Genomic DNA, 72089 nt, shown 5'->3' with positions numbered 1-72089 from the left:
CGCAACAAAAGCTCTCCACTGTAAATGACAATAAACTAAACTAAAGGATGCAGGTTTGTACCGAAGATAGGAGTCTGAAAAGGGTTCTGACCTGATATGTTCCCTATTCCTTTGCTCCAGAGATGCTGCCTGACCTGCTGAGTACTCTAGCATTTTGTGTCTATCTTTGAGAAGATAGTGAGGTTCTGTTCTAAGTATGCAGCTGGGATCTTAGTCTATCAGGCAGAATTGACAGTCTAAGGACACTCCTAGATGAAGCTAAGAGTATCAGTATCAGCTCCCCTGACAGACAGAAGATGACAAACTCAGATCAATGAATGGTTTAAAAGCTGTTCCAGGTTTACTTGTGGGAAATGGAATACAGGAGGAAGCAAATACCCAGTGTCTAAGTTCCTCAGCTTCCTGCCTTTAGACTTTAGGTTTTAGACTTCAGACTTAGTGATACAGTGCTGAAACAGGCCCTTTGGCCCACTGTGTCCATGCTGGCCATTGATTACTCCATGGACTAATTGGGAGGTCATGTTACAGTTGTGCAAGACATTGGTGAAGCCACATTTAGTATTGTGTTTAGTTTGGACACCCTGTTATAGGAAAGATGTTGTTAAGTTAGAAAGGGTGCAGAGAAGTTTTGCGAGGATGTTGCCAGAACTCAAGGGCCTGAGTTATAGGCAGAGGTTGAGAGGACTAGGGACTTTATTCCTTGGAGGGTAGCAGGATGAGGGGTGATCTTATAGAGGTGTATAAGGTAATGAGAGGAATAGATAGGATAAATACACATAATCCTTTACCCAGAGTAGTGGAATCAAGAACCGGAGAACATGGGTTTAAGTAGAGGGGGGAATGATTTAATAGGAAACTGAATGCCAGAGGTCGTGGAGGCAGGTACTACCGCAACGTTTAAAAAACATTTAGACAAGCACATGGATAGGAAAGGTTCAGAGGGATAAGGGCCAAATGCAGGCAGATAGGACTAGATTCTGAGCAATTTAGGGAGGCAATTGAGGGTGCTTAATCTACCAGTGTAGATGGGGCATGTTGACAGGTGTGGGAAAGTTGGGCTGAAGGGCCTGTTTCCACACTGTCTGACTTTATGACTAGACTCTTACTCTCCCCCGATTCTACCACTCAACCTGCACATCCTTGGGAAGCAGAAGATCAGAGCACCCCTGGGAAACCCATGCAGTAACTGGCAGAATGTGCAAACTCCAGAGGGACTGCACCCGAGATCGGGATTGAGCCGGGTGGTGAGGAAGTGGCTCTATCATCTACACAACTGTGCCCCCGAAGGCATTTCTACAGAGATGAAACTATTTTATTCCTTAGACTGTGGCTATGTGGGAATACATGCCAGCAATTCCTAAACACTCTCCCCTTTTAGAAGGCCTATTTTAGGGGCAACTATTATGGGAATTTCCAACAGGCACATTGAAACTTGTATTACATATTTCATAGCTGTGGCTCTTTTAATATCGAGCTCAATACAACAAATATTTAATGCATTTAAACCATTTCAAACAGTTGTGAATATTTGAGAGCATGCTGCTGCAAGGCTAAGCAATTCTTTGTTTATTTTCTGTCATACACATTCTTACCTGGTGTGTCGCTTCTTTTCCATCATTGGTATGATGCCTTCAGCTGCCGGGGTCATAAATTCTGGGATTATATTTACTTTTAAGATACAGCACTGAAACAGGCTCTTCAGCCCATTAAGTCCACGCTGACCATTGATCACCCATTCACAGTAGTTGTGTGTTATCACTTTCTCATTCACTCCTTACACATGAGGGGACATTTACAGAGGCCAATTAACCTGCAGACCCACACGTCTCTGGGGATGTGCGAGAAAGACCGGAGCACTCAAAGTTATCCCACACGGTCACAGGGAGAATGTGCAAACTCTGCACAGACAGCACCCGAGGTCAGGATTGAACCAGGATCTGCGATGCATTGGGGAAGCAACTCTACCAGATGTGGCACCTAGCCCCACCTAATTGCCTCCCTAAATTGCCAAACGCTCAGAATCCACAAGATAATGCAGTTTCTCCTTAATTTCATGCCTTCTTTATGGTTCTGAACATGATGTCACTTGGTTTTGGTAAATGCTATTCCCAATCTTAGCCCCTATGCGGAAAACTCTTCCCGGTGTCAACCCCCCTCTTTTCTAATTAAAAAAACCTCCATTAGGTCAACACTCAGCCTCCTCCAGAGGCCTAGTCAGTTCAATCTTCCAAAGTAGGCAGAATAATTCAGTCCCTTATTTGGATTGGATTGGATTGGATTCAATTTATTGTCATTGTCTTATAAGAGACAACGTAATGGATTTTCCTTACAGTCATAAAAAAAAAAAGTACAAACACAGAAGCCCACGACACAACATCCCCAAAGCGGCATCAAAGTTAGGGAAGGAACCAAAGTTCAGTCAGCCTCCTCGCTGATCTTCCCAGATGTTCACCTGTGGTGGGGGCCTCCCGAGCACCCGTAGTCGCCGACACGGGTGGCCCGATGTTCAGACCCTCTCGCTGGGAATGAAGGAACCCCAACATCGAACCCTGACAGAGAACATCCTCAACCTCCAAATCAGCCACCTCCCACCGGAGTCCGCGGCTCCCGAAGTCCACAGGCTGAGCCGGGCGGAGACCCACGCTGGCGACCCACGACAAAGGGTCGCAGGACTCCGCGTCGTTGATCAGCGCCGCCCGTGTTGGGAGCTCCGCGAACCACAGCTCCGTGATGTTGATGCAGCAGGCCCAACACTCCGGAGCTCCAAACGGCGATGCCCGGTAAGGCATTGCCCGCCCCGCGATGTATCCAGCGCTGAGCCGCCGCTGCTGGAGCTCTGGTCGGTCCCGGCAGGAAAGGCCGCGCCAATCCTGTAGGTAGGCCACGGGGGGTGGGGCGGTATCCCCCTTACCGTACCCTCTTCCCTCCACATAAAAGACAACCCCCCCCCCCCCAACAACGCACTTCAAGCATAACAAAAAACAAAAAAGATACCGGACTGAAGGCGGAGGCAGCCATGACAGCGCCACCGGATATCACCAGATATAACCTTTGGCAATCATTTGCACACCTTCTCCAATGCCCCAAACAGTCACATAGCACATTGTGAAAGGACGAGATGGTGGGAATGGGCTGGGATGAGGTGTGGTGGGATGAGGTTATGGATGCCTGGGAAGTGAGCGATGCTGTTCTGATCACAGGGGATTTTTTAAATTTCCAAAATAAACTTTATCCATAAAAATATATTGAGGAAATGCCATACAATCAACACCTCTTTAATTTCCAAGTTGAGTTTATTGTCATATACAGTGAGGTATAGATACAATCAAAAACCTTGCCGCGGCTGGATTATAGGCACATAGACACAGACAACAGGCAAAAAGTATAAAAAAGTACATATATTATACATATATGACATTCATTCTTCAATCAAACCAATATGTTCAATTTACAAAGCACCGATGCCACTCATAGCTCTTCTTTCAACTATACAGCCACTAAATGGTTGAGAGGCTGTTCCACAGGGCTCGGTGATGGCAGGATCATAGATTGTGGTCCTCTCCCACTGAGCCTTTGCGGTGGCTGTACAAAGCTGCAGTGTGTCACTCAGCCCAAATCAGCAGCAGTCGCTCATGGACATCTCCTTACACTGAAAGAAGACCAACAGGTTTCAGGCAGACCACGGCATGTTTTCCACGGAGATGATGGTCTCTGAGCAGCTGCTGATGCCTGCATTGCTCTGCATCCCTGGAAACAGCCCCGTAGATCAGAGACTCCTCTGTTACACGCACACTTTCATCCTTTTCCAAACCACTTTTGGGAACTTAAAAAGCCAGGAACATACCTGTGGGAGTAGAGCCCTGCAAACTGACCTCATCAGGAACAAACTTTGCCAACACCTCAAAGTTGTATTAAGGACTTTGTGTAGGACTTTGGGTCCTCGGCAGCAACCAGTGTGGGACCTTCACTTACATTTCCAACGTAGTGCTCTAGGCTGAACAAAGAGGTCCTGCAGGGATTGTGCAAAGATAGATGGAGTGGGATAGGAAAGGTGAGATGACCCCACCACCTTACCCCTTTCTTTTCACCTGGATGTTGAAGCAAGACGGGTTCTGGCGTAGGCAGTTCAGAGCTGACCTCCAGTGCTGTCCGTTTACACATTCTGATGATCCACCAGATACCCCAGTTTAACTGCACACATTAAAGGCAATGCAGGCCAGTCGGTTAACGGGTCACTGTTAAGTAAACTTAATGTGTAGGTGAATGGTAGAATCTAGAGGGAGTTCATCGGGATTTGGGGGCGATACAATGGCTCAGGAGCGGCACAATGGCCCAGGTTTGAACCTGACCTCGGGTGCTGCCTGTGTGGGGTTTACACATTCTCCCTGTGGCCACAAGGGTTATGTAGGGAGTGGATGAGAAAGTGGGATATTATAGAACGAGTGTGAACAGGTGATTGACGGTCGGCATGGAGTCAGTGGGCCAAAGTGCCTGTTTCCATGCTGTGTCTTTCATTCTTTCAATCAATTCAATAAAAATGGTATTACTTTTCTCTGGTACATTACTTTAGAGATACAGCATGGAAACAGGCCTTTCGGCCCACCGAGTCCTATGTCGACCAGCGATCACCCTGTACATTAGCACTATCCTGTACATTAGGGACAATTTATTATTTACGTGCAAACATGTACATCTTTGAAGAGTGGGTGGAAATTTGTGTTTCACTTTTTCCTTCGTTGGCTATGTTTTTATATAAACTTATCGCTAAGCGGCTGCAGTTTCATCTTACAAACTGTTCAGGTAATGAACGGTTCTGAGGAACAGCATCCTGTCCTATCCTGGGCAGGACCTGCATTGGGAACGCTCAGCAGGTCTGGAGCTGCTGGGAGCTTGCAATATTTCCCATTAACACTTCCGATTTCCAGCTTCCACTGTTTTTTACTTTCCTCTGCTTTCATTTGGGGCGGCAGCACCGGAGACCAGGGTTCAATCCTGACTAGGCTGCTGTCTGTATGGAGTTTGAACGTTCTCCCTGTGACTGCATGGGTTATCTCTGGGTGCTCCAGTTTGGTCTCACATTCCATAGACGTACAGGTTTGTAGGTTAATTGGCTTCTGTAAAATTGTAAATTGTTTCCATGCTGTATCATCAAAGTCTGAAGTCTAAAGACTCTAAAGTGTTATAGAGCAGAGGGATCTAGGAGTGCAGATACATAGTTCCCTGAAAATTGAATCACAGGTAGATAGGGTGGTCAAGAAGGCTTCTGGTACATTGACCTTTATCAGTCAGGGTACTAAGTATAGAATGTGTCAGAAGGAACTGCAGGTGCTGGTTTAAACCAAAGATAGACACAAAAAGCTGAAGTAACTCAGCGGAACAGGCAGCATCTCTGGAGAGAAGGAATGGTTGATGTTTCGGGTCGATATCTCCCTCTCCCCTGATATTATTCTTAAGAAAGGTCACGACCAGAAACGTCACCCATTCCTTCTCTCCAGAGATGCTGCCTGTCCCGCTGTGTTACTCCAGCTTTTTGTGTCTACCAAATATAGAAGTTCAGATGTTATGTTACAGTTGTACGACATTGGTGAGGCCGCACTTGTGTTCAGTTTTGGTCACCCTGGTGTAGGAAGGGTGTCATCAAGCCGGAAAGAGTGCAGAAAAGAGTTATGAGGATGTCGCCAGGTCTTGAGGGCCTGAGCTATAGGGGGAGGTTGGGCAGGTTAAGACTTTATTCCTTCGAGTGCAGGGTGATAACGTGAATGCACAGTCTTATAACAGGAGTAAGCGGATCAAGAAGCAGAGGATATAGGTTTCAGGTGATAGAGGAAAGTTTTAATAGGAATCTGAAGCACAATTTATTTTACAAAGAGGGTGGTGGGTACATGGAACAAGCTGCGGAGGAGGTAGTTGAGGCAGGTGCTATAATAACAAATAAAATACATTTGGACAGGTTCATAGATAGGAACATTTTGGAGGGGCATGAGCCAAATGAGGGCTGGTGGAACTAGTGTAGATTGGGGCATCATGGTTGGCATGGGCAAGTTGGGCTGAAGGGCCTGTTTCCATGCTGTATGACTATGACTATGAGTACAAAATACTTATAGGACTTAACAGGGTTAAGATTAGATTTCTCTACCTTTGAGGACTATGGAGGCAAAATCCCTGAGGATATTCAGGTCAGAGGTCGATAGATTTTTTAGATATAAACGGAATCAGAGGAAATGTGGTTAGTGCTGAGGTAAAACATAAGTTGTGACCTTTCTGAATGGTGGAGATGCATGGGATGAATGACCTATTTCTGCTATTTCTGATGGTCTAACATGACTAACCGGATTATTTAGCCGGTATATATGCCCCTGTCCCACTTAGGAAACCTGATCGGAAACCTTTGGAGACTTTGCGCCCCACCCAAGGTTTCCGTGTGGTTCCCGGAGGTTGCAGGTGGTTTCCGGAGGTTACAGGTAGTGGAAGCAGGTAGAGAGACTGACAAAAACCTCCGGGAACCACACGGAAACCTTGGGTGGGGCACAAAGTCTCCAGAGGTTTCCGTTCAGGTTTCCTAAGTGGGACAGGGGCATAACATTGCTATTTGTGGAACTGCACTTGAAAAGTACATTGCCAATTCTGGAGTATTTGGTGATGCCCTGAAGTTATGAAAAGTTGTAGGATAAAAGCAAATCATTATTTTAATTCATTAATGTACAATCAAGAATAACTTATTTTATTGGCATTTGCCAGTTTTGCAGGTTTTAGCAGCACACAATTTTAATGTTAATAAAATGTACCTGAACTTTTCTTTTTAAATATCGATGTTTAGCAGTGAATAAAAATGGATAAGATAGTGTTTGTGACTTGTCTAATGGAAAACAGAACTCCAGCTAAGAGCTATCACTTCACTTAGAGCTTCATATCACTTTTAACTTCTGGTGTTTGTTTATTTCACGGCATCTTTCAGGATTGCAATGCATTCCTGACATCTCCCCATCCCACAGGCAGCTGCGCTGTTAACCCTTTGGGCACTGAACTGAATTGAATTAATTGAATATTATATTGTCACATGTGACAAGTCACAGTGAAATTCTTTGCTTGCACACCTTGCCAAGGTATGCAAATAGTCGCCCATAATGGGCGTTTTCAAATTCCGTCCCACTCCCCTCTCCAGTTCCCCCTTTGTTCTTCTCCCCCCCCCCCCCCCCCCCCCCCCCCCCGCCCCCCTCCTCCCTCACGGTGGTCCCCACACGCCGGGTTCTCCTAAACTCTTGAAACTTATGGAACACTTGTGCCTTGACCAGAGTTGAAACTGAGTGATGTTAGAAAACAGACCACAATAATTCAGTAAATGTAAAAGACGTGGTATCAATAAAAATATCAAATGGTCATGTTTTTTATCTTGTTACATCCTAATTGTTAAAGGATGCCACAATAGCTAGATGGGACATTTTTATTTAAGTTTCAAGAAACTGCATGGATACAGGCCCTTTGGCCCATCAAGTCTACACTGGCCAGTGATCACCCATTCACTCTACTTCTATGTTATTCCATTTACTATCCACTCCCGACACAATCAGGGCAATTTTACAAAGGCCAATTAGCCTACTAACCCGCACATCTTTGGGATGTGGGAGGAAACCGGAGCACCTGGAATAAACACACGTGGTCAGAGGGAGAACGAACAAACCAAACATTCAGCAATTGAGGCAGGATCGAGCCCAAGTCTCTAGCGTGTGAAGCAGCAGCTCCACCAGCTGCACCGCTGTACCACCCTTATATAATAAATCATTTGATCTTCTTTGCTCCTCTAGAAAATAGCCCTCACGATCTTCCTCGACTTCCCAACACAATTACTCCCCATGAAACATTAAAGAATAGATTCATTTTCTGCAAAGTATATTATAAATATGCTGCAATGTTACGTGCTCCAAACTTAAACCTTATTGAGTGCGGCATCAGATAGTCATTATCTCCTATCTGCTGAAGCATGTCAACTAATGGCTGGGAAAACATGGCAAGTAATCTTGAGATTAGGAGTAGTTCAAGGTCTGAACTTGATGCATATCTCTCTGTGTAATGTTGCCTTCTTTGGGTGTTTTGTGTTTTCTCATCGTGGGGGACCAGGGTAAAGGTTCACTCGCAGTGGCTGTTTTCAATTGCAGATTCACCCCTACCTTGCCCCACCCCTCTTTTCCACTGCGACTCCCCACGCTCGCAGGCTCTACCCTGGAAAATCTCAGATTCTTCGATTGTTCAAGCTATCATCAGAGCTGTAGAATGCAAGGGGTCCACAGCTGCGTCAGGCATTCCTTTGGTGTTTTAGCTATGTGATCATGTGCTGTAGTTATTGCATTCACTGGAGGGAAGTTGAGAGGGAGAAATTCCTCTTCAATGGAACTAAATGCTTGGGGATAAAGACAACCGTGGCTGGTATTCTAGCATGCTTTCAGCACTGTCCATCGAATTCTCTGTGGAATTTTATGCTTCATAGTTAGGGCTCAGACATGATTCTTTATTTGTTACTTAGAGGTGAACGATTGAATAGCCATAATTGCCAGGAAATTGGTCCATTCGTAAAACTGCCGAATCATGTAGAAACATTCTCCAGCTTGGTTTTTGTTGGATTTGTGTCAATGAAAGAGATTGGAGAAAGCTTTAACATTTTGCTTGATGTGACAGTCATAAATTTTTGCCTTGAGTGTACATTTACAATGATAGTGGTTTATGCCTTTGCTGAATGTGTGCTGCAGTAACACATGCATATTGAACTCTGCTCCTGAAATTTGGCTCCATCAGCTTCAATTGCGGATACAATTCTTCACGCTGAATTTTGCAATATTAACATAAATGCTGGAAATAGTCTGGGGCCCTGTCTACAGCCATGGAGAAAGAAAACAGAGTTAACATTTCAGTTTGATGATCTACCATCAGAATCGGGAAAACTTACAAATGAGGTGGCTGGTTGTAAGCAAATATAGAGACTGGGAATGAGGGGTGTGGGGAAGGTTTGTGATGTGGTCGATATAATGGGGAAAGGGATAATGATACAATGAGACTGTAGTGCAATGTAAAAACATAAAATGCTGTGGGTGGATGAGCTTGACATCCCAGGGGAGCGCAAGATTAGGAAAGTAATATCACTCAGTAAAGGTGTCCATTGCACTTACAGTGACTGTGGGTTGTGCTGGTGTGAAAGGTTGTGCTGATGTGAAATGTCACCTTCCCTTAAGCATGTAACACTGCATGACTCAAACACAACTAAATACCTAGAATCATGAATGAATAAATAAGTACCAAAAAATAAACAGTAATCCAGCTGTCACAAATCAATTGACCTTAGTATTTTGCAACAATTTCAGTGTTTCATTGGCTTATAAACAACATAAAATTCACAGCATAATAAAGATAACATTTTTAAAGAATGAATCACTGAACTTACAACCATTGTACCTCACGGCAGTAAAGGAAGCTTGTACTGGGTCTTTGAAAATACACTTTTGTTCATCCTAATTCCCTGCCCTTTCCCTAAACCTGTTCCAAGTTTTTGCCCAACCCCATTGCCTTGTCAATCATCACATTCAAGGTCATGGGGTGGAGTGGAGTACATGCCCCAGTCTGTATCAATGTTTCTCTGTAGATGGAGCATTATATTCTATGTAGGAAACAACTGTAGATGCTGGTCTACATTGAAGATAGACACAAAATGCTGTCATGACTCAACGGATCAGGCAGCATCTCAGGAGAAAGGGAATAGTTGACGTTTCGGGTCGGGACCCTTCTTCAAAAGAACATCACCTATTCCTTTTCTCCAGAGATGCCGTCATGTGTTACTCCAGCATTTTGCGTCTATTTCTGCATTATATTCTGTACTGTTTATTTTCTCCTTTGCACTACCTGATGTACTTATTATGCTATGATTTGCCCGCAGAGCACACAAAGCAAAGTTTTTCACTGTGACTTGTTGTGAGTGATCATAATAAAGCAATACCTATAATACTTGAGAGAGCGCTCAAGGTTGCTCAGACGACGTCCTTGTGAAAGCGAGGGAGATGAGGTAATTGCAGGGTTGAGGGGTCTCTGATTCTGAAGGCCGCCAAAAGAGGAAGGAGGAAATTGTGGATGGCAAGAGACCAGGATTGAAGGGTCGCAGAGATTTTGATGGAATGCAGACTGTAGCTTATTTTAATCCCCAAACAGAAATTAAGCTATTTCACAAAAGACAGAGGTTCCACATGAATCTGTGAAGTCAGCAGATGCCAACAGTCATTACCTTCAGAATGAAAATAATGGTGTTTGTCTACTTTCACTCAGGACACTGTGACAATGGATTAGAGGCTATTGCGGGTCACACTCACCAGCAGGCAGGATTGTTTGAGGATGGTTTGGGGCTTGAGAGGGTCTGTTTCAGGTTATGTCAAAACTCAGTCTGTGTCATCCTGGTGTGGTTTCAGTGGTCAGCCACAGAGGGTTAAGCTGCAGGAAGAACGTTGTCCATTTCGGGTAAGAAGCGGAATCGCTGACATGCTTCCTTCATAAATTAATCATGGAAGTGGTGAAAAGATTACCCAAAGAGACGCAAGAGCATGTGGAGACCAATAGAATGGTATGGCAGCTGTAGATAGTTGGAAATATGGGGGGGATTGCTCAAGATATGGTGTGAAAATAACTAAGAGCTCGTTTTGTAGTGAATTTCAAATATATGTGTTTAAGAAACATTTAGACAGGTACATTAAAATTTTAAATTAAATTTCTTTATTTATATAGCACATTTTTAGTCAACTTGCATTGACCCCAAAGTGCTTCACATAATTACATTCACACACACAGGCAAAGGTGGGTGAAGTGTCTTGCCCAAGGACACAACGACAGTATGCACTCCAAGCGGGATTCGAACCAGCTACCTTCCGGTTGCCAGCCGAACACTTAACCCATTGTGCCATCTGTCATCCACACATGTACATGGATAGGACAGGGTTAGCGGGATATGAACCAAACGTAGGCAGGTGGGACTAGTGTGGATGGGAGTCAGTGTCAGCAAGTTGGGTCAAAGGACCTGATTTCCATGCTGTATAACTCTGTACACCAGCATCCGCAGTTCCTTTCTACACTCGACTGGTCTAACCTGTTCACTCTGGGGAATGCCTGAACTCTACTCCTCGTGGGTCTAGCCTTAAAGTATAGCATGGGAATCTTCAGTTTCTGCTTGGAAATCATCGTGAATTAGATTGGCATCTACCATCAATCCATCCTTGATTACCTTTCGGATTCAGTGCAGATCTGATTTATGTTGGCATCCATGTGTACTTGTGTACTCAGTGTATTTAATGACAATCTTTATTTTGAGACCAAGCACTTCTCGACTGGCCCAGATTGGTTTGAGGTCGATTTCAGAATTGGATGCAGATTTGTTTGGGAGGCAACCAGATCTGTATTGAACAGCTGCAGTGTGATATATACATTGGATTTCAATAGATCGGTGGCTGCATTGAGTCAGAATCTTAGAGTGTGCTCGGTTGCTTGAATGAAATTCAGTCAGAATAGGGTCTCGACCTGAAACGTCACCTATTTCTTCTCTCCAGAGATGCTGCCTGTTCAGCTGAGTTACTCTAGCATTTTGTGTCGATCTTCTGCTCGAATGATGACCTTTGTTTTCAGCACAACTGATCCTGCTGACATGAGGGTTGGGAGGGAGGGGTGGCGGGGGGGGGGGGGGGGGGGGTGGTGGGAAGAGGGAAGAGGGAAGAGGGAAGAGGGAAGAGGGAAGAGGGAAGAGGGAAGAGGGAAGAGGGAAGAGGAAAGAGGGAAGAGGGAAGAGGGAAGAGGGAAGAAGGAGGTGGTATTTACTGTTGGTGTTGGTCAGCCAACTTCTCAATTAGCAGTAGTTGAACCATGTTCCTGCACTGAAAATTCCGTTGGTGTACCAACTATGCCATTGAGGTTTCCGGAATAGTCCATTGACAGAGAGACAACAAAACATCTGAAGACCATGTGTTTGTATTCACTACAAACATCCTTCAAAGTGTGTGCATTTCTGAAGCACACTGGCACTGTTCTGCATATTTGTTCATTGAATCAGAGCCCAACTGTTGTCCCAACAGCTCATTAAAGCATTTATATTTCATTACATATCATCACTCAAAGAGAGATGTTAATATGTTATATTAATAAGGAACATGGGAGTTTGGAATGTATATTGTGCCCATTATAATGGTTCAGGAGCCACCCCTCCCAACCCCCCCCCCCCCCCCCCCCCCCCGCCCGTCCTCCTTTCCCCCGCCACCCTTCATGTTTCTGTTGCAATATGATAAATGCAGATTTATGTACAGAAAGATCTCATGGCTTGGTTTAATTACGTTGATTGAAAGGAAAATATTGTCCAGATTAGCATAGATAACTCTCCTGCTCATCAAACAATGCAGGGTAATCTTTCGTATGCATCTGTGAGAGTGGTCCAGCGTTAATTTAGCATCTTATCTAAAAGACGGCAGCACTGTGAGTGTTTTTCAGGAATTTGGGTTCAAGCTGTTTAAACCACAACGTTTCGGCTCGGAGCTACCCAGAAGAAAGCATGGGTGAAAATAGGCATTTCTTTTGCAGCAAATCTTTTAAAAAATATCTCAATCAATGTACATGTTCGTTTATTGTCATTAATTTATATGAAGAGGAACAGAAGCACAGCTATTTGTACAAACAAAGAAATACAGATGTTGGTTCACAAAAAAAAACTAGTTGTATTGGGTTCAATTCAAAACCTACATAAATAATATAAATCTGGATGACATGGGTCACTTTTGCTGTCTTGGTTCAATTCTTCCAGCTTATTTTGACGATGCAAAAATTTACAAAGCCTCTATCCTCTATGGTAAATTATGCTCCCCTGGCTGGAAATCATCTTTGATCACAAAGACCTCTGACTATAGGTGACCACCATGTTATGGGAAGCTACGTTCTTAGAAAATGACCCGTGTCCTGATTTTCATAATGCAAAGCTGTTTCATTTGTGCATATGCCAGGAAAGACAAGTTGAAAAAAAAAAATTTAGAGTTTATTTATTTATTTATTTCCACATACATTTCAGAAGAGTAAATTTTTTATTTCATGGCCAGATTTTTTGGTAGTGATTTATGAATTAGGTTGGGCAGATTTCCATTACCCAGACTGCTGTAAGAAAGGAGGCTGCCTGCACTCTCGACAGCTTTGTCTCTGCTGTTATCAATCTATTGAACGGTCCTCCCACAAGCTGAGATGTAGTCTCATCTTCCAACCTACCTCATTGCGGGCTTTGCATTTTTTTATCTGCACTTTCTCTGTAGCTGTTATGTTGTATTCTGTTCTCTAGTCTTTTCTTTACCTGTTGTCCTAGTCTATGGCTTGATTGGACTTATGTAAAATATGGTTTGACTCGATAGTACAAAGCTTTTCACTGTATCTTGGCACACGTGACAATATTAAACAAGGCAAAAATAAAGTAAGAAAGACTCTAAACTCTCTAAAAGTGGGCAGCTTCCATCTCCGAATTCTCAGCCAAATCTCTGGAGTTATATGGGATGAATAGATCACCAGACAGAGACTCTGTGAGGTGACCCTGGACACTCACTAGCTGTGACATATCAGTCATCTGCCAACAGTTGTGACATAAGGCCAGTGGTAGAAAGGAAGGCCATAGCATCTCTCCAGCAGTGAGGTCAAGTCAGGTCTCTGGGAATTCCCACCTGGGAATGGCCTGATGCAACCGCTCAGCCTGGTTGGTGCTATCTGCATTGAGTTGCAGGCTGAGGCCAGAAGGGGAACCAAAAATGAGAGCATCCTCCAAGCTCCATCAGGCAACTGGATCTAAAGGCTTTGTGGAGAGACTCATGCTCGGGCGGCACAGTGGCACAGCGGTAGAGTTGCTGCCTTACAGTGCCAGAGTCCTGACTACGGGTGCACAGAGTCTGTACATTCTTCCTGTGACTGAGTGGGGTTTTTTCCGGGTGACCGCTCGCATTCCAAAGATGTACAGGTTTGTAGGTTAATTGACTTCTGTAAATGTCTCTGCTGTGTAGGATAGAACTAATGTATGGGTGATCGCTGGTCAGTGTGGACTCCAGAAGACCAAAGAGCCTGTTTCTACACTGTATCTCTAAACCAAACCAAACTAAACTAAACTAAGCTAAACGAAACGAAACAAAACGAAATTTTTGCATTAGCTTCTCCACCGTTATCATTGCCAAATACCTTTGGCTTTAAAGGGCCTGTCCCACTTTGGCATCATTTGCGTGTCACGCAGGTGGCGCGTGAAGATTTCATACATCACAAAATCCTTGGGCACCGCGCGCGACCACGCGCCACTGCCTATGTCACCACGCACCATGCGCGCGTAACGCACACCATGCGCGCATCACGTGCGCGTTGTGCGTCGTGACGCGTAAATGATGTCGCGTAAATGAGGCCAAGTGGGACAGGCCCTTTAGTTACCCAAAACGTTGAATGGCCTTGCCTATTCACTACTATTCTTTCATTCAGATCCAAATAGTGTGGGTTTAAGGTTCACTGATATCATGAGTATGATGTAGGTAACATGGAAGTCAAATTGTGCATAATGAACTCCAACAATGTAATTATAATCTACTTTATGAATGTTGGGGAATAGATGCAGACCTCGTGTTTTTTACCCACTGCAACAGTTCAACACACTGGGTCCAAGCAGCAGGATGACAGATGTTACGAGTTGCTCTCCAGAATTTTCAATAAATACTTTGCATGTTGCATAACTCACCAGATAATAACGTGTGATCAGGAGAAGATCTGTAAATGCAGGTGGGCTCCCTGGAAGCACTGAGGCTGTACTTTCACGTGCTGTTACACAAGAATAATATTTACTGCCTTGCACTCTCTTCCCACTTGTATGAGGTGGAATCTTTCTGACTTTCTGCAAGGATCAATCCCTTCTGTATTGACCATCCCTTTGGTAAAGTGTTTGCAGACATTAGGTTAAATTGTATCAATGATATCAATGTGTTGGAAGGAACTGCTGATGCTGGTTTAAACCGAAGATCGACATAAAATGCTGGAGTAATTCAGCGGGGCAGGCAGCATCTCTGGAGGGAGGGAATTGGTGACGATTTGGGTCGAGACCCTTCCTTTGACATCAATGATATAACCATGGGCTTGCATTGCAAAATACACACATGTGTTCCAAATGCACCCTGCTGCAGAATGCGCAAGCATTCCGACATCAAGCATGGTTGATGACATGACTAGGAATCATGACAGACAATGTTTAGATCCATTTTGCAGTTTTTATCCAGTTGCTTAAAGTTGCTGGGAGATTTATTAAATGCTGAGGCATGTACTGAATGCTAGCTTCAGAGCTGGAGGCAAGAGCACCTGCCATTGAAGAGAATGTTGCCTCATCTGCTGCACCAAATGCCCAATGAGTTACACAACCCGTAAATTCCATTGTGGAAGAATTTATTGAAAGTTCTGGAGGGTAAATTACAACATCTGGTATGTTACAGAATAGTTCAACGAGTTCAGATTCTAAACGGTTACACCTGGAAATAGCATGTATTTCAGGAAAAGTCAGTTATTTCCTAACATGAGATCCAAGATGTTTTATTATCTAGAACATGTTTTAAAGGGTTGAAAGATTCAGAAACTTGGGCCAAAGAACTTGGGCTGCCATCTTTCATTCAATATTTCTTCATGGGCATGACTGTTGCTGAAACAATTCTTTTACACGCATCCTTTTATTAAGTGGCAAATTTAATCCATTTTCAATTTCTGCTAATCTGAAATGCTTAGGACTTCAGTGGTATCTGACTAGCTGATTTTCCAGACTACAGATAACGAACAAGTTCCAGTTTTACAATTGATTTTGTCCACAAATTAGAAAATACACAAAACTCACACAATATGGTAAGCACACCTCCATAGTATTGTAATGAGTGACATCAAATGCAAATAAGACAAAACCATTATCAAAAGTAGAGAGAGAAGAAAATAGTTCTGCTTTTCACAGGAATGGACATATGTACCTACGTTGGACTTGTGAATTTAATAAAGTTATGGGAAGTAATTCCTGCTTAGGAATGCCCATATATCATTGGATTGGATGCTATTCCTATTAATACCCTGGCATACTTATAATTATTAATTTTTCTAAGATGTTGCATGGTACTGTAATACAATTTCCAGTGAACCTAGTGAGTTTGAAGGGAGTATGGATGTGTTGAAAGAGAGTGAGGGAACCAAGGCATCAGAGAGTTGGTAGAGAGCTCAAGGACAGAAGTGGGTTGAAAGGGAAATCATGAACTGGGGTACAGTCTGTTCAAAGACAGCATGTCAAACATCACCAGTGAGAAAGATATCAAAAAACCCCCAAAAGAACATGCAGAAGTTGGTTTACAAAGAAAGAAACGACATGCTGGAGTAACCCATTGTGTCAGGCAGCATCTCTGGAGAACAAGGCTAGGTGATATTTCGGGTCGGGACCCATCTTTAGACCGATTATGATGGTTGGGGTTGGGTGAGAAAGCTGGAATAAACGAGGGGCAGGACAAAGCCTGCTGAGTGATATGTGGATAAACACAAAATGCTGGAGTAACTGCCGGGACAGACAGCATCTCTGGATAGAAGGAATGGGTGAAGTTTCGGGTCGAGACCCTTCTTCAAACTGCTTCTTCAGTGATATGCGGATACAGGTGAGTGATTTTTAAAAGGCAGATGGTTGGACAAAGGCCAGAGGTGAAAAGACTAAAGGTGTGTTGAATATAGAGGAGGTACAAATTGTGAAGCCAAAGGATGGAATCTAGGTGGATGAGAGGGGGAAGAGGAGAAATGGGTTTGTTCTGCTGAGTTATTCCAGCACTTTGTGTCTTATTTTAATTTTAAAAAAGCCATTTGAATACAAGTAAACTAAATAACTCATTGATTGTTGTAAAATTAAAAAGTCAAAGATAAAGCAAAACATATAAAACTATGTACCTGCACTTACGTTTATTTAACCAAGGTAATCAATCCCATTCAGTGTTACTTTGGCTGGCATTAGAGTTGAGGTGATTGGATAAAAAGTGAATCCACCCTCAGCTCAAGATGTTTTTGTTTTGCTGCTGAACTTAGAGGTTAGATACTCGCTGATTTTCTTAGTAATTCCAAGATTTTCTTTTCTCATTTTAGTGAGAGGAAAATGCTTATTTTGTTGCTTTGATGCAGATCATGGGGACCAGAGTTCCAGGGAGTTGAAAGGGAGCTCAGGAATTGGTCTCACCTCCTGCGTCCTGCTAAACATTCTGGATGCTATGTCGCGGGAGGCACTACCTGGGGAGGAAGTCTGAACGGTGGCTGTGTGTGATGAGGAATGAGAGTTCATGGATAGGGATCGAGGCATTGGAGGAGTGGGCTGCTGGAGGCCCTGCAGCTGCCTGGGGCTCGATTGGATCGGATGCCACTCCAAGAGGCCAAGTGCATGGATCAGTCATGGCCTACAGTGGCACGGAGCAGTGGAGTAGCGGTGGAGGACACCACCAACTTTGCTTGGCAAGGTCAGGCCAACCCTGCAATGCCGCCAGGACAACGAGCCGTTATGTCCAAGTTACTAACTCTACATTAATAACAACTTTAGACTGGAATCATAAAAATTTCCTCCTAAAATGTGGGTGGCATGATGGTGCAGCGATAGAGTCGCTGCCAGAGACCCATGGTTCGATCCCGACTACGGGTGCTGTCTGTACTAAGTTTGTACATTTGTACAACTATGATTGGGCATATGTATAAGTAATATTTTACTGAATCATGAATCAAAAACAAAGAATTTTGCTGCATCTCAGTACATGTTAGAATAAAGTACCATTGAACTATTGAAATTGAGTCTCTTTCATGACATTTCTTGAAAGAGATCTTCAGTATCCTTTCCAGAAATGAAAAAAAGGACCAACCAAGATGGTTACCCACATTCCAAAGGTTGTTTGGTTAATTGGACACTGAATTTGCACATTTATAGAGGGGTGGCAGGAGAATCAGAGGGGAGTTGGTGAGCATGTGAAAGAAAATATGTTAAAGGGAAATAAGTGGGAAATTAGATTGATGTGAAAACTATGAGACATTGACTCGATGGACCTTCTATCTCATCAGAAAATATAAGAAATATCATCCATGATAAAAAATGTAACATCTGGACACTGCTTTGTCTGGAATTTAGTGCATTCAACAGAACATGTGTGCCACAAATTCTAAATGCCTCAAGATGTTAGTAAGGAGTGCAGTAGTAAGCACTGGCTCCACCAAGATGCAGCACCCACAACACAGAAGATCCTTTCTCTCTCTGGCTATTAAACTGTACAACTCCCCCCCCCCCTTTTGTCTTGGGGTAGACTGACACACCTTCCCCTTCCCAATCTTTGCACATCCCCAATCCTGGAATTTCCACTCGTCACTTTAATTTAATGTTTCATGTATCTTGTTGTGTTTTATGACTAGGCAGACCCATTTCTCTCCTGAAATTAATACAGTTCTATCCTATCGTGTCATATAGCAGGTAAACTTTCTGACACTGAACGGCCAAGAATACAATATCTATTAAAAAACTAGACTAAGTGGAACCCATTGGGTTTCCAGAGGGCTAGTATGGGCTTTGTGGGCCGAATGGATTCTTGGGCTGGCAGCTCATTCACTCAGGCCTGGTGGGCTGGCAGCTCAGTCACTCAGGCTTGGTAGGCTGGCAGCTCAGTCACTCAGGCTTGGTAGGCTGGCAGCTCAGTCACTCAGGGCTGGTGGGCTGGCAGCTAAGTCACTCAGGGCTGGTGGGCTGGCAGCTCAGTCACTCAGGTCTGGTGGGTTGGCAGGTCAGTCACTCAGGGCTGGTGGGCTGGCAGCTCAGTTATTCAGGGCTAGTTGGCTGGCAAATCAGTCACTCAGGGCTGGTGGGCTGACAATTCACATGGCTATTCCTTGAAATAGCATTTCAAGCAGAGTACAGGCCACCAAATTCAATTTCATAGCATTTCAAGCAGAGTGCAGGCCACCAAATTTAATTTATTTCATAGCATTTCAAGCAGTGCAGGCCACCAAATTCAATGTCATACTATATCAAGCAGATTGCAAGCCACCAAATTGCCAAACAACTCATTGCATTGTCATTAAGGGCTAACAAATCATTTATTGCAAGTACATTGCAGACTCACCGTTCAGTTGATTCACAGCTTAGAATCACAGTTGTGGACTCTCCCTCATGATCTTCCAGAGTGACTGGCTCACATCTAGGCATCCGAGGTTTTATAGTCCTGCCCCCCCCCCCCCCCCCCCCCCCCCCCCCGGAAGGGGAGTTACCTTCATCATAGTGATTGACAGGGCAGAGGACCAATCAGCTGATCTCAAGATTTTATAAACACTCATAACCTTTTTATTTTTCATCAATTGGAAAAATCCTCGGGGCTGCCTCAGCGGAGGAGGACTGTGAGTAATATGGCAAGAAATCATAGTGATATATGGTAGTGTATTTTCTAAAATCAATATACTGCGCAGACAGGAAGTGGTCAAGATGAGACTTTCAGTTATATAGATGTTTTGGAGCAACCATTTGCTCCTTTCTATTTTTCTCTCTTCTTGTTAAGTAAATTTGCTAAATTCTGATGATTTGTAAGTAGTAAATGTTTTTATTTCAAAGGTTTCAAAAGTCTTTTAATGTCACGTGTACCAATTAAGGGACAATGATATGCGGATTACCATATAGCCATACGAAAAAAAGCCACACGACACACTACATAAAAGTTAACATAAACACCCACCACAGCGGATTCCCCACATACCTCACTGTGATGGAAGGCAATGAAGTGTAATCTTCTTCCCTCTTTTTCTCCCACGGTCAGGGCAGTCAAATCATCCATCAGGGCGATCGAAGCCGGCGATTGAACCCCCCCGCATTGGGGCGATTGAATCTCCCGCGTCGGGGCGATTGAAGCCCCCACATTGGGGCAATCGAAGTTCCTGCGGCTTGGAGCTCTCAAAGTCGGTCTCTAACCAGGGCCCACAAGCTCCGCGTTGTTAAGGTCCGCAGGCTCTTGCGGATTGAAGCTCAAAGGTCAATCCCTGGCAAAGGGATCGCCAGCTCACGTTGTTAAAGTCCCGCAGGCTCCTGCGGTTGGAGCTCCCGAAGATGGTCTCCAGCAGAGGCTTCCAGCTCTTCAATGTTAGGCCGCAGTGCAGACGAAGATACAATATGGAAAAAAAACGCTTCTCCGTCGAGATAAGAGATTTAAAAAAACGTTTCTTCCAACCCCACCCCCCACATAAAACAAGCGAAAGACCATTAAAAACATACATTTAGAAATGACCGAGACACTACATCTAGAAAAAATAAGGATTGACTTGACTGACAAACCACATCAATTTTCAAAAATATGGTCTCCTTTTATTGAATTTCTTCAACAACATAATGGTTGAACACAAACTCAAAACCGATGCTAGGGTCGGGTGAGCGGGCGTATGGAAGGGTAGTGGAATATATCTCTGCTTCTTTCACAACTTCGTTAGTTCTGGGGTTTTCCTTTTTTCTTTTTCGTGTTTTTCTTGAAATTTTTTCTTTTCTTTTTCTTTTCTTTTTCTTTTCTTTTTTCTTTCCCCTTTTTTCCTTTTTCTTTTTTTCCGATCTAGTTATTAGTTCATAAAATGTTAAAACTGAAGCAGTACAAAATTGTATAACTGTTATGTCGATCATTTTATTTTTGTACAATTGCTTCTAACAAAAATAAATTAAAAAAAAAACATACATTTAACATACTAAAGAAACAACAGAGAAGGAAGGGGCAGACAGACTGTTGGCGAGGCAGCCATTGCTGGCTCCACGTGGTGGTTCTAGTGATGAAGACTTATGGTTCTACCTCCTCCGACCTAGGTTAGACCTGGTGTGTAGGAAGGAACTGCAGATGCTGGTTTAAACTGAAGATAGACACAAAATGCTGGAGTAACTCAGCGGAACAGGCAGCATCTCTGGAGAGAAGAAATTATTGACTTTTCGGGTTGAGACCCTTCTTCAGACTGAGAGTCAGGGGGTAGGGAAACTAGAGATATAGACGGTGATGTGGAGAGATATAGAACAAATGAATGAAAGATATGCAAAAGAGTACCGATGTAAAGGAAACAGGCCATTGTTAGCTGTTTGCTAGACCTGGATTGTTTCCCAATGTTGCATTCTAATTCTAATCCTAAATCCGAATACGAAATAATTGTTTCAAAATATTCGGCAATATATTCCAATTTTCTCTAAACCAACTTTGCAAAAATACAGCAAATTAAGGTGGCATACGGGGAATTTCTGAAGTATTTTATGGTTAACATTGCATCCTTGGTCATCTATGCTAATTTTTCTGGCAATGTGTTCTTGCTGTAGCTTGGTGGGTATCTCTGAGTCTGAAAGATGTGAGTTAAAGTCCTACTCTATTATTTCGTGCATAACCAAGGTTGACTTTCCACTATAGAACATTTTTATTCTTCAAATAACATTACATAAAAATATATATTATCTGAGGATTGCCCTGTTTCTGGTGACAATTATGTGCAAATTGGGTGCTCTTAGAACAGTGATGACACATCACACAAACAAAATGTCCATAAGTGAAGCTCGGGTGCAAGATACGCAATAATGTTTGAGGGACAAGTTTCCATCCCTCTACTGTTGATGGAGTAAAATAGAGAACACGCAAGAATTAAAATATTTTTTTTGGAAGCTTCTTATCTTATTAAATTAAGACAATAAGAAATTCAAAGAAAAAATCAACACATGGCTACACGATTTGTAATGGAAACATCGAGAAACAACAACAGTTTGTCTTCCTGTTTCGGATTTCTTTAGACATAATCTTCATTTTTTTTAATATGTCTTAAACTTTAGTGGAATAAGCCTGTTGTGCTTTTGGAGAGCAATGCCAATTATTGGCAGTGAGGCACTATGTATGACCTACACCAGCTGTCTTAAGGCACTTGTTCCCTGTTTTGACAGAGCAACCTTCAGTTCAATTCTTCTTTCCTTCACTTACCTCCTCTAGGGCTTGTATTAAGTTCTGCTGACCTCATCACACTTTTAGGCATTTAGAAAATCAAAACAGCTCAAGGCCACAAATGTATCTTGGCTTATAACAAATAAAGATTGAAGAGATAACGTGATGTAATTAACTTGAACCTGTGTTTTCAAATAATATACTCACTGTTGCCAAAATGTCACAGTTCGGGACAATGTCCCCACCCTAAGATAGCCACACCTGTTGAAAGCAAACATGTTTCTGTAATTATTGGAAAAATAATGTTGTCTTCTCTGTCACTTCACTCCATCTCTCCCATTTTCTTTGTGGTATCTACCATCCCTCAGGTACCTGCATTCCACCAGTTCTGACTCTGCACTGCTTTTGACCATCTCACCGTTCACAGTCATTCCTTCTCCCACCTGGGTCCAACCTGGATCTCACTCCCTACACTGTTCCAATTCTTTCACTTGCTCTTTAAAAACTTTAGAACATAGAACATAGAAAAGCACAGGAACAGGACCTTTAGCCCACCATCTTTGCACCGACCATGAATCCAACTTAAAATAATTCCATCAGCCTGCACATGATCAAAATTCCTCTATTCCCTCTCTGTTCATATGTCAGTCTAAATGCATCTGAAACATTGCAATTGTACCTGTTCCTATCATTTCTGCTGGCAGTGCGTTCCAGGCACCTGGCACTCTTTGTGTAAAACACCTGCCTTGCAAATCTCCTTTCAAACATTCCCTCTCACCTTAAATTTATGCCCTCCAGTATTTGACAATTCTACTTTGAAAAAAAAAGACTCTGTCTACCTTATTTCTGCCTCTTATAATTCTATTTACTGATACCAGGTCAACCCTCCAGGACACTCCAGAGAAAGTGTCCAACCCCAAATACCAAACAACATCCTGGTAAACCACTTGTGAACCTTCTCCACACCCCCCTTATTCTTCCTATTTCATTGTCCAAGATCATGTGTTCTGGGCTCTATATGTCTCAAGGCAATTCAATGCCACATTTTGACTGATGATGCTCCTGTGAACTGCCTTGGGATATATTATCATATTAATGATATATAAATTCACATTGCTGTTTTTAAAATTATCTGTACAAATATAGCTTGTTGCAGTTGAAAATCAGTAGGCGTAGTAACTCTGAAAGTGTGTCCGCGATGCAGAGGCCAATCACAGTGGAAATCATGACCATTCCACAGGGAGAAAGTAGCAAGTGGAGAGGAATTCTGTGTGTTGGTGATCTCGGGTGCATCGGCCTCTTTCTGCTCTATTCTATGGGAGGAATGTCAACACCTACACCACCACCACTGCTACCACTTCCAGCAACTTCTCCGCTACTACCACTGCCAGCGAAACCAGCACCAGCACCAACACCCAAATCACCAGTAGCACCAACAGCAAAACCAGCAGAACCAGTTGCAGCATCAACAATGCCACCAGCATCAGCACCGAGGCCAGTGAGCTGCATGCTGAACTTTAGATACAATAGATTACCCAGTTATCCATTGCAGGGCATTTGTGGCTGTTTGCTGTTCATTTTCTGGCTGCTATGTTTCTTGCATTGGCATCTGCACTCCAAAGGTAGGGGTGGCACAGTGGCACAGCGATAGGGTTGCTGCCTTGCAGCACCAGAGATGTGGGTTCGATCCTGACCATGGGTGCTGTCTGTATGGAGTTTGCACATTCTCCCTGTGACCACATGAGTTTTTCCCTGGTGTTCTGGTTTCCTCCCACAGTCTAAAGGCTTAGAGATTTGCAGGTTAATTGGCTTCAGTAAAATTGTAAATTGTTCCTAATGTGTGGGGTGGTGCTGGTGTACAAGGTGATCGCTGGTCGGCACAGACTTGGTGGTTTGAAGGGCCTCTGTATGTCTAAAGCCTGAAGTACTTTAATGACAGTGTAGTTTTTGGGGATGTCGCAAGGCCGTGGAAGGTGCTGGACAATTGTGTGTTATATCTATTGTCATCTCTGCAGGAGTAAAAGGGGCACTGACACGAATGCTAGCACTGGTTGTCTCCATGCAGATGATGCCTGACCTGTTGCACGTTTCCATTCTCATCTGTTTTTATTTCACTATTTCAGCGGCTGCAATATTTTGCAGGAGCTGTGATTGCTCAGGCTCATTGGTCTACAGTTTCCTTCCTGCTATCACTGAAGTCCCACTATAAAGAAGAAGCTTTGTAGATGCATCTTTTCAAATCTCATTTCCATGATCAGGATCCATTTTTGCCACGCCATGTGCTTTGAGACACATTCACTCAGCAAAGACCACATAAAAACAAAATACATACATTGTTAAATGTAATTGGACTCTTGTGAGCAGGCAAAAATCTCAGTTGAAATGAATAAATAAAGGGGGAAAAAATGCAGGCAAAAGTATCAGGATTCCTGAGCCTTGCTATAGAGATGAGGCAGTGGGTTAAATTGCCAGCTATAAATTTTTTCCAAAAGCTGGAAGCAAAACATCTTGGAGTGTAAACAAAACACATCTCATAGAGCCAAAGAAAAAAAGCATTAAGAGTGCAAAAGGACAGGGAAAGACAAGAAAAGATATACAGATAAAAGCTGAAATGTAGAGAATCAAGGCACAGAATACTCATGAGAGCAACAACATTTATATAGTTAGTGCCTTTAACATAGCAAAACAGCCTTCGGCTATTCACTGGAAAATGATCAGACAAAGATTGACACTGACCCACAATGGGGAGCAAGTAGGGCAGGTGACCGAGAGTTTGGTCCAAGAAGTATATTTTGAAGGAGCGCCTTAAATAATGAAAGTTATAAAGTGGAAGGAAGGTTTAGGGGGGAATTCCAGAATCTATGCAGTTGAAGGAATGGCTGCCAATGCTAGAATATTGGAATTTAGGGATGGGAAAAGGGTTGTGATTGGAAGACAGAAGTCCCAGAGAAATAAAGAGCTGGTGCCCATCACGCAGAGAGGGAGGCGCAAGATGAATGCGCGGATTTGTATGCAAGATTTAACATTTTAAGGTGCAAGTGTTGTGGGAGAAGGAACCAATGCAGGCCTGCAAGTACAAAGCAATAGATAGACCATACTTGATGCCAGCAATAAAGTTTGGGAAGAGTTCATAAAGCAGACTAGAAGATGAGATATTGAAACATAGCATTAATCACTGTTGGACAAGTGTATCTAAAATCAAATCAAGCCCGAGCTTACATCCCAAAGCAAAGGATGCTGAGTATGCTCTAATATATTATATATATGCAATTGAGGACATTTCCTGCTCGCAAACCTTAGGGCAAAGTGAAGCCAAGTTTTCGACTGTGTGAGCAACAGTATTGATTTACACTGTTAATATCCACAGTATAACCAGCCAATGCAAATATAGTAGCAAGAGTGTGATATATTTGATGGTGAGGGGGAGATTGTGGGGATATGTGCTGTGCTTAACACAAATTTGTGTTTACCAGTCTCTTTATCCTCTCACTTCTTAAGAATGATCTGCAGAAAACCTTTAGATATATTTGAAGTTTCCTCATATAATTAAATTGTACATGATAGTTTTTTTTCTTCTGTCTGGAAGTCACGGAGGGAAGGAAATTTGACCTTTTGTACTGTAGTACGTGCTAAATGCATAATCTAGTAATTTATGCGCGTTGAACTCCTTCTCAGAAGTTTGCTTCCATTGATATCAATGGAATAAAATGTCTGAAATGGAGTTCAACATACATAAATTATCACATGGTGCATGAAAAGTCTACAAATAGGAGCAAGTATCCACAAGTAACCTTTCTTAATTACCATTAACATGATGTCAGTCCCAGGGACGAGTTTGACTTGATTTATGTTGAAGTCTGTCATAACAAATAAAAAAGACCTCCCAATGTTTAAAAGTTCTTTAAACAAGAAGATTGTCTGATCTCCATTGGGTGAAATGAATGGTTTGACATTATGTTCCAAAAGCCTCAGGTCATAATGAGGAGCTGATGTCTTAAGGAATAAAAGTTAGTGTCGTGTGGATCCGCTGGTAAATGACCTACTTGATAGATTGGGTTACTATGATTTGAGAGGGCCTACATTATGCTGCCCATCCTTGCCATCAGGAGAAAACAGTGTTCCCAGCAATGACAAGGTGATCCGCTGATAATCAGGAGCAGCAGCTGGGGGAAGAGGAGAAAGAGGATGAGAGGAAGCAATTGTTGGTAAGAAGGAGGTGAATGGGTATCGTGCATTGTGCTGGAGGTTAGGATTGTATTGGTCTGGAAGCCCCTTTTCACAGTGTAATCCACAGCCATTACACAGACAGTTGGGTGGCTTCTGCTCTGTGGCAATGGATGTTGAGACCTAAGCCACCAATTCCTGCATCGTGTTTGGGTCAGTAAGTGTGCTGATGGAGCTGACCACTGTGTTCATGCTGCTGTGTGAGTAACAGGTATGTGGTGCAGTGAACAATATCTAAGGCAGTTTGTGCATGATCGCATTTAAAGTTGCAATCTATGATGGCAACTACACAGTGAACCCATGATTGGGCTTCCCCTCGTTCTGCATCCATGTACCCCCACTGCTATTTCTGAGTTTGTCCAGGGTTGGGGCTCCAACCCGCTTGTTCCTGACAGTACATCTTTCCTCCTCTCCACACTTTTCATCCAAGGTCTCCAGAACAGCATGCAAATCATTTGGAGCCCACTCTCTCCCTTATCGTTATGCCTCCATGGAATAGAGGTCCACAGTCACCACCCACACAACACAACATGCCAAACATAGTTTTCACTGTATCTTGGGTACATATGACAATAATAAACCTACCCCAACACACCTGCTTCAAGGGGAGCAGTTAGCTTTAAGTGGGGATGGTTACTCATGATTTTGTCCTCTGTTGTGGTGTGCAACAGTCAGAGTACATAGCACTAGCTTCCTATTATGCAACAGGTCAATGTGCAATGAATGCCCTTAGTCACTCTTGGTGCAAAGGTTAATCATGTTGCTGTGATTCTGATAGTGTAATGAATTTAGTCCACGTGGATGATTATGATAAATTGTTCTCTGGAAAATACTGACCTTGATGAAATATATTTATTTTTCTGCCGTAATTTTACTCTTATTTGAACATAAAGATATTCAGACTTATGACCAAGCTCAAGAAGCACATTTTACAGAAGAATAGTGGAGTGGTCTCGGAAGAGACTCCAGAGGTTGGGGCTGACAACTGAAGCTCTAGATGGAAACATGGATGCATTACAGGCATGAAGGAGGGCGGAGAACTTTTGTGGGGCTGGAAGAAATGTTAGGAAGGAGCGAGACTATGGAAGAGCCTGGTAGACGTCTTAGGTTGGCAGTGCTAACTGGTTGAGTAGGAACATTGACCAACAGAAGGGCTCTGCCAAGATGTTGCTGAGCATGGCGACGTTCTGTGTGCTGGTCCCAGAAGAGGTTCTACTATCACCCACAAAAATCGTTACACTTTTTGAAATCTCTACTCTGTATTAATCAATCAAGATTTACACTATATTCTGCACTCTGGTTATTTTTTTCTTTGGACAAGCTGTGTATGGCTCGATTGTACTCATGATATTGGCTTCCACTGTGTATCCACAATCAGAGTAACCAGCAATCGCTGCCTGTTATGCAACAGGGCAACGTGCAATTAATGCCTTAACCACACTTGAAGCAAAGGTTAATCGTTTGATCCCCACTGTTGAGGAGGCGACTGAAGTTAGTCCACTTGGATTCTTAGGAGAAATTGTTCTCTGGATTGGCTAGCACACAAATAACATTCACAGTATCAGTACATGTGACAATAATAAACCAATACCAATGTGCTCATCACCACATTTTGGGTTCCACTGCATGTACAAACATTTAACGGGACAGGCACAGTTGTTGGCTGATATGTATACACTATTCCAGTCCAGTACTAGAGATGACTTACAGATGTGAATTTTACATTGGACGCATTGGATAAATTGGAGCTCATGTAGGTCATCTGGCACAAGTGAATCAGAAAAAAACAAAACAGAAAATGCTGGAGAACCCAGGGAGTGGTGGATATGTGGAACAAGATGCCAGAAGAGCTAGTTGAGGCAGGTACTATAACAACATTTAAAAGATACTAGACTAAGTGGGACCCGTTACGTCCCATGTTCACACGGGAGGGCTGGTCCCCCAACGCAATATTCCACCTCTCCACCAATTCCAATATTGGTGGCCAGTGGGGGGGGGGGGGGGGGGGGGGAGAGGGGGGCTCTCTGGAGTGCTGGTATGGGTGTTGTGGGCTACAGAGGGCTAGTATGGACATTGTGGGCCAAATGGATTCTTGGGGTGGCAGCTCAGTCCCTCAAGCCTGATGTGCTGGCAGCTCACTCATGGCTGGTGGGCTGGCAGTCGACTCACAGCTATTCCTTGAAATTCCATTTCAAGCAGGGTGCAAGGCCACCAAATTCAAAGCCATTTTCCTACCATTTCAAGCAGGATGCAAGGCCACCAGAGAATACGGTGTATCAGTGCTGACCATTAGGGAGGACATTTGTAGAAATGAGATAAGAAAGGGACACAAGCATGATAAATTGAAACAATTTCACCTGAAGTTGGAAAGTAGCAAAACAAGTCAAGGTTCTGGAGGACCTCAGCGGGCGAGGAGCATCTGTGGATGGAAATGAGCTGACAACGTTAGGGGTCGGGACCCTTCTTCTGTTCTTTGTCTGTGCATTTCCCTCCACAAATGTCGCCTGACCTGCTGAGTTCCTCCAGCACTCTGTTTCCTCCTCAAGATTCCAGCGCCTGCAGTCTCATTCCTGAAGGTTTAATTGAAACACGAGGGCCAGGCCTAAAGGGTTGGGCAAAGGGAGTGGATTGTGATAAGGGATGCACAAGAGCAGTTTCTGTCTGTCAGGTATCCTGAAATGGGGAGGGATTTATGATTGGGAAACAAGAGGATAAAGATTTCCTGTTGGACCCGTAGGATAAAACAAATGTCTTAAATTATTTAAAAGACATGTTGCTGGCTGTGTCTTACTCCACAATCTATTGTAGGAAAGCATTGCATTTTCACAGGATGTTTCATGTTTCGTGACATCCTTTGTTGGTCTCCCGGTACTGTCAACAAACAAATGTCAAAGGATTGAAGCACCTTTTCCAAAAGAAAAATCCCGATGCGGCATTGATTCATCAAGTTGAATAAAGAATGTTGCTGAGTCGAGAATGTATTGGCGTGGATCAAAAAGCTGTGTTATAAAGCATGGTTTAATTTAAAATATGAGTCAATGAGGCAGGGGAGGAGTTTCAGGGAGAACCTTGTTTCAAACTGGAAAGAGAAAAGGGCAAGAAAGGGGCAAAGATTTGGCTGGTAAGTTGTTCTGAACCAGCTGGTCTAATTCCAGCTGGCATTTTGCCCCTACTCAGGGAATCCTTTGCTTTATCACTTAAAAAGCTGCACCGCAAATCTCTTATGTGTAGGAAGGAACTGCAGATGCTGGTTTGAACTAAAGATAGACACAAAATGCTGGAATAACTCAGCAGGACAGGCAGCATCTTTGGAGAGAAGGAATGGGTGATGTTTTGGGTTGAGAGCCTTCGTCTGAAGAAGGGTCTCGACCCAAAACATCACCCATTCCTTCTCTCCAGAGATGCTGCCTGTCCTGCTGAGTTACTCCAACATTTTGTGTCTACCTCCGATCTCTTAGTTTAGTTTAGTTAAAGATACAGCACGGAAACAGGCCCTTCTGCCCACCAACAATCACCCCATACATAAGTTCTATTCTACACTTTAGGGACAATTTATAAATGTCAATTGACCTACAAACCTGCACGTTTTTGGAATGTGGAAGGAAACCAGAGCACACGCACGCACGCATGCATACATGCATACAAACAACCAAACAGAGAGTTTTAGTAATATACAGATAATGACGCACAGGAAAAAGTCTTACTCGGAGATACCTCGATGGAAGCTGGCACTGCATGATATGGCCAGGCATGGACTGCTCAAAACAAAAATCCTTTTGCACAGATTTCAACACCATTTCCAAAAGCAAGAAGACGTTTTTCTACTTCCTCAGTGCAAGAAATCTGATGAATGCAGTACAAAGCAACCAAGTTGGAGGATAATTTTAGCGTAGGTGTCAAACGCATTGTGAAATGGAGTGTGAATCAGGAGCTAAGATACTGTAGTCTTATGAGAGCTGTTATTAGAGGCAGTTCTTTAACAAGGGTGAAGTCCAAGACTTGCTATGTCCATGCCTTCCGCGCACATACCAGAATACTGTCTCTCCCATATGATTGATAGCCTTGAACTGCTCTATCTGCTAACTCCTGACATGTGAGACAAAGACATTTAAAGGAGAAAATGAAAGTAATACTAGAGTTGACAACAAAATGCTAGAGCTACTCAGCGGGCTAGGCAGCTTCCATGGAGGGAAGGGACAGGTGATGTTACATAAGTTGATAAGCCATAGATGCAGAATTAGGCCATTTGGCCCATCAAATCTTTTGCTTCATTCAATCATGGCTGATCAATCTTTCCCACTCAACCCCATTCTCCTGCCTTTTCCCCATAACCTTTGAGGCTGTGGCAGTTCTCTCTGGTCCTAGACTTTCCCACTAATGGGAACATCCGCCCCGCATCCACTCTATCCAGGCCTTTCACTATTCGGTAAGTTTCAATGAGGTCTCTCCTCATCCTTCCAAATTCCAGCAAGTACATGCCCAGAGCTGTTAACCCAACTCATCATACACTAACCCAATCATTCCCAGGATCATTCTCGTAAACCTCCACTGGACACTCACCATTGCCAGAACACCCCTCCCTAGTTATGGGGCCCAAAGCACTCCAAATGTGGTCTGACCAGTGCCTCATAAAGCTTCAGCATTTCATCCCTGTTTTTATATTCTAGTCCTCTCTAAATAAATGCTAACATTGCATTTGTCTTTCTTGCTCCAGATTCAACTTGCAAATTAAACTTTTGGAAATCCTACACCAGCAATCCCAAGTCCTTATACACCTCCGATTTCTGAATTCTGGAGTCTTAAGAAGTTTACTGATCCGAAACCTGGACCCGTAGTCTTTTGATCAGACGTGAGAGTGCAGCAAGCTCATGGTTGACATTTCAAACACACCTGAGCCATGCTGGGAATTGCAGACTGGAACTCCTTTTATCAAGCTTCTGAACGTGCTGCCAGACTTCTGAACGGTCCTTCGAAAACCTAGGGTGCTGTTTCACTCACCTCTATCCCATTGCAGACATTGAATTTTGTCTCTGAAACAGATGCGCTACAATGCTGAGAACTATATTCTGCACTCTATAGTCTTTCACTTTGCTCTACCTACAGCACTTGAGCTTGGTTGATTGTATCTATGTATATCTATGTGTATCTGTGTGGAATGAGCTTCCAGTGAAGGTGGTGGAGGCAGGTTCGTTTTTATCATTTAAAAATAAATTGGATAGTTATATGGACGGGAAAGGAATGGAGGGTTATGGTCTGAATGCAGGTGTATGGGACTAGGGGAGAATACGTGTTCGGCACGGACTAGAAGGGTCGAGATGGCCTGTTTCCATGCTGTAATTGTTATATGGTTATATATGGTTATATGGTATAGTATTATCTAATCGGATTGGATAACATACAAAACAAAGCTTTTAACTGTACCTTGGTACACGTGACAATAATGAACCTAAACCTAAACTTAAATCTATTAACGGTGAGTGGGGCCAGAGTAGATCAGGTCTCTGGCCATTGAAAATGCTGCCTGGCAAGTTTCTACAATGTACTCTGGGTTAAAAATGCACCTCAAATGAATGCAGTAAACATGGACACCCTGGGTGACAAATCTACCTGCATAACTTGCTACTGTCCAGGATGATTAGACCTTTGATCTGAAATTGTACTCATTAAGGAACTTACATGCCATTAAGTAGTTCCCTGATTGTGGATTATTCCGTGCTAGCAATCTTGCCACACAGCCACAGTGCATGTGGAAAACATTATCATCGAGCAGAGTTCTGGAATCTTACGTGGGCAGGCATTTGATACCTGAATCCAATGACGTGGACATTCAATAGCGGAACATTTGAAGTCAAAGTTTACATTCCAGAAGAAGGCAATATATTGCATTCATGAAAGCTGATGAAGAACCAATGAGGTTGGTAATGAGGTTAATCCGACCTTTGAGATCTCAGTCGGATGAGACAAGAATGGGTCAACTTAAGTTTGTATTCTCTAGCCATCTTCAAAAGAAATGCTAGAGCAGGTTGAAAGAGCAGAATAGCCTAGCCCTGCTCCTATCTATTTTTCCATGCCGACAGTTTTGTCCTTGATCAGCATCCCATTACAATTCAGTAAGATCGGTGACGAACGGCTATTAAACATGGGACCTTCCCTTTTAATTGTTTGCACTCATTGGTGCATTCACCAATTCAGATGTCAAGGTGACATAGAACATACTGTAGAATATAGCACAAGAATGCCTATGGGCCACAATGTCTGTGCCAAACCTGATGCCAAGATAAACTAATTTCATCAGCCTGTACATGATCCAAATCCCTCCATTCCCAGCACACAATGCGCCTATCTAAATGCATCTTAAATGGGGGTTGTTGGTGTCTGTTATTGCTGATTGTTCGCTATAATCGAATAAGGTGTTATCATTTTATAAGTGGCTGAAACAAACAACTGCAGTTACTGGCTAACACAGAAAAGGACCAAAAATGCTGGAGTAACTCAGCAGGTTAGGCAGCAGCTCTGGAGGACATGGATCGGTTACGTTTCAAGTCAAGACCCTCGGTCCAGAACTCGGTCCGGAACTGGGACTGGAATCCAGGTGAGTTGATGGCTCCTGTCGGCTTGCGGCTGTGGGAGAGGCGATGATCGGGGGGTTCAATGGTCATGGTCAATGGGAGTGCAGGTAAGGGGCGGCAGTGGCAGTGGTGGTGGCTGGAGAGGGGTTGGAAATTCGGGGGTGGTGTGGGCAGCTGGGGCGGTAAGCGGCCAGGAAGGTGATGCGAGCTGGGTGTGCGATGGGATGCACTATAACTGAGATCTATTATAAAGAGTTCCGTTAAAACAAGGGTTTACTGCACCTGCCTGGACTGCTTCCTCTGGCTTCTCATTCCATATCCCTCCACCCTTTGTGTAAAAGGTTGCCCCTCAGGTTCCTATTAAATCTTTCCCCCCTCACCTTCAACCTAGGTCCTCTGGTTCTTGATTCCCCTACTCTGGGCAATAGTGTGCATTAACCCTATCTACTCCCCTCATGATCTTATTCACCTCTATAATATCACCTCTCGTCCTCCTGTGCTCCAAGGAATAAAGTCCTAACCTGCTCAACCTCTCCCTATAACACAGACCCTCGAGTCCTGGCAACATCCTTGTAAATCTTCTCTGTACTTTCTAGTTTAACAACATCATTTCCACAACAGGGTGATCAAAACTGAAAACAATACTCAAAATATGGCCTCACCAATAATCTTGTACAACTGTAACATAATCTCCCAATTTCTATAATCAATACTCTGACTGATGAAGGCCAATGTGCCGATAGCTTTCTTGATCACCCTCTCCACCTGTGATGCCTCTTTCAAGGAACTGTATACCTGCATTCCTAGATTCCTCAGTGCTACAACACTACCCAGAACCCTGCCATTCACTGTGAAGGCCCCGCCCTGGTATGACATCCCAAAATACAACACCTCGCACTTATCTGCAATAATCTCCATTAACCATTCGTCAGCTCATCTGCCCAATTTATCAAGATCTTGCTGCAATTTTTGATAACCTACATCTATCAGGTCTCCCTCTCCCAAAGAGAGAGAGATGAGCAGTGAGAGAGAGAGAGAGAGAGAGAGGGGGGCAGAGAGAGAGAGAGAGAGGGAGGGGCAGATGGGATTTACACCGTGTGAATTTCAATCAGACAGCTCTCCCCCCGCTTGCCCTGTCCCCTGCCTGCATAACGGGCTGGTGAAGGAAGCGATGTGTGTGTGTGTGTGTGTTCCACTCTGACAGTCGCTGTTCCAGTTGTCGTTTTTTCAGGCGACTGCCGGCAACTTGACAGTCGCTGGAAGTCGCCTGAAAAATCGCCTAAGTGGGACAGGCCCATTTCCTGGAGCACACGTTTTACAGGTACCCTCCCCCCCCCTGGCAGTCCCCCCTGCAGACCACCAATTGTTGTAAATCCCACCTGATGTACCCTCATTGTTTTGAGAAAAGTCATCTTATTGGCCCGCGATTGGTCCATATCCCTACAAACCTGTCCTATCCATGTACCTGTCTAACTGTTTCTTAAATTTTGGGATAGTCCCTGCCTCAACTACCTCCTCTGGCAGCTTATCCCATACACTCACCACCCTTTGTGTGTAAAAATTACCCCTCAGATTCCTATTAAATCATTTTTCCTTCACCTTAAACCTATGTCCTCTGGTCCTCGATTCACCTACACTGGGCAAGAGACTCTGTGCATCAACCCAATCTATTCCTCTCATGATTTTATACACCTCTATAAGATCACCCCTTATCCTCCTGCGCTCCAAGGAATATAGTCCCATTCCACACAACCTCTCCTTATAGCTCAGACCCTCCAGTCCTGGCAACATCTTTATAAATCTTCTCTGTACCCTTTCCAGCTTGTCAACATCTTTCCATTGCGTTTTTGATAACAGCACAACCGGGCATTGAGATAGAGTGTTTGTAAACTGTGCGCTAGCATGTTAAATTATTATTGTAAATTGTAAATGTCCAACCAGCATCGTCTTTTTTTAGCATCTTTATCGGATCCGAATTGTATAAATACTTGGTGAATGTAAAAAGATTTAGAGTGTGTTAAGATAGTGGACCGCTACTTGGATTGTCTGTGTGAGTGCTTAAGGATTTTTGGGTGTTAGATAATTGGAGTTAAAGTGCGTTTGAATTGAATATTTGTATCTGCTTTAATCGAGATTGTAGTATTGTTAGAATCCAATTCGTGGTGGTTCGATCAGGGTTCGTATTCTTTCGATCGCTGTGTTGGGGGCTGTCCCTTGCAAACACCCTTCAAAAACCAATCGATTTAGCCAGAATACTAGATGTAAGACCAAAAAGGGGAGAAGGAGCGGATGAATTTTTAGAGCGATTCTCTGAATTATATATGGATCAATCGGGTGACTTAAATTACAGAAATGGAGTAAATTCCCCTCAATAATGCACCATCTTATTGAATTGCCTTCTCACCAACGTAGCAGAATCCATTAAGACTATTAACATGGATTGGACAGAAAATAGTGCCAGTCAAATGGCTAGGGCTGTAAGATATCACTGGAGGGACATAAAGAAGCAGGATAGCCCATCTGCAGTAAAACAAAAAACTGAATATGTGATCAGAAAAGAAGTACCAAAATTCAACCCTGAACCATGGATCCCCAGAGTACCAGCAAACCATGGACTGGGATAAATTAGAGTCCCGGAACATCTAGATCGATATTAAAGAGAAGCATCTGCCCTTGAGCTAGTCCTCCAAAGACCAGGGTCGAGGACATACTGGCCATAAGGAATGGGCCAGTGTTACAGTTGCAGAGGGGTAGGTCACTGGAGTAAGGGATGCCCAAATACAGAAAGGAACGAAAGAGAGGGTCACAGAAGAAATTTCCAAGATCAAAGAGAATGGAGGGATCAACGGGATCCTAGAGAGCACAGAAGAAACTGGCAGGAAAATCAAGAGCCAAGGGGACAAATCTCCTTTTCCCAGAATAACCCATTCACATGCCTATGATTAGCAAACCTAGTAGTGACTGGAGGCAAGTCTGATGAAGAACCTATGTTGTCTCTACAGGTAGAAGGTAAATCTGCACCTTCCTAGTAGACACAGGCACATCCATGTCATCTCTTCAATCAGTTTATAATTTACCAGAATCAAGAGAAGTTCAGAACCTGTTCGGGTTTCAAGGACAAGTTTGCCAGTATCCCATCTCTGAGCCAGTCGAAGTAGTATATGGAGGAAAGGCAATCAAACATAGATTTGTGATAACCACCAGATTAGATTGCAACCTGATGGCGAGAGATTTGCTCTGTGCTTTCCAACTAAAAATAGAATATGGCAATAGAGGCATAATAGTGGGCTCCCATATGGCAAAGTTACTCCATGGTGACCCTTCAATGGCGGGCCTTAGATCTGGACGAAGAACCCTCACTTCACATTACACTCGCTTACGATAGGAGTGAGAAGGACAGAGAACTGGAAAACTTCTTTAAATCATACGAAGGACAGGATTGGGAGATAGACGTGTTGGCACTAGTGGAAGGAAAAGAGGGAACTGCCGAGTATGCTAAAATACCAGCACAGTTATGGAAAAGAACTGAAGAAGTTGGTCCTCACATCACCCGAAAGGTGAATTCCCCGGAAAAAGGTAAAGACCTACGAACGATGGTAAGAAAGGCAATTGCCTTGGCAGACCCGAATAATTATCAAAAGCAAAATTTGTCTAATCAATATGTTGTTGAATTTTATCAGGCCCCAAGGAAAGTTGTTACCCGCTTACATCATCATCTGGGGAGTGAGGTATACGGGTATGTGGACTCTCAAGTGTGGGCGGAAGACACAGCTCAGGTAGGATGCTTGAACATCAATCCCATCCATGTAACTCTCCAAAAAGGGGTAACACTTCCTTCAATTCAACAATCCATTAAAACTACAGGCCATCAGCAGCATTGACAAATTAATTCGGGGTTTGCCAGAACAAGGAATATTGGTGAAGTGCCAATCAATTTGTAACAGCCATTCCAAAACCGGGAAAGGAGGGCCAATATAGACTCGTGCAAGACCTGAGGGAAATCAATTCTGTTTTGGAACCACTTCACGCCCTAGTGCCAAACCCTGCCCATATCCTAGCCCAAATACCGGCTGAAGCAAAAGTCTTTTCGATAGTCGACTTGCAACATGCATTCTTTTCTCTTCCTCTTCATGAAGACAGCCAATATTTGTTTGCCTTCACAGAATGGGGCAAACAATACATCTGGACCAGATTGCCTCAATGATTTATCAATTTGCCTACTTTATTTTCCAGGTGTCTGCAAGATCAACTGAGTACCTTGAAGTTCAAAATGAATTCAACATTAGTGCAGTATGTCGATGATCTATTAGTGGCCCACAAAAATGAATCCAGTAAACGGAAAGATACTGCACAACTACTTAACCATTTAGCTGATCTAGGATACGTGGTCTCACCATCAAATGTACTGGTAGCTCAGGAGAAAGTAAAATTTCTAGGAATTATAATTTCGGCCACTGAAAGAAGTCTTGAGTAGAGCAGACTCGAACCTATCTGCGAATTTCCAATCCCAAGAGAAGCCAAACAAATGAGACAATGGCTGGGCATGGTTAATTGTTGCAGACCCTGGATTCCAAATACAGCTCTAGAAACTAAGGAGCTAACACCCTATACCAGCAAGGAGGGCGAATTTAAATTAACAACGAAAGCACAGGAGGCCTTTGAAAACTGAAAAAGATCATTGATGCAAGCCCCGGCATTGGGAAGACCATTATACGATCGTCCTTTCGAGCTGTTTTGTACAATTCTATCTGACTGTGCCACTTCGGTACTAACTCAAAAGCATGGGGATAAACATAGACGTTGCATATTACTCCTCTAAATTAGATCCAGTAGCTAGGGGACATCCTCTTTGCACTCAAATCTTAACTACAATCTACAATAGTTTACAATCAGCTGCTAATTTGACACTCCAGCAGGAAATTGTAGTGTATAGTTCACATTCAGTATCGGCATTGTTGGGGTAGCTTCAAACCTGGCATTTAACAATGGCCCGCCAAAATAAGTATGAGATCTATCTGTTGAACAATCTGATATTGCAGTTCAAACATTGTACATTGATTAACCCAGCCTCTTTTCTTATTTCACCCCCAGAAGAGCAATCAGAAGCAGGACATGACTGTCTATTTGTTATAGAGGAAGAAGCATTAGTGAGAGAGGACTTGAGGGATGCACCCATGGAGGACTCTGACATCACATTATATGTGGACGGGAGTGCATCCATTGGACCGTGGAGTGAGAGATTGTATGGGTATGCAATTGTTGATGAAAAGACGGTGATTGTAGAAGCAGCTGCCTTTGAGTCACCCTATTCAGCACAGCAAGCTGAATTATTTGCTTTAATTTGGGCTTTATTATTGGGGAAAATCTAAAAGAAATCTTTGCACTTTCTCAATATGCATTCGCGGTGGTCCATGATTTTGGACAATTATGGAAAAATAGGGAATTCCTAACCTGCAGGAACCCTAATATCAAACAAACAATTAGTGACAGATTTATTGAAGGCCTTAATGCTACCCAGACAAATCTTTGTAATGAAGTGTAGCCCCCATACTATAGGACAGACTCCAGTAGACATTGGAAATCGTAATGCCGAATTAGTAGCTAAAAAAGTATCATGGGAACGTAAGGTGGTGGTACCTAAAATGATGAGGCAAACTAAAAGTCATTCAACTTAGCTCAGATGATGGTCCACACTTTATTGGACAAATCAATAAAGACGTTTGTGAACAGCTGGGCATCCAGCAGTAATTACACTGTACTTATTGACCACAGGCTGCTGGACTTGTAGCAAGGGCAAACCATGCCCTTAAAACTAAATTAGCCAAATTAAAGGTAGAAACTGGACTTGGGTGGATTAAATTACTCCAAATGGCCCTATTTCAGAGGAGAGTCACACCTGCAGGGAAATCTAGATTAAGCCCAGCTGAAATTATTTACGATAGGCCTTTTAAAAACCCCTCGGAACCAGAATGCGATAAAAATTGTTAATTTCCACCATATGACCGCAGAGATGAACGACTACATCTTAGCCTAGACCAGAGCCTTAAGGGATTTACGTTGTAGAATGAGAGTAGCCTATGGTGATATGCCTTCATTAGCAACTTCCATTAAAGTAAAACCTGGAGACTATGTCTCAGTGAAGAATTGGGTGAGGAAAGGATCAGAAGTTCGTTGGGAAGGACCATACCAAGTTCTTCTAATGACTCCGACAGCAGTAAAAGTACTGGGAAGAAATGCCTGGGTGCATCTTCATCATTGTAAAAATATTAGTGAAGGTATGGGTAATTAATTTGTTTCCTTCCAGGTTTTCTTAGAAATTCTCCTCTCTACTACGAATCAAGGACCAATGAACTATCAAGATTGATGGATGGGATTTGCGCCCACGAAAACTCGGGTAGTGAGCACTCATCAGACAGAAATCATGGAGCTACACCCACGAAAACTCGGGAACTCAATGAAATTCTGAGAAGCTACACCAACATCTTCTTGTTAGAACATTTGTTAAAGTATAGCAGCCATCATTGTATTCTGAGGTTATCATTTATGATGAGGGTTATCATGAATGATAAAATGGGGGAATGTTAATACTGGCCAAATTAAAGACACTATAAAATGGAGAATTTCTGCACTTGTCAGAATTGCTTAACACTTGTCAGCTGAAATTTACAGGCTTTGGATGGCGCCAGCCAGTCTAGGCTCAGACTGGTATGAAGGATGGTGAGGGTTCCAGTAATTCTCCTTGTTTCTCCTAAATTGATAAAATGTATAGCAGTTTTGCAAACAAACCCTAAATGCATAATTTTGATTGGATCGCTGCAAGGGCATTGTAAATAGTATAAATAATGCTGCGAGATGGTCATCCTGTTAATTGATGATTGGTCAAACTGTTGAGCTTTGGAGAAACTGTTTGAATCCCAAGGCACATGTTTCAATGTTTATTCTTGTTTGCTTCCTTCTAGAATTTTCTTTCAAATACATTGTATTTATCACTGTATTATTGGGTTAGGGAAATGTCTATCATGTACTGTGTTAATCAATATCTGTTATTGGACTGTAAAGAGACCACCCCATATGGTTCGGCCCCTCAAGGTTCGGGGACCTCTAAAATGTTGGTCCCACGAGGTCCTGTGTCGATCTTCTGGAAGGACGCTTGGGACTGCGTGACCTTTTGGAGTGTCTCTGCTTGCACGAGGCTAGAAGGGGTTGGCCAAGCAGATACAAGGATTGAACCCGCGGTGATTAGGTATAGTAGTGGGGAACTGTTATTGTTAGATGCGCAAGTGCTTGATTCAGTATTTTATTGACTGAAACTAGACTGAGGGAAGCTTAGAACGAGCTATTTACAGAGACATATAAGAGAAGCCTACAAACTGAATAAGCCATGGTTAACACTTGTACATTTGTACATGTATGTTAACAAAATAAACAGAGCAAAATGGCGAGAGGCAACATCAAGCACAGCATTTATATTGCACAGACGCACTTCGAATAGAAGTGGTGCTGTTTGTTTTGGCTGCTGGAGTGCTGGAACGAATCCTGTTTACATTGCAGAGTGGATATCAGAACACCACTCCCAACACCAGTGGCTTGAAAAACTGCATCTGGATGGAGTAGACAACAGCGTCACCAGAAGCACTGTGTAGCACAGGGCAAAGGCACCACTCCAGGTTGCAGGGCACTCTGGCTGAGGTACCAGTGCCAACTCTGTTGTCGTGGCTGCTCACTACTCCGTGCACAAGCACAAGGGATGGAACCAGACTACGTGGTGCAGGGAAAACTGGTGGATGCAAACCAGCAGCTCAGTAATTTCATGGAAATAAAGATGGGAAGAGATGGAAACCAGGCTGCTCGCTTGTTGTCACTCTATTTACATTGCACAAAGATCTGATCCATGCGGTGGCAGCTCCTTGCCTCTGGGTGGGAATGATGTGGACTCCTATCATCACTGTGCAGATCTGAGCACAAAATGAAGCCAGTAGCTTCCAGTGCATTGAACGGAAGTGTCTGAAAAAGAAAAAGTATACTTACATCTACGTATATAGTTAGAAAGTCCCAAATTGTTTTTGCAGTCAATGAAGTCTCAGTTTAGTTTAGAGACACTGCTTGGAAACAGGCCCTTAGGCCCAAGTCCCCGCCAACCTGTTGACAATAGTTCTATGTTATCCCACTTTTGCATCCACTCCCTACACATTAGGAACATTTATTCCGACATCAAATAACTTGCAAACCCACACTTCATTATGATGCGGAAGGAAACCGGAGCACTTGAATGAAAACCCACACGATCACAGAAAGAATGTGCAAATGTTAGAGTATTGCGTTCAGTTCTGGGCACCATCTTATAGGATGGATGATCAGCTATGATCATATTGAATGGCGGTGCAGGCTCAAAGGGCCGAATGGCCTACTCCTGCACCTATTTTCTATGTTTCTAAGGGTTGATCTTATTAAGGTGTATAAAATCATGAGAGGAATAGATTGGGTCGAAGCACAGTCTCTTGCCCAGTGTAGGTGGATCGAGGACCAGAGGACATAGGTTTAAGGTGAAGGAAAAAAGATTTAATAGGAATCTGAGGGGTAATTTTTACACACAAAGCTGGAGTAACTCAGTGGGACCGGTAGCATCTCTGGAGAGGAGCAATGGGTGACGTTTCATGTCGAGACTCTTCTTCAGTCAGAAAAGACTGGTCTTGACCCGAAACGTCACCCATTGCTTCTCTCCAGAGATGCTGCAGGTCTCGCTGAGTTACTCCTGCATTTTGTGTCTATCTTCAATTTTCTTAGCCCCGCTCTGGGAGTTGATGTGGGGGCGGATCCGGACCGCAACGACCGTGAGTCCCAGGCCGAGTTCGGCGATCGTTTGCCTGCTTCTGCTGCTGTTGGAGGTGAGACGTTGCGTCGCACCAGGATCTTGGGCCTGACCCACTTTGGCCGTCAGTTCCGCGACAGGCCATTGGCGCGCAAAGATTTTGTTCGCTACAAAAATTTCGGAGCCCCGCGCGATGTCGCGCACAACTACATACCCCTCCGCGCTTCTCAGTGGGACCGGCCCCATGAGGCCCTACAATGCCCGTGTGCCTCAACACGACCACGAGGTCACGTAATTTGCGTGCCAAGGACACGTAAGTGGGACAGGCCCTTAACATTAACAAATTTTCAGATGACATAAAGCTGGGTGGTAGTGTCAACTGTAAAGAGGATGCTATGAGGATGCAGGGTGACTAGGCCAGGTTGGTGAGTGGGCAGTTGCATGGCAGATGCAGTTTAATGTGGATAAATAGTAAGATTAAACGAGAACTTACCAGTTCGAAGTTTGATCGTTATTTTATGAGGAGTAACGTTGAGGGATTACGTGAAGAACCCGCCAGGACGCATGCGTGTCATTCTTCAAAGCAGCGGTGTGAAATCACAGATAACAGTAATGACTGAACATAGTAAGATTAGAGAAGAAGTTACCAGTTGAACTTTATGATCAAGGGTGGGAGCGGAGGGCACGTAATCCCTCAACGTTACTCCTCATAAAATAACAATCAAACTTCGAACTGGTAAGTTCTCGTTTAATCTTACTATTTTACTTCGGAGTTACGTGAGTGACTACGTGAAGATTTCAAAGCTCTGTGATTTCATGCCGTGGAAACGAGTCCATGCATCACATCTGCCTTAATTGACTAAGGGAGGAATTGTGTTAACATGTTTAAACATGAATCCGACATTGAAATCCATGATAAAGTTATTAACATCAATTATAGCCCCTATTTCATGGGGTGAAATCATATTACAGAATTTAAAATTGATTCTGCAAAAGTTCCAGGTTTAACCACTGGTTTATGGTAGAATTGTTGGAACGTTTTTTCCCTTGACCATCCTGCTGCCTCCAGGATTTGGTCCATCGGTACGTCCAACTCCATAGCTGCCGATGTAGCTGCAGCCCTGGTGGAATGAGATTTGAATATGTTAGTATCCACTCCAGCTGTTGTTAAAACCTGTTTCAGCCATCTGGAAATAGTTTGAACCGACACTTTTTTTGTGGGGTTGCTTGTGGCTGATTAGTAGTGCCATCTAACAGCCTCTGATGTTTTTGGTGTTCTCCATATATAACAATAAATGTCTTATTATACAGAGACGATCATCTATAGGGTAAGCCCTAAATTCTATTATGAGGCCTGATGGTCCCGGTCTGTTCTGTTTGACTAATTTGTGAATATGAAAAGGTATATTTCTTGTTGAAGAAGTCATATTGTCCAGCCTTGACATATGTAAAGACTGTACCCTTTGTGCTGAGACCAAAGCCATCAGCATTACTGTTTTATACGTCAGTTTTTGCAGGGACAGAGCTGTTGCTGGAGACCAGTTCCTAAGCAACGTTAGGACAATACTCACATCCCATATTTGAGAGTACCTGGTTCTTGGGGGATTGATATTAAAAATTCCCCTCATAAGTTTGTTTACCAGGGGGTGAGTCCCAACAGAATGACGCTCTGATCCTCGCCATAGATATGCTGAAAGGGCACTTCTGGCGCAGTTAATGGTACTGTAACTGAGCCCCTCATCATAATGGAGGCCTGCCAGGAATTCCAGAACAGACGTTATGTTCATCGAGCTGTAAGTGATGTTGTTTCTGTGACAGTATATCTCCCATTTCCTGATGTATACCAGATATTGTTTTTTGGTGGACTGCCTGTGAGCCGCTGAGATAATGTTCAATGTTCGGTCCGTCAGTCCCTGTTCCAGTAGAGGTTTCTTTAAACTCTACAAATTAATAAGTTTGTCGTATTATGACATGGATAGCTATCCCCAATTACGGGATGAACCAACAAATCTGGTCGTTTCAGGATGGTGATACATGGTTCTAAGACCATGTCGAGTATCACAGGGAACCATGGTTGAGTAGGCCAATCGGGCACTACCAAAATACCAGACGCCGAGTCTTGTATTTTGCGTAATACCCGACTGATGAGGCAGAAAGGAGGGAATGCATAGAAAAACAATTTCCCCCAATGCAGCGAAAAAGCATCTATCGCTGATGCCCCAGGGTCGGGTTCCCAAGAAAGATAGTTTGGTAACTGGTGATTGAGTCTAGATGCAAATAGATCGATATCTTGTGTTCCATACCGTGCTACAATATCAGCAAATACTTTTATATCCAACATCCATTCGATGTTTTCATTGAATTTGCGTGACCTGGTGTCTGCCACTGAATTTAGGTTACCTGGTAGGTAAGTAGCTGATATCCAAATATTTCTCTGGATACACCATTGCCAAATTGTATTAGCCGGATTGTCACATGATGTCGATTTGATTCCACCCATATGGTTAATATATGCCACCACGGTGGTATTGTCAATCTGTAGTCTAACATGCTGGTGATATATTCCAGAACAGTATGACTTTAGGCCATAGAACGCACCAAACATTTCCAGGTAGTTTATGCCAAGTGTCTGTAGTAATGATGCCTCAACCTCCACAGCTGGAGATGGAATTGGTAGCACCCCAACCAAGTGCACTGGCATCAGTTTGTAGCACCACTGAGGGGTTGCTGACAATGATAGGGCTGGAACAATGCCGAATGTTATCCCTCCACCATTTTAATTCCATAATTGCTTTGATTGGTAGCTTCATTGGTCTGTCGAAATGGCCAGCATTAATTTTGAGTGCTTGTATTTTTGCCCTTTGTAAATTTTGATAATACAAAGGTCCAAATAGTGTGGCTGGAAAAGCAGCCACTTTTTTGCCAATCACCCTTGCTACCAATCTGATAGATGGTTCACTGATGTCAATGAGGTTGTTGCAGGCCTCAGTTAAGACTGTAGCCTTGTCCTTTGGTAAAGTCACCGACATGTGAACTGAGTCAATAGTGAACCCCAAATAATCCATTATGGTAGAAAGCGTTAGTTTAGATTTAACTGGATGGATGATAAACCCCAGTTTCTCAAACAATTGTTTAGTGGCTGATACAGCTAGTTTGGCTAATTTCAAAGTTTAGCCCACAATCAATATGTCATCTAGATAGGCCATGATCATATGTTTTTGTTTCCGAAGAAACGCTAGGACTGGTTTCAAAATTTTTTGTAAACAGCCTGGGGCTGATGTTAATCCATTTGGTAGAGCTCTACACTGCCAGAGCTGCCCCATCCAGTTGAATTTTATTTAACGTCTGTGATCAGTTCGTATAGGCACTGAATAGTAAGCATCTTTTAGGTCGATGCTGGCCATGAAGTAGCCTGTGGAAGTCAATTGTTTGGCAGTAACAAAGGTTTCCATTTTGAAATGAATATACTGCACAAATGTATTCACTCACCAGTTCAGCATGTGCTTCCAAATTTTCTTTTCGTGAAAGTACGAACGTTTGGTTCGGTACATGCTGAACTGGGGCTATCTTTGTGCACAAATTCAATGGTATATCCCTGGATACTGTTTAGGATATAAGTGTCTGTTGTTAATGCACTCCATGCCTCCCAAAAGAAGTGTAATCTCCCACCGATATGTGTATTATCCACACTTCCTATAATTTGTAAGGGACCAGACCCACCTACCTCCATGGTTACCAGTGGAAAGTTTACTCCTTCCTGTGTAGTCTTCGAGGAGGTTGAGGCGCCGGTGCCTGGGCTTGGGTTTGGGGTTTGCGCATTTTCCACGAAGGCCAGTCTGGGCCATGGCCTAAAAAAGACCGCTGTCCTGTATGTCCGGCCTTTGAGCTTTCACCAGCTTCTGATTGTCTTGCTCTGCTGGTGGGTGCGTAAGGGTGCTGTCTTTGAGTGTAGGAGGTCCTTCCTGTTGTCGCCTTTATGAGCCCCAGGGTTTTTGCCTCCTCATTGAGCTCCTTCTTTCACCTTCCTGCACCCCCTGCACCCACTTGTTGTTTGTTCAGCAAAGCCCTCTTCAGGGTCAGCCCAGAATTGACCCCCAGTACTCCCCTCTGTCGAGGGAGATGCACTGTGCAGCCCTACGTAAGGTGCTGCTGTGGGTGTTTTGTATAACCCATGGTGACTAGACTCCATCTCCCGGAGTCTGTCACATTGGAGCATCTGCTCCATAAGCCGCTCCATTTGGCCCCAGCAACGCTGGTCCCCGCGGCATTTCTTGCAGTCTGACTTCTCAGAGTCAACGGCTCTGTTCCGTATAGCCTTCCCGCCCGGCCGTGGTGTTGATCTGTCTGGCACGGGTGCCAAGTCGGGCACAGCTGATCCCACTCACGGTGATCTGGTGCCGTCAGCCGCTGCTAGCTGCCTGCAACTCCGCGGTTCTTTCCAGCCAGTGCAGCCCTTGTGGACTCTTGTCCATAGTTTCCCCTGTGAAAAACAGCACGGGAAACAAAAAACGACCGCAGAGTAATTCCCTTACCTGTCGGTCTCGGTTTAAACTTGCCGCTGTGGGGGAACGCTCCCTTCGCTTGCCGTTTTGACTTGTCAGAGTCAATGGCTCTGTTTTGTGTAGTCTTCCCGCCCGGCCGTGGTGTTGATCTGGCCGGTGTGGGTGCCAAGTCGGGCACAGCTGATCCCACTCACGGTGATGCTGGTGCCTTTAGCTGCTGCTGGCTGCCCGCAACTCCGTGGTTTTTCCCAGCCAGTGCAGCCCTTGTGGACTCTTGTCCGTAGTTTCCCCCTGTAAGAAACAGACACGGGAAACAAAACACGACCGCAGTAATTCCCTTACCTGTCGGTCTTGGTTTTTAAAAACTTGCCGTTGCAGGGGAATGCTCCCCCCGCTTGCCGTTTTGACTTGTCAGAGTCAACAGCTCTGTTCTGTGTAGTATTCCCGCCCGGCCGTGGTGTTGATCTGGCCGGCGCGGGTGCTAAGTCGGGCACAGCTGATCCCACTCATGGTGATGCTGGTGCCTTCAGCTGCTGCTGGCTGCCCGCACCTCCGCGGTCATCCCCAGCCAGCTTTAGACGCAGCCCTTGTGGACTCTATTTTTGTCCAGTTTCCCCGCTGTAAAAAACAGCGCGGGAAACAAAAAACGACTGCAGAGTAATTCACTTACCTGCGGTCTCGGTTTCAAAATTACCGCTGCGGGGGAACGCTTCACCCCGCCTGTCGTTTCGCAATGCGTGAAGCGATATGACACGCATGCGTCCTGGCGTTATGTGAGGTTATCCACTTTGGTGGCAAAAACAGGAAGGCAGATTATTATCTGGATGGTGTCACATTGGGAAAAGAGGAAGTACAACAAGATCTGGGGGTCCTTGTTCATCAGTCACTGAAAGTAAGCATGCAGGTACAGCAGGCAGTGAAGAAAGCTAATGGCACGTTGGCCTTCATAACAAGAGGAGTTGAGTATAGGAGCAAAGAGTATAGGAGCAAATTCTGCAATTGTACAGGGCCCCAGTGAGACCACACTTGAATATTGTGTGCAGTTTTGGTCTCCAAATATGTGGAAGGACATTTTTGCTATTGAGGGAGTGCAGAGTAGGTTCACGAGGTTAATACCCGGGATGGCGGAACTGTCATGTGTTGATATAATGGAACAGCTGGGTTTGTATACTCTGGAATTCATAAGGATGAGAGAGATTCTTATTGAAACATAAGATTATTAAAAGATTGGATGTGCTAGAGGCAGGAAACATGTTCCCAATATTGGGGGAGTCCAGAACCAGGGGCCACAGTTTAAGAATAAGGGGTAGGCCATTTAGAATGGAGATGGGGGAAAACTTTTTCACCCAGAGAGTTGTGAATCTGTGGAATTCTTTGCCTCAGAAGGCAGTGGAGGTCAATTCTATGGATGCTTTCAAGAGAGAGTTAGATAGAGCTCTAGGGGCTAGTGGAGTCAAGACGATATGGTGAGAAGGCAGGAACGGGGTACTGATTGTGGATGATCAGCCATGATCACATTGAATGGCGGTGCTGGCTCAAAGGGCCGAATGGCCTACTCCTGCACCTATTGTCTGAAGAAGGTTCCCGACTCAAAACGTCGTCCATCCATGTCCGCCAGAGATACTGCCTGATGCGCTGAGTTACTCCAGCAATTTGTGTTTGACTAGTAAGGAGCAGTTAAGATGAGTGGCCTGTTTGTCTGCTGTCTACTCTGGGCTACTCCCTTCACTGAAATAGTTGCAAGATATTCCTTGCCAAACTTGGCCTGGTCAGAATTATAACTACCCATGTTTCTTCCCTCACTGAACTGGCTGCAGTGAAAACAATATGAAATAGTCCAAACAGAAATGACAGTGCAGTCAGGAGAAGCCAACTTAGAAAGCAAATTGGTTTGGTTTTGATGCATTAGGGGATGAACTGAATCAGGCTGTGGTCTAAGCTGCCCTTCTCAAGAAACTGTGAGGGAGCCTGCGGCAGAGTCTGGTTTGTTCATGGAAATTATTTAAGTGAATATGCATTTCCCCTGGGTGGAAGCATGAAAGGTATCAATTGTGCTGTTCCCAATAACCCCCCACTTCCAAGAAAAGCAGAAACAAAAAGAAAACACACCACTTTTCAGTTTGCTAATGCCCATTAAGTCCATAAGACATAGGAGCAGAATTAGGCCATTCAGCCCATCGAGTCTAGTCCATTGCATGTGAGGGTATGTGTTTATTGTCCAGTTACAGAGTGTGGGTGAAAGGCTAACATTTAATGCTATTCCTACTTGACATTAAGTTTTTTACCCGCTGCGGTCTTTCAGCTGACAGTATTCCCACAGTACTATCGGTAAGGGACCTCCAGGATTTACACACGATAATGATGAAGAAATGGTCATACGTTTCGAGTCCAGAATGATGGTGGCTTGGAGGGGAACCTTGAGGTCAAACTGCTGCCCCGATCCTGTTTCCCATGCCTCTCCTGATGACAGTTTGTGGCTGTCGGTGTGGCCTGGGTGAGTACAGTGTATTTTGCAGAAAGTACAACCTGCACATTGAATGGCAGTGCTGGCTCAAAGGGCCGAATGGCCTACTCCTGCACCTATTGTCTGAAGAAGGTTCCCGACCCAAAACGTCGTCCATCCATGTCCGCCAGAGATACTGCCTGATGCGTTGAGTTACTCCAGCAATTTGTGTTTCACTAGTAAGGAGCAGTTAGGACGAGTGGCCTGTTTGTCTGCTGTCTACTCTGGGCTATTCCCTTCACTGAAATAGTTGCAAGATATTCCCTGCCAAACTTGTCCTGGTCAGAATTATAACTACCCATGTTTCTTCTCTCACTGACCTGGCTGCAGTGAAAACAATATGAAATGGTCCAAACAGAAATGACAGTGCAGTCAGGAGAAGCCAACTTAGAAAGCAATTTGGTTTGGTTTTGATACATTAGGGGATGAACTGAATCAGTCTGTGGTCTAAGCTGCCCTTCACCACACAGTGGAGTCAGGAGTAGATGGCAAGAGGTACAGAAGTATGAATATGCACACCTCCAAATTCGGGAACAGTTTCTTCCCAGTGGTTATCAGGCAACTGAACCATCAAGCCAGCAGTCCTGACCTACCATCTTCCTTCAACGGCGACACGCTGACCATTAATCAGACTTTACTGGCCTTTATCTTGCACTAAATATTATTCCCTTTCTCGTGTGTATCTTAATGCTGTGGACAGGTTGATTGTAATCATGTATCGTCCTTCCACTGACTGGGTAGCATGCAACAAAAATGCTTTTCACTGTACCTCGGTTCACATGACAAGTAACGAAACAAAACTAAACTAAACAAAACTAAACTAAACTAAACTAAATTCAACTCAACTCAACTCAACGATCCATCAATAATCCAGAAGATGAAGGATCATGTCATTCCAAAGAGGAGGAAAGATTCTAAGGGGAGTAAGAGGCAATTGTGGCTACAAGGGAAGTCAATGACAGTATAAAACTAAAAGAGAAAAGGAAAAACCCAGAGAGTAGTGAATTTGTGGAATTCTCTGCCTCAGAAGGCAGTGGAGCCGATTCACTGGATACATTCAAAAGAGAGTTAGATAGAGCTCTTATGGCTAGCGGAATCAAGGGATATGAGGAGAAGGCAGGAACGGGTACTGATTGTGGATGATCAGCCATGATCACATTGATTGATGGTGCTGGCTCGAAAGGCCGAATGGCCTACTCCTGTACCTATTTTCTATTTATCTATGTAACTCAACTCAACTCAACTAAACTAAACACAACTAAAATGAACTAAATGTTCATGGTGGTGGATGGGGTGGCAATAAAGTGGGCATCTTTGTGCTGGATGGTGTTGAGTTTCTTGAATACTGGTGTAACTTCCCTCATCGAGGCAAGATGAGAATATCCCATCGTGCTCCAGACTTGAGTCTTGTGACAACTAGCATTGAGCCTACAGTGCTGTTTTGTGTATGCATTATTGAGGTTGAATGGAGCCTATCGTACCATACAATACTATGATGATAGCCAGCATCATAAGAGGGTAAAGTCAAGCTTGCAGTCTCAGTTCCCTCTTCTACTATATAGTTGATGAGAAAAGCAGCAAGTGGCCTCCGCAGTTGTTATTAGAGGAAACTGGTGTCCTGTTTTTAAGGGTTAATTTGCCACGCATAGGTCACAGAGGGCAGTAAATCAACACATGCTCCGTGTTAGTGCACAGCTTTGACAGTTCACACACGCCAGGGATTGTTTTGTTTCTCCAGTGTTTCTTGTGTTGTGAAGAGGCTGCAATTGATTAGAGCCTGGAGCTCTACTTGGGACTTGTGATGAGTGTCCAATGTTCGTCAGCAAGTACACATCTGTCACCATGGCTCTTGTTTATCGAAGCTGGAACAGATAACTCTGTCTGTTTTCTGCCCGACGCTCAATATCTGATTTCTCTTTTTTTAATTTGTTAATAGTATGACTCCCAGTTTTGAAGGCAATTTAATCTTTTTCTTCCAGTTGTGCTCTGTTTTCAACTTTCTCAAATCTACTGACTCAGACTGTGCTATTGTAATTGGTGTTGGTTTATTATCGTCATTAGTTACATCAAATATGTTATACATGCTTGCCAGTAAAACCATACCATACATGAGTACAATCCAAGAAATGAATTCAGATCTGGCTTACTGATAGAGGACAGAGTTGTGGTGGAAGGACAATATTCAGTCTGGCCATCCGTGACCAGTGGTTTTTGACAGGAATCATAGAAACATAGAAAATAGGTGCTGGAGTAGGCCATTCGGCCCTTCGAACCTGCACCGCCATTCAATATGAGCATGGCTGATGAACCAATGAACTGGCCTCAACTACCTTCTGTGGCAGAGAATTCCAGAGATTCACCACTCTCTGTGGGAAAAATGTTTTTCTCATCTCGGTCCTAAAAGATTTCCCCCTTATCCTTAAACTGTGACCCCTTGTTCTGGACTTCCCCAACATCGGGAACAATCTTCCTGCATCTAGTCTGTCCAACCCCTTAAGAATTTTGTAAGTTTCTATAAGATCACCCCTCAATCTTCTAAATTCTCGCGAGTACAAGCCAAGTCTATCCAGTCTTTCTTCATATGAAAGTCCTGACATCCCAGGAATCCGTCTGGTGAACCTTCTCTGTACTCCCTCTATGGCAAGAATGTATTTCCTCAGATTAGGAGACCAAAACTGTACCCAATACTCCAGGTGTTGTCTCACCAAGACCCTGTACAACTGCAGTAGAACCTCCCTGCTCCTATACTCAAATCCTTTTGCTATGAATCTGTGCTGGGACCTCTGCGGTTTGTGATATATACACATATATATATAAATGACTTGTACACTCTGGAGTTTAGAAGGATGAGAGGCAATATTATTGAAACATATAAGATTGTTAAGGGTTTGGACACGCTAGAGGCAGGAGACATGTTCCTGATTTTGGGGGAGTCCAGAACCAGGGGCCACAGTTTAAGAATAAGGGGTAAGCCATTTAGAACGGAGACGAGGAAACACTTTTTCTCACAGAGAGTTGTGAGTCTGTGGAATTCTCTGCCTCAGAGGGCGGTGAAGGCCGGTTCTCTGGATACTTTCAAGAGAGAGCTAGATAGGGCTCTTAAAGATAGCGGAGTCAGGTGATATGGGGAGATGGCAGGAACGGGGTACTGATTGGGGATGATCAGCCATGATCACATTGAATGGTGGTGCTGGCTCGAAGGGCCAAATGGCCTACTCCTGCACCCATTGTCTATTGTCTATTGTAAACATAGATGGGTTGGTTAGCAAGTTTGCGGATGACACCGAGATATCTGTGGTGGTGGGCTGTGAGGGAGACAGTGTGTACTGTGTACACTGTATACTGTGTCAAAGTATACAGTGCCATATAGATCAGCTACAGAAATGGGCGGAGAAATGACAGGTGGATTTTAATCCTGGCATGTGTGAGGTGTTGCACTTTGGGAGGTCAAATGTTAGAGAAAATATGGCATGACCCTTAACATCATTGATGTACAGAGAGATCTTGGGGTCCACATCCATAACTCTCTGAAAGTGGCAACAGAAATAGATAGAATGGTAAAGAAGGCAGATGGTATGCTTGCTTTCATAGATCGGGCATTGAATATAAGTGTTAGGAAGTCATGATGCAGCTCTATAAGACGTTGGTTAGGCGGCATTTGCAGTATTATGGGCAGTTCTGATCGCCCCATTACAGAAAGGATGTGGAGGCTTTGGAAAGGGTGCAGAGGAAGTTTATCAGAATGATGCCTGGATTAGGGTGTATTAGCTACAGGGAGAGTTTGGACGGATTGTTTTCTCTGAAATGTCAGAGATTGAGAGATGTGATAAAAGTATATAAAATTATGAGCGGCATGGATAGGGTAGATAGTCAGAACCCTTTTCACAGGATAGAAATGTTGAATATTGGAGGGAAAAGCTTTAAGGAGAGTGGGCAAAGTTTAAAAGAGATGAACTGGGCAAGTTTTTTATGCAGAGGGTGGTGATTGCTTGGAACGTGATATCAGGGGTGGTATTTAAGGCAGATATGACAGTGGCACTTAAAATACTTTTGGATAGGCATGTGGATGTGCAAGAAATGGCAGGATATGGAGATTATGTGCAGGCAGGTAAGAGTTGGTATTGGCATCATGGTTAACGCAGATATTGTGGGCCGAAGATACTTTTCTTATGATGTACTGTTCCATGTTCTACGTTCTACATTCTACATTCTACGTTCTACGTTGCATGTTCTATGTTCTATGTTCTATGTTCTATGTTCTATGTTCTCTGTTCATGCACAAGTACAACAGGTAGTAAAGAAGTCCATCAATGCCTCTACTTCCTTAGAAGATTGAAGAAATATGGTATTTTGACGAATACTCTCTTAAAATTCTGAAGGCGTAAAGTAAAGAGCATATTGACTTGTTGCATCACGGCCTGGTTTGGCAACTCAAATATCTAGGATTGAAGATTGCAAAAAGTGATGAACACTGCCCAGTCCATCATGAGTATGGACCTCCCCAACATTGAAGGGATCTATAAGCAGTCGCTGCCTCAAAAGACAGCCAGCATCACCAGAGACCCACACCACCCTGGCCACGCTCTAAATTCACTCCTGCTATCGGGAAGAACGTTTTGGAGCCTGAAAACGGTAACATCCAGGTTCAGAAGCAGCTTCTTCCCAATAATCATCAGGCTATTAAATACCACAACATAAACAAGTTCTGAATTACATAGACTTGGGGGTCATTGTTTTTGTCTTTCCACTACTATTGTCTGTTCGTTTTCTATATACTGAACTTATTTTTATTGTTTATTACGGTGTTTACAGAATACTATGTTTACATATCTGTTGTGCTGTTGCATGTAAGAATTTCATTGTTCTGTTTCCAGACATATGGCAATAATACACTCTTGACTCTTGACTATCTGAGGAACATTCGACAGAAGGATTAAGTTTACGGCAATGACAAATACATGGGTGAAGGTTTAGCCATGGGCAATGCTATTGGGGAGAAGGAAGTGATGGAAAGGAAATATGATGTGAGCTCAAAGCCAAATATAATGTTGAGGCTGTCAAGAATCGGGTTGGAAACTGAAATGAAGTGAGAATTTGGATGGAGTCAAAAGAGAGGATTAATGACAGGGATCTGGTGTTGCTGATAAACAACACTGAGGCATTTTTGAAGAGGATCAGAGCTTCAGTAGATAGAGGTGACAAAAGGTTGAGTGATTGAGCTGGTTATTGCCAATGTACATGCGGGTAGTGTTGACAAGAGACAGTGCATAGATGAAGAAGATGAGAAACCTAAGGAAAGGTCGGTACATTAAATGCCAAAGTGGGGTTGATGGAGGAGGTTGAGAAGACATTGGCAGTGCAGCAGGGGATATAATCAGGTAGGAAAGTGCAATCATGCCAGATTAGACACACACAATGTGCACTTATGAAGAAAATTGTAGGTTATCATGCAAAGGTTCACAGAAAGGTTTAGAAGCATGAGGAGGAGTCAACATAATCAAAGACTTGTCCCATCTCAGTCATTCCTTCTCTTCGCAATTCACATCGGGCAAGAGATACAAAAACTAGGAAGCAAGCAGCTGAGGGAGAAAAACAGATCAAAGAAATTCAAGGATTCGGGGCTAGGGTGGGAACGAGCTACAATAGCCTGTTGAATGAGAGGAAACAGCAAAGGACCAAAAGGCCAACCTTTATTTTGTCGATGAAGTAATCTGTGTGTTGTTCACTCTTATGCAATCAAAGAGGGGAAGCATTGTTTGCAAACCCTCTCCACAAAACCTGGCTTCTCTACAGAAACATGAAATGCAAACAATGAAACTCACTGCACACATCCACACACACATTTCATTCCAAACAGATCATGCAACCTCAGTTTCTCTTCCCGATGTTTGTTTTAGCTTATCTCTGAACAGAATAACAAATTATGGACCCAAGATAACCAAGTATTGCTGGCCTAAAACAACATGGATATCCCTGAGAAAGCTGCATCTTTTACAGATAATTAATTTACAACGACTTCTCAAGCAGGACAGGGCAAACATAGACCGCTACTCACCTCCTGTTCTGCTCAAGCCCAGGGCCGGCCTTAAGCCTATTGGACCGATTGCTCCCAATTGGGCCCCGTGCCTAAGGGGGGCCCCGTGCTGATTTTCCGTATTTCATACGGAAATACGAATTTGCGTTGTTAAATACAGATTACAAAATATATATATTTGCCTTGTTTATTACCGATTTTTTAAAAATGAACATGGATAAAAACCACTGAACCGGCCATCAGACAAAAATGATTTGTTAACTACTACTGTTAGCACTTGTTAACAGCCAATAGTTAACAAGTAGTTATACAACGTGTCATCAATGTATCGATCCACATTCCTCAGTAAATGTAATTGTGTTTTGAACCAAATATTAATGACTCCACGTTCCTTTAGATAAAATTCATGGGACTCCCGTGGATTTTATTCAAAGGAACGCAGCGTCATTAATACTTGGTCAAACCACAATTACATTTACAGAGGAATGTAGATGTGGGGGGGGGGGGGGGGGGGTAATTGACTTTTGTAGCCAAGGTTTTAGAGTAAAGCATAACTCACTTCCCCAATGTGCTGGACAAAACTAGAAGGTGCATTGTCCTGCACTGTTTCACAGACATCCAATGAGCTGGTTCAATAGTTGAAGGGTCTGAAGAAGGGTCTCAACCTAATACGTCACCCATTCCTTCTATCCAGAGATGTTGCCTGTCCCGCAGAGTAACTCCAGCATTTTATGTCTATCTTTATTTCAATGGTTCAAAGGTTTCCATATAAATTAGGAAAACTAGAGGTGAGAAAATGTACAAACCAGATCATTCTGTTCTGGGGTTTGTTCTGTATCTTTTCATACCTCGAATTTCCCTCTTCCCTGACTCTCAGTCTGAAGAACTGTGTGCAGGATAGTGTTAGTGTGCAGGGGTCGGTGCAGACTCGGTGGGCCAAAAGGGCCTGTTTCCACGCTGTATCTCTCAACTAAACTTATCAGATAATCTATGGAAAGAAAGCAGAGCATCTTTGTTGGTTCATTATGACTTGATGGGGATTTCAAATCGCACACGAGATACCTTAGCGGCATGGTGGTGCAGCGGTAGAGTCCCTGCCTCACAGCGCCAGAGACCCGGGTTCTTTCCTGATGATCGGTGCTGTCTGTACGGAGTTTATACGTTCTCCCCGAGGCCTGCATTGGTTTTCTCCAAGATCCAAAGACGTACAGGTTGTAGGTTAAGTGGCTTGGTACAAATGTAAATTGTCACTAGTGTGTGTGGGATAGTGTTTGTGTGTGGGGATTGCTGGTCGGTGCGGACTCGGTGGGACGAAGGGCCTGTTTCTGTGCTGTATCACTAAACTAAACTTACCTAGAGCAGATAATCTATGGAAAGAAAGCTGAGCATCATTATTGGCATGTTATGACTTGACATGGATTTCAAAGCCCGCACGAGATACATTCAAGAATGGAGCATGCATTTTTATCAGTCATAGAAACAAAAACAGAAAATAGGTGCAGGAGTAGGCCATTCGGCCCCTCGAGCCAGCACTCTCATTCATATGGAAACATTGAAAACAGGTGCAGGAGGCTGCCATTCGGCCCTTCGAGCCAGCACCGCCATTCATTGTGATCATGGCTGATCCGTCCCCAATCAATAACCCGTGCCTGCCTTCTCCCCATATCCCTTGATTCCACTAGCCCCTAGAGCTCTATCTAACTCTCTCTTAAATCCATACAGTGATTTGGCCTCCACTGCCCTCTGTGGCAGGGAATTCCACAAATTCAAAACTCTCTGGGGTGAAAGCCGCTGGTTCTGGACTCGCCCAACATTGGGAACATTCAATATGATCATGGCTGATCATCTAAAATCAGTATCCCCGTTCCAGCTTTCTCCCCATATCCCTTGATTCCGTTAGCCCTTAGAGCTAAATCTAACTCTCTTGAAAACATCCAGTGAATTCTGTGGCAGAGAATTGCACAGATTCACAACTCTCTGGGTGGAAATGTTTTTCCTCATCTCAGTCCTAAATGGCCTACCCCCTTATTCTTAAACTGTGGCCCCTGGTTCTGGACTCCCCAGTCACTCTGGGTGATGGCCAGGTGGAGCTGACAATGTTTGCGTTTTCCACTTTAAATAAAAGTCAACTGAATTATGGAAGGTTAGGGGAAAAAGTGTATTGATTTCTCTTTCATTAGAAGCACGGTTGACATTTGTTACAAAGAGAAATCAACTTTTATTTCAAGTAATATAAAAGTCACTTCATTAGACGCGGGGCCAAGCAGTGTGGAAATTGCTTTCTTCACTTGTTTCAGTGACACGTCCATGGGCTCCACTGAACAATGTAATGAATATCTTCTTCATTTGACCTCAACTGAGCGTTACGACAATATTTACTTGGCGAGGTCATAGATCACCTTGCAAGACACTCTAGCCATCATGGTTAGAGTGAAAAGCTTCACTGGTTTTTTTATTGAGAAGAGCTATCATCTTAGGTATTGATCGCAGGTCATTTTACACACTCTGGTCTCAGAGCTGGTGATTCCAACCAAGGCAGCCTCCTGAATGCAGAGATGTGTGAGTTTACTGAGTCCAATGTGACGATACAATTGAGTCTGGTTTAGGTTTTCAGTTCAGAGTCAATGCCCAAGGGAGACCAAATGTGTTAAACAGAGATTGGTCAGATACTGAGCTTTACACAGTGAGAAATCATGTGAAATAATCACTGAATTTTATTTTAAAGGAATGTACCTGCATGTTATACAGTTTAGTTTGGAGATGCAGTGCAGATAGTCCACTGAGTTCGCACCGACCAGCGATTTTCCTATTTGTCAATTTTATTGTGCCCGATTATTTGGCAGCCAATCAACCGCTGTCTCTGAGGGGGTTGCGCCCAATCACAAACCAGCTTGCCTTAAAATTTCCGTCCAATCAACAAATCGGTCTCCTCCCATCCAATCAGCCACTGTCTCCAAGGGCATTGTGTCCAATCACATAATGCAGTTTAATGGTAATTAGCAGCAACGATAAAGGTTGGAAGCCAGCAGAGGTACTGACAGTCAGATGGGAGCAGGAGAGATTAAGACAGTGTATAATCCATAGCACCTTAGTGTACAATTTCATAATATATACTAAATGACAGGGCTGACAGACCTTGGCTGGGAACCTGAGGCTCACCAAAATTGTTCCCAATTGGGCCCCGCACCTCCTAAGGCCGGCCCTGCTCAAGCCAGTCTGCCACTGTGGGAACATTTTCAATGGAGAATGCAGAGAGAAACGTTGATAGCAATTTATTTATTTGCATAAGGTGGTGGGGTGATCTGTGAAGAGGAAGCACACAATGGAACAAATAAATGTGAAAAGGTCATGCACAGATTGCCAAGCATTATTCCTAGAAATCTGAGAAGACATTCCACAACAGTCAGGTCACAGAGAATGGAAAATAGCCTTTGGTTAAACTCAGGTCTGATTCCAACATCTTCCCTGTAATTCATCAAGTCCTTAACTCACATGTTCTCAGCCCTGGACATCTCTCCCTGATGGCTCTCAGTCAGTCCATCTCAAGTTCTGTTCAAAAGACAAACAGTTTGAATTCCTGTTCCCACCCACATTACACATAAACCAGAGAGCGATAAATTGCTGCTCTGCATTGTGGTAAACCCGAACTAAATCCATGTCATTGTAGTTCAGTTTCTGCTCTTTCTGTACTCCTTGTTTTAATACTACTCGTGTTAATTTCACACCTAATACTTGGTCCCCACGGGAGATGGATGACCTGATTTGCATAAATCCGACTTTACACAGATTTTTAAAGCAATTTTCAAGCTCATACTAATAATAATAATAATAATAATAATAATAATAATAATAATAATAATAATAATAATAATAATAATAATAATAATATTAATAATAATAATAAAATGTTTCACGGTATTCATTAATGATAGGATACAGTATATGTTTTTTTGTGTTGTGATTCCTATAGGTTTAATTATGGGTCGTGTTAGGGTGATTATTCAAAGAAATGAATGAATTTTGCCAAGAGCATACAGAGACATGTAATACAATAGTGAGAGAAAATGGACATTTCTGACGTAAGGAGTATTTGGCTTGTGTACAATTCTCAGCAACGGAGCCTGAGGACTATCTGTATTCATTTCCTAGAAATCTATATTTTGTACTAGACTAAGTGGGACCCGTTGGGTCTCATGTTCCCACAGGACGGTTGGTCCCCCAACGCAATATTCCACCTCTCCACCAATTCCAATATTGGTATTGTGTGCTGAAGGGACTGGTTTCCAGAGGGACATTGTGGGCCAAATGGATTATTGGGGTGGCAGCTCAGTCACTCAAGCCTGATGTGCTGGTAGCACACTCACGTCTGGTGGGCTAGCAGTTGACTCACGGCTATTCCTTGAAATTCCATTTCAAGCAGGGTGCAAGGCAACCAAATTCAAATGCAGTTTCCTACCATTTCAAGCAGGGTGCAAGGCCACCAAATTCAAGTGCAGTTTCTTCCCACTACAAGCAGGGTGCAAGACCACCAAATTCAATTGCAGTTTCATACCACTTCAAGCGGGGTGCAAGGCCACCAAATTCAGGTGCAGTTTCCTACCACTTCAAGCAGGGTGCAAGGCCACCAAATTCATGTGCAGTTTCCAACCACTTCAAGCAGGGTGCAAGGCCACCGAATTCAAGTGCAGTTTCCGATCACTTCAAGCAGGGTGCAAGGCCACCAAATTCAAGTGCAGTTTCTTCCCACTACAAGCAGGGTGCAAGACCACCAAATTCAATTGCAGTTTCATACCACTTCAAGCGGGGTGCAAGGCCACCAAATGCTAGTGCTGTTTCATGCCATTTCAAGCAGGGTGCAAAGCCACCAAATTCAAGTGCAGTTTCATACCACTTCAAGCAGGGTGCAAGGCCATGAAATTCAAGTGCAGTTTCATAGCATTTCATGCAGGGTGCAAGGCTACCACATTCAAATGCAGTTTCATACCATTTCATGCAGGGTGCCAGGCCACCACATTCAAATGCAGTTTCATACCATTTCAAGCAGGGTGAAACCACCATAAAACCACTATAAAACCATACAAAACACCACATAAACACCACACTCACAGTTCAGTAGATATTCAGTGTGTTCAGTTGATTCACAGCTCCGACACAGTAGTGACCTCTCCCTCTCCCATCTTGCGGAGACTGAGCCACACCCACACTTCCGGATTTTATAATCCCTCCCCCTCCAACCGGAAGGGGCGTGACCTTCATGGCGTGATTGACAGGAGAGAGATTCTCAACATTTTTAAAACACTAATAACACTTTTATTTTTCATTGCTGGGAAGAATCCTCTGCACCTGATGAGCGGCGGGGGGCAGAGTAAGATGGCCAAAAATCACAGCCGTAAGTGTCAGCGTTTTAACTAAATTCAATATACAAGTTGTCAAGTTTCCAACAGCAACCAATTTTGCAGTGCAGCATTTCAAAGCAGTTACCACCACTAACAACAACCATTTTTGCAGTGCAGCATTTCAAAGCAGTTACCACCTACAACAACCATTTGCAGTGTAGCATTTCAAAGCAACCACTTTTTCATTTTCAAAGCACATTAAGGGCACTCACAGTGGAGTAGACATGTGTTCAGTGTTATTCACAGCTCAGAGAGGCGTGACCCTCTCGCTTCCTCTACAACACTTCTGGGTTTTATAGTCCCTCCCCCTCCCACCAGCGGGGGCAGCAGAGAGAATGTCAACATTTTTAAAACATTAATAACACTTTTATTTTTCATCGATGGGAAAAATTCTCTTGTCCTGCGCAGCAAAGGGGGACTGAGTAAGATGGCCAAAAATCACAGCCGTAAGTGGCAGCATTTTTTCAAAAATCATGAAACAGATAACAGGAAGTGGTCAAGATCTTACTTTTAGTAATATAGATATTCCAATGCATTATTGCCCTTCATCTGTCAAAAGGATATGGAAAGCCAGATATTCCCATAGTATTAATTACTTTTAAACTACACTGACTATTGTACCTTCTGAAAATGACAGCAGCACATGATACAAAATATGATTCCACAAAATATAGTGAGATAAATAACTAGTTCATCTTTTTGAGTTGAAAGGACAATGTTGCCGATGTACAAGGAAAGCTCTCTATTTATCAGAATAGCAAATTGGATTATTTTGCAATTCATCAAGTGGGCAGATGGACCCTATGTGTAATGTTTAACCAAAGGCAGCACCTCTGACTGTGGGGCACATCTCTGGAGTAGAATTTGAACCCTAACCTTTGTACCTTAGAGGAAAGTGTGTAATTCATGGAGCAGTGCACAATGCAATCTTATCCCTGAGTTCAAGGCTGATTCACAACAGACCTGAGATCCAGTTACAACTCATCTGGAGCTTAAAGCTGCCTGAGATCAGTTCTGGACTCATCACAGGTCCTGGACTTGCAGACTTATGAAAATTAAAGGATGAAAGATGATTTTGAGCAATTGGGCCCAGAGGCTCCAGTAAGAACAGTCTGTCTATGGTCTGCCTGAGAGATGAAATGGAAGTATGCAGCGAGACTTCAGGATCCAGTTAATTTTTATTTTGTTCAGTTTGGTGCACCATTTTATAGCTGGATTATACTTATCTTTTGAGGATACCCTTTAATTTAGAGCACTGCTTTATCTGTGTTGGAATGTTCGGCGCTGAAATGAGTTTTCCAAAGCAAGCAATCACATGTACTTGTGAAGCCGTCTGCAACAAAAACAAACTAAAATAAGCATGTTATTTCTCTGCTGCTCTTATTAACATTCTGTTTGCATAACTTTTGCAGGTTCAAAGACACGATCTTTCAGAGGGTCGATAATAATTGAGATCATAGCTAGTGCAAACCTGCCAATATGCTAATTTTGAGGCAGATAGTTTTTAATCTGGTCCGCAAAATACTATAACAATCATTAAAGCAGTGCTCAGAACCTCAGTACATTTCTAGTACAGTGGTAATGCACTTGTAAAGAGGGTTGGTTTGCAGGCGTTACAGATGGTGGTGTTGGTTGGTCCTGTCTGCAGTTGCTATTCCAGCCACTGTTGCTTCCACTCCCTCCCTCCACACTCCTACCATTGGACAGCCAACAAGCCCAACCCTATCGAGTCCCACCTTTCCACACAATGCTGAATATATTATTGGGAATCATAATGGTGTGGCTGATGGAACAATGCCTCACAGATCCAAGAATCCAAGTTTGATCCTGATCGCCGGCACTGTTTGCAACTGTGAGCAATTTTGGGCACCATATCTGTGGAAGGATGTGTTGGCTCTGGGGAGGGTCCAGAGGAGGTTTACAAGAATGATCCCAGGAATGAGAGGGTTAACATATAATGAGTGTTTGACAGCACTGGGCCTGTACTCGCTGGAGTTTAGAAGAATGAGGGGGGACCTCATTGAAACTTACCGATAGGCTTGGATAGAGTGGATGTGAAGAGGATGTTTGCACTAGTGGGAGAGTCTAGGACTGGAGATCATAGCCTCAGAATTAAAGGACGTTCTTTTAGGAAGGTGAAGAGAAGAACCTTCTCATTTACTCAGAGGGTGGTGAATCTGTGCAATTCTGTGACACAGAAGGCTGCGGAGACCAAGTCAATGGATATTTTTAAGGCAAAGATAGATAGATTCCTGATTAGTACGGGTGTCAGGAGCTATGTGGAGAAGGCAGGAGAATGGGTTGAGGAGGGTTTTGCATTCTGCATATGGTTCCATGCTGTGTGTCTGCTTCATCTTTCATGTGACTCAATGATAATCAGTCAAATAGCAGTATTTTCCCAGTCTCAGGATGAATGAATAAATTGAAAAAGAATACAAATAACTCAGCTTTATTTTTGGTGTCCCATTAATATTTTCCCTGGATCTTGTTCGGAGCAGTGTGCAAGGATATGAAACCTTGGAGAAACAAGGAACTGCGGATGCTGATTTTCATAAAAAGACACAAAGTGCTGGAGTACCTCAGCGGGTCAGGCAGCATCTTTGGAGAACATGGATTGGTGACATTCCAAGTCGTGACCAAAAACATCACCTATGGAGACTGTGTGGGAAGGAACTGCGGATGCCAGTCTACACCGAAGATAGGAACAAAATTCTGGAGTTACTCAGAGGGACAGGCAACATCTCTGGAGAGAAGGAATGAGCAGCGTTTTGGGTCAAGACCTTCTTCAGTCTGGAGAAGGGTCTCAACCCGAAACGTCACCTATTCCTTCTCTCCCGAGATGCTGCCTGTCCCGCTGAGTTACTCCAGCATTTTGTGTCCACCACCTGAGAAAGTCTGAAGAAGGGGCCTGGCACAAAACGTTACCTATCCATGTTCCCCAGAGAATTCTGCCTGATCCATTGTTACTCCAGCTTTTTGTGTATTTATTTTATTAAACCTTGGAGTTATTGAAGAATTGATAGTCCTGGGGAATATCCAGGCACATACGATGTGCAACACTTTAGCTGATTGGAGCCAGTTATGGATGCATAATATGGCATCAATCTTTGCAACTCTATTAAGTGGCGGAGTAATCGCAGCTTTGTGTCTTGTTGGTAACCATGTCTTGTTTAAAGTGAGCCTAATGAATAACAAGAGACCCTAGAGCTGATCGGGTTATACTGGCAGGCGGCATAACTGTCGATGGTATCTATTTAATCTAAGATAAATATATCATTTAGTGGACTGACCTTTGAAAGCATTACTGCAAGATGAATTTTACTTCGGAGTCACGTGAGTGACTACGTGAAGAGCCCGCTCAGCACGCATGCGCGGCATTTCGTTCAGCAGTGCAACAGCGGCCGCAGTGGCAGTCAGGCGCTCCCGCTACAGTTTAAAAGACGGACCGTCAGGTAAGTTACTCTGAGGTCGACTTTTCGTTGGCAAGGAGAGCCTTCTGTTTTGTTTTCACAGACATGAACATGAACAAAAAGAGGCTCTTGAAGAAACCTGTACCCCGCTCGACTCCAACGGAGGAGCGTTCCATCAGTGGGGGGCAGCAGGCGGTAGGACCGCTTACCCGGCGCTCCGCCATCCCCGACACTGGGCCGAGCCCAGTCTCGCTAGCGCCTGAGCAGCGGACTGGATGCAAAGCCACCAGGAAGACCATCCGGCCGGTGGTGTCCGATTCGTCGGATGGGGACGTCTCACCACCCATTCGGGTGAGAGACAACCGCCTGAGCCGCTTGGAGCGGCTCCTGGAGCAGGTGCTCCAGCGAGACTCGTTGCGTGAGGAGCAGTCTCGCAGGGGGAGTTCAGGCACTCACTCCACAGTGCCTTGTGCACTGGCCATCGCTTCCTCCTCATCCGAGGGCAGCTTTGGTGACCAGGGCTGGGCTGGTCAGGAAGAGGGGATGCTGGCTGAAGAAGTCGGGAGTATGCCAGGGGTGCAGGAACAGGAAGAGCTGCTGGGTGTGGTGGACCACTACGTGGCAGCCCCACGTGCAGGAAGGCCATTAGAGCCTAAACTAGCGGCCAGCATTAACCACCTTTCCAACAGGCCCCTACAGGAGCAGGTGGTTAATGAGGTCTTAGAATTATACACAGCTCCTGAAAATTGTGAATCACTCAAAGTGCCGGCTGTCAACAGCCAAATCTGGGGGCACGTTGGGACAAATATTCGGAATCAGGAGCTGAAACTGCAGCGGATCCTCAGGCTCCTGACGTCAGCCATCACATCATTTGCTCACTCTGTGGACAATACAGAAATGACCACAAACCTACAGGACACTCTCGCACTGTTGTGCAACACGCAGTTTGAGATAAATAACCTCCGCAAATAAATTATACGACCTGCCCTCAATCCAAAATTTGCGGGGTTGTGCAAAACCCCAGCCACTGAGCCAGACACACTGCTCTTTGGCAAAGACCTCACGAAAAAAGTCAAGGATCTGGAAGAGGCCTCTAAAACTTTCGGTCTCATGAGGGCAGGCCCCGGGACGAGCAAACCCAAAACAATACCCAAGCAGCAGCACCCCATCGCGTCCACCAGTCGACGTCTACCCTATGGGACTGGTGAAAGCTCGGGGTCCGAATATTACCACCGGAAGTCTTTTTTAGACCAAGGCCCAGAGCAGACCCCATGGAAAATGCGCCACCCCCAAACATCGCCGCCACGTCAGACAACGCGCAAGACTCGCTGGTCTGGGAAAAGCAGAAGAAACACCCATAACCATGGAGGTAGGTGGGTCTGGTTCCTACCAGCATATAGAAAGTAGGGGCGTAATACTAACAGGGGGGAGATTATACCTGTTTAAGGGAGCATGGGAGTCTATCACGAGTGACAAGTATATACTCAATAGCATTAGTGGATACAAAATACAATATATACTAGAAAAATTGCCACCAGTTCAACATTCACGCCAGAGGGTCTTTTCCCTCTCAGTTAAAGAAAAACGAGAGGGACAAGCTGAACTGGTGAGACTAATCACTAAGGGTATAATTGAAAAAATAAAACATGAACCCTTGGAATTTGTGTCAAATATATTCACTAAAACTAAAAAAGATGGTGGGTGTCGCATCATCATTGACTTAACTTCACTGAATATGTTTGTTAAGTATGTACATTTCAAAATGGAAACGTTTGTTACTGCCAAACAACTGATTTCCAAAGGATACTTCATGGCAAGCATTGACCTTAAAGATGCTTACTATTCAGTACCCATTCACAAGGATCATCGCAGATACCTGGGGCAGCGATGGCAGTTTAAAGCATTACCCAATGGTTTAACATCAGCCCCAAGATTATTCACCAAGATACTAAAACCAGCCCTGGCAATATTAAGAAGACAAAAACATATTGTCATGGCATATCTTGATGATATCTTAATAGTAGGCAAGACCATGGAATTGGCTATATCAGCTGTGTCAGCTACCAAACAGTTGTTCGAAACCTTGGGATTTGTCTTACATCCAGAAAAATCTAAGTTGAAGCCATCTACAACCATGGACTACTTGGGCTTCACAATTAACTCAGTCTACATGTCTGTAACTTTGCCAAAAGACAAAACAATTGAATTGGCACAATCATGTAACAATTTAATGGTCAACGAGCGACCAACTATTCGACAAGTAGCAAGAGTAATTGGGAAAATGGTAGCAGCATCTCCGGCTACACAATTTGGACCTTTGCACTATCAAAACTTACAAAGAGCAAAGGTATAGGCACTAAAACGACATGCAGGTCATTATGATCGTATCATGAAATTACCCACTGAAGCAATATCAGAACTACAGTGGTGGGCAGAAAACGTTTGGCATAGTTTCAGCCCTATCATCATCATTAACCCTACTTTAGTTATCCAAACAGATACCAGTGCTCAAGGCTGGGGAGCAACTAACTCCATATCCAGCACAGGTGGTAGATGGACTAACCCAGAGTCTTCATTACTACTTACACTGGGCATTAACTATCTAGAGATGTTGGGTGCATTTTATGGTTTAAAAGCATATGCATCAAATATGCATCACTTGCTCGGTTACAAATAGACAATACTACAGTGGTGGCCTACATTAACCATATGGGCGGCATAAAATCGATATCATGCGACAAATTGACCAACACAATTTGGCAATGGTGTGTCGAAAGACATATTTGGCTATCAGCAACTTACCTGCCAGGTAAGCTAAATACAGTGACAGACACCAGGTCACGCAAATTTAATGACAACACCGAATGGATGTTAAACCCCAAAGTGTTTGCAAAAATTATTAAGCAATATGGCATGCCAGATATCGACCTATTTGCATCAAGGCTAAATCACCAGGTACCTATGTATGTCACTTGGGAACCAGACCCTGAGGCAGCAGCGGTAGATGCGTTCGCGCTGGATTGGGGAAATGTCTTCTTCTATGCATTTCCTCCCTTCTGCCTCATCAGCCGGGTACTACGCAAAATACAAATGGACTCTGCTTCAGGTATTTTGATAGTACCCGACTGGCCTATACAGCCATAGTTCCCATTACTCCACGACATGGTTGTTGAAACCCCGATGATATTTCCCAGTAACCCAGAATTATTAACACACCCAGTGTGTGGCATAAGTCACCCGTGCCATGATAAAGTCAAACTCCTGGGTTGCAGATTTTGAAAAGACCGTTACTGGGACTGGGATTGTCAGAAAAAACCGTCAACACCATGTCAGCATCCCTCCGAACATCCACAAGAAAACAGTACTTGTCCAGCATCAAAAAGTGGGAGAAGTACTGCTTGGATACAGGGACCACCTACTCAACCGCTACAGTCACCAACGTACTGGAATTCCTGGCAAACCTTCACCACGATGAAGGACTCAGCTAAAGTGCCATCAACACAGCTAGAAGTGCCCTGTCTGTCTATTTAAATCAAGCACCAGGACAACAGGCCATGGGGTCCCACCCGCTGGTGGTCAAACTAATGAAGGGTATTTACAACTCTAACCCCCCTAGACCAAGGTACACCCATATGTGGGATGTCAGTGTGGTCCTGACATACATACCTTAGGGGATGGCCACCAGCCGGATCCCTCAACCTGGAACAATCTATGCTTAAAACTCTCATGTTGATGGCACAGAGGGTCCAGTCACTACACCTATTGCGACTGGACAACATGATAACAGCTCCAGACCAGGTCTTTTTCATTATCCAGGGACTGATCAAACAGAGCAGACCAGGAACACCTAATCCAGTCGTGGAATTCCGGGCTTACGCGCCAGAACCACGGTTATGTGCCATGACCCTCCTACTGTCCTACATAGACACAACCAAAAATATTCGAGGGAGTGAAAAAGCCTTATGGGTCAATCATAAAAAACCTTATGGTCGGGTGATGAGCCAAATCATTTCGAGATGGCTCAAGCAGGTGCTAAAACCTGCAGGGATAGACACTAACATGTACAAATCTCACTCCACCAGGGCAGCATCCACGTCGACGGCCAAAAGAATGGACGTGCCTATAGACCACATCCTGGCTACAGTAGGATGGTCAGAGGAAAGAACGTTCTGAACTTTTTATAATAAGCCGTTGGCAAAACCTGCTTTATTTGCAGAATTTTTTTTACAGACTGCAAATATTTAATTTAAGCCCAGGGGAGCAATTTAATTTCTTTGTTGTTATTGTTAGTAAATACCGTTGTGTTTTTCTACAAACAGATTCATTGGTTGATTACGATAACACACTTCCTCCCTCAAGGACTTCGGCAGTGAGCGAAGTAATAACTGTTACACGGTTTGAAATCACAGAGCTTTAAAATCTTCACGTAGTCACTCACGTGACTCCGAAGTAAAATAGTAAGATTAAACGAGAACTTACCAGTTTGAAGTTCTGGTTACCCTCCGCTCCCACCCTCAATAATATGGGTCAAACTGATAACTGATGTCTCCTTTTCTTTACTATGTTTATTTCAATAACTGTGTCTATCTGTGATTCCACACCGCTGCTTTGAAGTATGTCGCGCATGCGTGCTGAGCGGGCTCTTCACGTAATCCCTCATCGTAACTCCTCATAAAATACAGATCAAACTTCAAACTGGTAAGTTCTCGTTTAATCTTACTATTAAATGCCTCTTCATTGACACATAACCTAGCATGCCACCAAGCTCTGAATATTTATATATTCAAATATTATTCTTGAGTGTTTTCCTGCCGTTATTTAATTAGACAATAAACCAATGACATGGTTAAATGACGGTTAAATAAATGATGGCACAGTGGCACTGCTGGTAGAACTGCTGCCTTACAGCCCGAAACCTGGGTTCCATCCTGACCTCGAACCAGCATCCATCTGCGTGGAGTTTGCACATTCTCCATGTGACTGTGTAGGTTTCTTTCAGGTTCACATCCCAAAGATGTGGATTTGGGACCGACCTAGTGTGAACGTATGATCGATGGTCAGTGTACAATCATAGTGCCTGTTTCCATGCTCTATCTCTAAACTAAAATTGTACAGAGATACAGCTTTTCTGCTACTGAGTCCACCTCAACCATTAATGATCCATTTACATTAACTAGATTAGATTAGATTCGTTTATTGTCACTCAGACCTTTCGGTCTGAATGAAATTTTGTTTCCCTGCAGTCATACATATAATAAAAAATGACAAAAACACACAATCAACACAAATTTAACATCCACCACAATGAGTTCACCAAACACCTCCTCACTGTGGTGGAAGGCAAAATCTTAAAGTCTCTGTCTCTTCCCTCTTTGTTCTCCCTCTGCGCCGAGGCAATCCAGGCTCCAGCGGCTCAACCGCGGCTCAACCGTGCTCCGCGAACGGGCCGGTTCAAACCGCAGCCGCCGCCACAGCTCCGAGGCCGAGTCAGGTCTCCGCTGCCGCCGCCACGGTTCCGGGGCCGAGTCGGGTCTCCGTTGCCGCTGCCGCTGCCGCCACAGCTTCGGGGCCGAGTCGGGTCTCCGTTGCCGCTGCTGCTGCTGCCGCCGCCACAGTTCCGGGGCTGAGCCGGGTCTCTGCTGCCGCTGCTGCTGCCGCCGCCGCTACAGCTCCAGGGCCGAGTCGGGTCTCCGCTGCCACCGCCACAGCTCTGAGGCCGAGTCGGGTCTCCGCTGCCGCTGCCTCCGCCACAGCTTCGGGGCCGAGTCGGGTCTCCGCTTCCGCTGCTGCCGCCGCCACAGCTCCGGGGCTCTTGTATTATCTTGTATTAATCATATTTTTAATTCCCTCCACATTCCTATCAACTCTTCTCAGATCTTATCACTTTCCTGTACACTAGCAGCAATTTACAGCTGCTAATTAACCCACCGACCACCACATCTTTGGGAAGTGGAAGGAAAATGGGCCATGTGGGAGAACGTGCAAACTTAACCAGACAACTTCTGAAGTCAGAATTGAATCCAGCTCTCTGGTGCTGTGGGGCAGCAGCTCTATTAGCCGTGCCACTGTGTTCCCACATTTCACCCACACCTCTTATTGATGGTGTGAGAAAGTTCTGTTCAGTTACATATATAAAGATAATGAGCAGTGAGCTGTGGTTTCGAATCAGTCTCAAAGCACCCCAAGGAAGTAGCTGTGGACTCCGTTATCTATGAGTCTACATGTTTGTGTTTTCAAGTCCCATTCCAAAGATCTGAACACATAATCTAAACTCCGTTGCAGTATTATCCTTTACATCTGTTTATCTGCGGCCTTGTCCATTGCCTCATAGAAACATAGAAACATAGAAATGTAGAAAATAGGTGCAGGAGGAGGCCATTCAGTCCTTTGAGCCAGCACCGCCATTCATTGTGATCATGGCTGATTGTCCCCTATCAATAACCCGTGCCTGCCTTCTCCCCATATCCCTTGACTCCACTAGCCCCTAGAGCTCTATCTAACTCTCTCTTAAATCCATCCAGTGACTTGGCATCCACTGCCCTCTGTGGCAGGGAATTCCATAAATTCACAACTCTCTGGGTGAAAAAGGTTTTTTCTCACCTCAGTCTTAAATGACCTCCCCTTTATTCTAAGACTGTGGCCCCTGGTTCTGGACTCGCCCAACATTGGGACCATTTTTTCTGCATCTAGCTTGGCCAGTCTTTTATAATTTTATATGTTTCTATAAGAACCCCCCCTCATCCTTCTAAACTCCAGTGAATACAAGCCTAGTCTTTTCAATCTTTCCTCATATGACAGTCCCGCCATCCCAGGGATCAATCTCGTGAACCTACGCTGCATTGCCTCAATCACAAGGATGTCCTTCCTCAAATTAGGAGACCAAAACTGTACACAATACTCCAGATGTGGTCTCACCAAAGCCCTATACAACTGCAGAAGAACCTCTTTACTCCTATACTGAAATCCTCTTGTTATGAAGGCCAACATTCCATTAGCTTTCTTCACTGCCTGCCGTACCTGTAAATCAACTTTCAGTGACCGGTGTACAAGGACACCCAGGTCTCGCTGCACCTCCCCCTTACATAACCTAACCCCATTGAGATAATAATCTGCCCCCTTGTTGGATAACCTCACATTTATCTATATTATACTGCATCTGCCACGCCTCTGCCCACTCACTCAACCTGTCCAGGTCACCCTGCAACCTCCTTATATCCTCTTCACATTGCCACCCAGTTTTGTGTCATCCGCAAACTTGCCAGTGTTGCTCCTAATTGTCAGTGTTGCTGCCTGCCATTCTGAAAAGGACTTGTTCACTCCTACTCTTTGCTTCCGGTCTGCCAGCCAATTTTCTATCCTCAAGTGATTTGTGGCACAGTGGTGCAGATAGTAGGGCTGCTGCCTCACAACTCCAGTAACCCAGGTTTAATGCTGATCTCAATACTGAGTGTGTGTAGTTTGCACATTCTCTCTGTGGCTGCATGGATTTATTCCAGTTGCTACTGTTTCCTCCCAAATTTTGCATATTAGACAGGAGCTTGCTCAAGTTGATTGGAAATGGCACGTCAGGAAAGTGGGATGTTTTTAAAAGTGTGCTGACAAGAGTCCAGCGAAGGCAGGTAGGTGTAAGGAAGCTTGGTTGACAAGAGAGATTGAGGCTCTGGTCAAGAGTAAGAAGGAGACATGGGGCAGGCATAAGCAGCTGGGATCAAGTGCATCCCTGGAGGAGTATCGGGAACTGAGGAAATAGTTAAAATAGGAAATCAGGAGAGCAAAAAGGGGACAGGAGAGCTCTGGCAGAAAATATTAAGGATAATCTCAAGAGATTTTACATAAGGGAAAAAAGGGAACCAGAGAGAGAATGGGGCCCCTCAGCAATCAAAACGATTAACTCTGTGTGGAGCCAAAGGAGATGGGCGAGGTTTACATTGAGTATTTCTCCTCTGTAAGTCTTAGTAAGTCTCCTCCTTTACTGTGGAGAAAGACATGAGGACTGGGGAACTGGGAGCAGACAATAGAAGTGTCTCGAGGACAGTCAGTATTACTGTCGAGGAGGTGCTGAAGGCCCTAAAGCAGGTAGACAAATCTCCTGGGGCTGATCAGATACATCCGAGGACACTTTTGGAAAATAGACAGGAAATTGCAGGTGTTCTGGCTGAGGTTTAAGAGTGGTCATTAAATATGGGTGTGGTGCCAGAAGACTGCAGGGTGGCAAATGTTGTACCTCTATTCAAGAAGGGCTGCAGGGAAAAGCCTGAGATTTAACAGGAACTTCGAGTAACTTTTTTTTACAAAAAAAGTGTGTTTTGAGTGTTTGGAACAAGCTGCTGGAAGAGATAGTTGAAGCAGGTACTATCACAACATTTAGGAGACATTTGGATGGGTACATGGATAGGATAGGTTTGGAGGGTTATGGGCCAGATAGGACTAGTGTAGATGGGGTATGTTAGTTGGCATGGGCAAGTTGGGCCGAAGGGGCTGTTTTCACGCTGTATCATTCTATTACTCCATTACTGGGGTCAAGGAAAGAGCGTCAACGTCGCGGCCCTGTTTTCACCAATCTTTTCACCACCACGCTCAAGAAGCACAAGAAGCGCAAGACAGACACCATTGTATGCAGATGCCGAGTAGTGTGTTCAGCTCTGGCTGAACAACTTCTAATCTTGTGTGTGGACTC

The 72089-nt window shown here is 43.9% G+C and overlaps 1 long non-coding RNA gene across 1 annotated transcript; it reads left to right on the top strand.

Moving 5' to 3' along the window:
• Nucleotides 1-34008: 34008 nt before the first annotated feature.
• Nucleotides 34009-39528, top strand: LOC116971137. The gene is made up of 3 exons (XR_004411418.1): nt 34009-34079; nt 36439-38006; nt 39063-39528. It is a non-coding gene; the product is annotated as an uncharacterized LOC116971137 (long non-coding RNA).
• Nucleotides 39529-72089: the final 32561 nt, after the last annotated feature.

The sequence above is a fragment of the Amblyraja radiata genome, chromosome 3, assembly GCF_010909765.2.
Source record: "Amblyraja radiata isolate CabotCenter1 chromosome 3, sAmbRad1.1.pri, whole genome shotgun sequence".
NCBI lineage: Eukaryota > Metazoa > Chordata > Chondrichthyes > Rajiformes > Rajidae > Amblyraja > Amblyraja radiata.
This window is presented reverse-complemented; position numbering and strand designations above follow the sequence as displayed.